General features: G+C 41.5%; 1 protein-coding gene across 2 annotated transcripts; it reads left to right on the top strand.

Moving 5' to 3' along the window:
• Nucleotides 1-42598: 42598 nt before the first annotated feature.
• On the top strand, nt 42599-71589 carry obi1 (ORC ubiquitin ligase 1). Of its 2 annotated transcripts, none has more exons than XM_048532660.1 (6): nt 42599-42787; nt 45965-46043; nt 49164-49255; nt 50513-50764; nt 59578-59666; nt 68617-71589. In XM_048532660.1, the coding sequence occupies exons 1-6, from the start codon at nt 42677-42679 to the stop codon at nt 70145-70147; spliced, it is 2154 nt and encodes a 717-aa protein (XP_048388617.1). In that variant the 5' UTR covers nt 42599-42676; the 3' UTR covers nt 70148-71589. The 2 variants fall into 2 exon arrangements, with proteins under 2 accessions (XP_048388617.1, XP_048388615.1); XM_048532658.2 differs by having other exon boundaries at nt 42600-42787; nt 45908-46043.
• Nucleotides 71590-72089: the final 500 nt, after the last annotated feature.

Below are 72089 nucleotides of genomic sequence, written 5' to 3'. Positions count from 1 at the left end.
TTCAATCTAATTTTTGGTCTCTGCCTTCTGGGACTAGACTCCCTGATCAGCAAAAATTGTTTCTCCTGATCTACTGTATCTTTTCCCCTTAATATGTTGAAAACATTAATCAAACCACTCCTTAACCTTGTACATTCCAGGGAAAACAGTCCAAGGTGATTTAATCTCTCATCAAGGCTTAAACCTTGCAGTTTAGGTATAATCTGATAAATCTACAGTGTGCTCCCTCCAAGGCCATTATAGTGTACCTAAGGCTCACAGTAGCTCTAGGTAAAGGGTCGTTATCAGGGTGAAGCATGACTCCTACTCCTGGTGTTCTAGTTGTAAAGATCAGCATGACGTTACCAGTTTTATGCTATTTCCTGCACCTATTTTTGGCAATTTAATGATCAATCTACCTGGATCTTTCACTCTCATTGGAATTCTACAGTTTTTAGCCTTTCACCACTTAGAAAATACCCTGTCCTATCCCTTATAGGTAGAAAATAGATGATCTCACATTTCAATATGCAGAAATTCCATGGTTTTCTTGCATTATTCCATCGATGTGTTTGTACAAAAATCAAGGCTGGCCCTCGAAGTGCATGCTGCACCGTCAGAGATACTATATTTTATTTGGGATATGAGGAAATGTGGAGTTGAGGCTGCAGTCAGATTAGCTATGATCTTACTGAATAGTGGAGCAGGCTCTAGGGGATGAATGATGTACTCTTGCTCTTAACTCACATGTTCATAAATTTGACATGTGCGGCTTTCAGTTCCAGAATCAAAGTTTCTAAGAGTACAATGAGTAGTTAGTCATAGGTCACAGAAGCTCTACAGTGTGGAAACAGGCCCTTCAACCCCAACAAGTGCACACTGACTCTCAGAGCATCCCATCCAGACCCATCCCCCTATAAACCACCTAGTATAGTATAGTGTAGAAATTTATTGTTACATGAATTATGAAAATAGAGTAAAATTTGTATAATTTGCAATAATCCAGTGCCATTTTAATTACCTAACTTACAATACGAAATAAATCATACAAAGTTAGGACAAATTTCATTTTTTATTCCAATCACAGCTTCTTTATTTCCTAAGTGGCTACGAGATGCTGCCACACTCCACAGCCACCAAAGCTGTCCCTGAGGCCGCAAAGCCAAGGAGGAAGCACATCCGAAGCAGCCCCCTGCCACCACTGACCAGACCCACAACGTCGCCTCTGTCGAGGCCACCTCATCACTGCCAAGACTCCACTCTCTGGCATAGCCAGGAGACTATATCAACACTTGAGGACCGGGGGTCCATTTTGATCTCCAAGGACCAACTGACTTTCTGAATCAGCTCCCAAGGACTGTGAGATCATTCAGTCTGCTGCCGCTGCAAACTCTGCTGAAACATCAAAGGAATAGAACGGACACCAATTTATTAATGCTGGAAAAGCTTCTCCAACCGTGAGGAATGGACCAGATCCACCACCTGACAGCTCCAGGCAACCTTTTTCCACCAGCACAGCCACTGGCGGAAGAAAAGATGAATTTGATTCAAATGTTAAATGAAGAACATAAAATAAACAAGAAGAAAGAAGGATGCAGCCGATCCAGATTCCTGAACACCCCCCACCCTGTCACCTCCTGCCACCTTGAAATCTGAGCCCAATAGCAGATCCTTGCAGGACATCGCTCATCATATCTTGCCAATTAGAAATCACCCTATCCCTCTTCTCTTTCTTACTCCACTTCGTAATTCCTTGCTCTGATCAATAATTTCCCTTCAATCACGTGAACTTCAACTTTAGTGTATAATCTCTAATGAGTGACTTTGTCAAATGCCTCCTCAAATCCATGTGAATGATATGTAAAAGCAAATTCCCTGCCCACAACTTTAATACCCTCTTCAAAGAAATAGACCCATCTGGCAGGAAATACTCTTTTCACAACATTGTCATCTTTCCCTGATTTGTCAAAAATGTTCCAGATGTTCAGCCTATTCTTACTTGTTAAGTTTTGCAATTTCTTGACAATTACGTGTTAGGCTAACTGGGCAATTCCTTATAGTTGCTCTCTATCACCTTTCATAAATAGAAAAGAGTTTTAATCTCAGCTCATGTTTTTTATTTTAAAAAGTCAGATCTGGCTGAAATCTGGCTTGGTAGATCATATTTTGTTTTGTATTGGCTTTAACAAGGTTGTTTCTCACTGAAACAGAAGCATGCAATGCAGCAGATTTGGGACCATGGTTGGTAAGTAGGAAACAAGATTTGAGTGGATCAGGAGTGAACGGTGGGGGTACTTAAGGTGAATCAGATTGGGTCTTTGATTTTTTTTTGCTAGGTGGGATCGGTGGTGATGTCTCATGTCAAAATAGGTCAAAGGGAAGTCAGGTCATGGAGGATGGGGACTTGCTGTACTTGTATGCTAATTTCTTTTGTGATTCATATATTAGAACGCCCAACTTACTCTGCACCATCTATGTTAATATGTTATCTGATACAGCATAAGTTATTAATGTGCCGAGTGAAATTTTTATCAAAACCTTTGGAAACCCAAATATCCCACAAATTTCAGTACCCCTTTATCAAAGATAACAAGGTGCGGAGTTGGATGAACACAGCAGGCCAAGCAGCATCAGAGGAGCAGAAAGGCTGACGTTTTGGGCCTAGACCCTTCTTCTGAAGAAGGGTCGAGGCCCGAAACTTCTGCCTTCCTGCTCCTCTGATGCTGCTTGGCCTGTTGTGTTCATCCAGCTTTGCACCTTGTTATGTCAGATTCTCTAGCATCTGCAGTTCCTACTATCTCTGAAACAATTTTTATCCCTTTATCCAAGTTGTTTGTTAAGTGTTCTAAGCATTCTAATAAAATTGTTTAACACAATTTCTTTTTCACAGAACCATAGTGATTCTGTTTGATCCTGTTATGGTTGTAATTTTCTAAGTATCCTTTTTAATAATACTAAGCTGTGACTAATGTGAGGTGAGGTGGCCTATCTTTTCCTGCATTTTTCCTGGTTTATTCCTGAATAAAGGTGTTGCATTTTCTATTTTCCAATTTCTTGGGATTCTTCTAACATCTACATCTGTAGCCAATTCTTTTATGACTCCTAAGAAGTAAACCGTCAGATGCCAGGTATTCATCAGCCTTTAGATTGAATATTTTCAGAACATTTTCCATGGTGATGACAATTTCTTTAATCTTCTCCTTTGCCTTTGTCTCCCAATTTTCAAGTATCAGTGGGAAATTTTCTAAATCTTCCACAGTAAAAGCAGGCATGAAACATCTGTTAAAGAAATTGAAATAAAGTTCGATTTAAAAAAAATTAACATGAACTTGTGCATTATTTTTGGGTTAGATGGTTAAGAATACTTCTCCCATTGTTTTCTGAAATATAAAATACAGGATAGAATTAAGTAGCATATGTTGTTTGCTTTGTACGATAATGTGAGAACATTTAGCTCCTAAAAGGAAACATTATTATTTCCATTTATATTGCGCTGAATCAGGACAACAAAACTTCTCAAATTCCTTCAAATAATGAGCTGAAGCACACTGACAGTTTTTATGTATTAAACTGAGACTGAATAACCCAATTATACAAATTCATGTTGGAATCTTCCTACTCTAATCTTGCACATCTGGTTGTTGAATCATAGATATTAGAAGATTCTCATTTTCTGCAAGTCAGACTGTGACTATTGATGCATGACACCTAGTTGGACATATTGTATGAAGAGAAAAGTTAAAGAAATATAAATCCCTGGATGGGATTTTAAGGGATTTGTAAATGTATGAAACATGGGAATCAGGGTAAATTAATTGGATATAACTGGAATTATACTTTGCTGACGGTGGGTCCAAACATCAAGATTAAGGCCTCCATTTCAGTTTGCAGATCGGGCCCAAAAAAGAATTCTAGCTCCACACACCAGACCTTAAAAATATAGCAGCCATTTTCAGTTAAGTAGAAGGAGAAAATGGGAACATGATTGAGAGTTGGGTCAGGTGAGCCAGGAAGAGCATAGAGGCTGCCATTTCTCAAGGAGAGCTGGGCAGACGGCCTGTCTGGGGACTCCAGCTTTGTCATCAACATTTAACAACAGGATTTAAGCAGAAATCATTCCTCCTGCTCTCAACCCCTCAATTTGCATGACACAACCACTCCGATTAATTCACTGTACCCCATACTCTATGGCCTCTCGTAACCTCTATCCTCCTTGTGCATTTCTACCCAGCCCAATGCTCCTCAGCCATCCTGCCACCCTATGTTCATTTACATATCTTGCAAGGCCACTCATTCCATGCCCTCCCATCTCAAATGGGTGAGAATCTAACATTCACCCCTCCACATTCAATGGCATTACCATTGCTGAATGACCCACTGTCGACATACTGCAGGTTACCATTCACTAGAAAATGAACTGGTTACTGAATACTGTAGATACAAGGGCAGGTCAGAGGCTAGGAATTTTGTGGTGACCAACTAATCCCCTGCCTCCCCAATGCCTGTCAACCATCTATAAAACACAAAGCAGGAATGCCATGAAATACATTTCACTTGTGTGGGTGAATGCAGGTCAAAATTCAAGAAGTTCAGCACAAACCAGGACAAAGCAACCCACTTGACTGGCATCCCATCCATTCTCTTTAACATTCAATCCCTTCACCACTGTCATAATGTTGCAGCAGATTTTACCATCTACCAGAGAGACTGCAATATCTCACTTTGGCTCCTCAGGCAGCAATTTCCAAATCGACGACCTCTGCCACCTCAAAGATAAGGGTAGCTGTTATATGGGAACACTACCACCTACAAATTCTCCTCCAAGGCACCCACCAAACTGAGTTGGAACTGTACTGTTGTTCATTCACCTTTACTGGGTCAAAATTCTGAAACTCCCTTCCTAACAGCAGTGTATCTGTGCCTATATCCCAAAGAGTGCTGCAGTTCAAGAAGACAGCTCACCATCATCTTCTGCAGGGCAGTTAGGAACTGGCAAAAAATAAACGCTGGGTGAAAACACATTACCTGGTTTTCATGAACAAATAAAAAAAGAGTTCATGCATATTTTAACCCTAAGTACACCTTCCTTTCACTATCACAAAGGTTCCCTGAAAGTCTCAAAGATTGCTTTACCCTCCATCAATATTTATTTTACCGGCTCCAGAGACATACTGGGACCAGATCCAAAGTTATACATCACTTCTCCAAAGGGATACATTGACTATCATAAAGCAATGCACTGCTCTTACCCAGTGTATTCTCCACACCATGATTTCCACACTGCAGGGGCTCCATAATCATTGGTGCCAACCCATCATTCAAATGCAAGCTACCTCCAGGAATCACGAACATGCCAACCACTGACCGTCTCTAAGCCATCCTCTGCAAAAGTGAGGAAAGGCAGGTTTATGAATGGGTTTCGGGATTTTCACCATCGCAGACAGGTAAAGTGGAAATCCAGGCCTAAATCATTGACATCTCAACCATATTAGGGGCATTTAAACGGTCCTTGGATAAGCATATCGATGATGATGGGATAGTGTAAGGGGATGGGCTTAGGTTATTTCACAGGTTGGCGCAACATCGAGGGCTGTACTGTTCTATGTTCTATGTTCTATGTTCTATGGTCTATGTTCTATGGCAGGTCATGTCTTGTACTGTTCCATGGCAGGTCTTGACTCACAGTATATTTTCTGACCATGAATATTCATTATTAAAAATTACATCATATCTCAATGATAAAGTCAGCGAGGCACAGGAAATTTGAGGCACTTGGTTCACATTTGTTTAAAGGTGGCACACAACAGTCAGTTTTGGGGAAGTCTGTCAGAGGTCAATGGTTTCCCCTCAAGGGAGGCAAACAGGAGAATGGCATGGAAGCTCAGCCTCAATAAGAGAGCGTCAGTACTGACAGGGGTGAGGAGTTGTGTGTCGGGGTTGCATAGAAGTGTAGAAGAGGAATCCAAGGGAAGATAGATTCTGGCATCAGCAGCATGTGGGGGTTTGTTATGGTGAATGGACAAGTATGTAGTGTTCTGGTTGTGTGAATGATGAGAGTATTCAAGCAAGTTTAGAAAATAAGAGACCTAAAGTGGGGTGTTAATACTGTCTGTACACAAGTTGTTGGCTTCCAATTACCTGCACTGAGAGTGATTTCAATCAATGACAGTTGGCACAAAATAAAGCAGTGCCATCTTCTGCACCATTGTGAACAATGTGACACGATTAAAATTCTGCTCGTTCAGTTGCTAGAGTAGAATGATGAAAAAATTGTTTGGAATCTTGTTATTTTAGAAACTTGGCTGATCCCAGCAAAGTAGCACTGTGGTGTTTTAATGAATCACAATGGTCTACAGCTAGGGAGGGGTAAAATCATCCACAATCCATTAATGATCACATTACTGTTTGTTGGATATTGCTCTGTGCATCTTGACTGCAGTAGTTTGAACCTTATAAGTACAACTACACTACAAATGAGTCCTTGTAAAAAATGTAGGATATTTCTTTCTTTCCCACTTTTGCTTACTTTCTCTTTGTCTCTCTTTTTTCTCTGTAACCTCTTTTTCCTATTTCTTTCTTGCTTGCTTTTTTCTTTCTGATTTTCTTTGTTTTTTTTATTTTCTTTCTCTTATTTTTCTCCATCTTTCTTTCTCATTTTGTAAGGTGAGAAAAATGGAAGAGGTTGAGGGAATATCTTTGTAATTTGTAGTAATTACACAGGCAATACTTTTTAAAAAAACTCGACATTTCAGTTTTGATCGTCAATCTTACTTTCATTCGTAAAAGACATCTTGTGTTTCATAACATTATAAGGGATTGGATAGAGAGCAGAATGCTGGCTGTTTTACTAGAACTGCCGTCGAGCATTCAGACCTGCAGCTATCATGCTGTGCTTTTCAGTTCCTTGTGATTTGTGTTGTTAATGCTCAGCAAATATGTCTGGAAGAGAGCTACTAAAGGACTCTGAACCAGTTTGCAGTAGGAGCTGACAGGGGTAATAGGGGTAGATAGTCTGCTTGCACTTCTGCGTGAACACAGGCACATCTCAGCACTGTGTAGCTCAAGGCAAAGGCAAAATGTGAGAAAAAAATAAGAGGCAATAAATGCAAACAGTTGTCACCGATAGCTTTGATCCACAAGCCTGTGGGAGAGCAAGTAAGCAATCCTGCCAGGCCTTGGTTTCAGTGGGACTTTGACATCTGTCCTTTGCTTACTGATTGGGCATCAGATTCCCAGAGGGGATGAAGATGATGACCACCAGACAATTGTACAGAAGCAACCAAACCTCTCTGTGGTTAGATGTGAGAAAGCAAAAAAAAAATTGCAGCTAAGAGACTCATCACTTCTGTATGAGTGTTTCATCTTTGCTCTCACCATATGGAACAGAGGTTCATTAGGAGCATCACATCTGTGATCTGCAGCCTGAAAATCCAAACTAGTCAACATGCATCAAGGTATAATGAAAGTGACAATTTCTGTGATATATAACAACACATCAACAGAATTGATAATTTTTAAAGAACAGAATGATATATGTGCAGATTATTATTAAATAGAGGACATGTGAATAATAAAGATATTATATCTGAAAATGTGAAATATTTATGTAACCTACTGCAATGCTGAGGTGAAAATTCAGGCTTAATTAGCCTCCTTTACATAAAGTATCAAATATTTCCGGACTTCGGGGTGCATGGACATGGAATGTTGAGCAACAGGCAGTTTTAAATACTAAACCCTCAATAGTGGTTGATTTGCAACATTGACAGGCATGAGTTCGAAAGCACTGTTCATGTATTTATTCAATAACAACAATCGGTATTAACCAGATCAACATGAGAAATGTCTGGAAGACTCATACACTGTAAATTAGGCTGAATATTTAGATAAAGGTTAATGTTACGAAGTAACAGGCCTGGCACCAATAGAAAGATTAAGTCAGCCTTTACGCCTGCCTCACAGTGCTCTCAATTTCTCATCATTAAAATTAGCAATCTGGAAAATGGTAGAACTCACTTGGCTACCTGAATCTTTGATAATTAGCTCCTAAGCCTGCCAGTGGCCCTAAATTCTGGAATGTATCCAAAAATTTATAGAGTAAAGGATTAAAATTTGGTAATTTAGTAATATAAACTTGAGTAGCAAATGTAAATGCATTGATCTGCCTCCCACTGGCAGATACTGTGATGATTTAAAATTTTCCAGTCATGCTTCCAATCACAGCCGACAATATCAGACTTTGAACACAAAAAGATCCGATCCTGGCAAAATTGAAACAGCTGGTGGTGATGGGGGAATGCAAAGGGTCATCACAACCAGAATTGGAACCTTTTTGGATCCAGAGAGACCAGATCACAGTAGGGAATGACATATTATTATGAGAAACAAGAGTAATTGCCCCGAGCAAAGATTGCTGCCAAATACTGGCTGAACTCCACCAGGGTCATCCAGGGGTTTCCAAAATGAAAACGTTGGTGAGAAGTTATGTCTGGTGGCCAGAATTAGATGCAGACTTGGCTGTGGAGCTGTGCCCAGAATGCCAAAAAAGGAAAAATTACCGACAGCAGCTCTCCCACATTCGTGAGAATGGCTGGGTAAACACTGGGCACAGTTACATGTTGACTATACAGGTCCTTTCATGGGTTCACTGTTCTTAGTCATTGTGGATACACAATCAAAGTAACTGGATGTGCATTGGATTCATTTGTCAAACCCAGGGAGGATGATAGAAAAAACTACGTGCATCATTTGCAACACACCGACTCCCAGACTCCCAGATAATGCACCATTGTTTATCAGCAGGGGATTTGAGAATTTCCTAAAGAATGGTATTTGACATATCAGGACAGTTCCATCATCTAAGGGTCTGGCAGAAAATGTCCAAATGTAGAAGGCAGGCCTGAAGAAACAGCCTACAGCTTCATGAGATATCAAACTATCCTAGCTCCTGTTTGATTATAGGACTACCTCTCTTGCAATGACAGTGAGAGCTCCAGCAGAGGAGTTCACAGCAAATTCAATCTGATCTTCCCAGACCTGGAGGGGAGGGTGGAACTGCATCAGGAACACCAATGCAGACTCAAGACTCCTTGAAATGAGAGTGGCATTTTAATTCAGGGGATGAAGTTTAATGGAGGAACCATGGGAATGGTCCTGCATAGTTGACATGAGGTCATGTCCATTGATGTATAAAGTTTAGGTAGGTGCAATGGTCCTGAACTAGCATGTGGTCCACATGGAAACTGCAAGCTTACAAACAGGAGCAAAGCATGCTCAGCTCCTCAACAGCCTTTCTGACTATTCCGGAACTTGTAGGCTATCCTCTCCTTCAACCACTGAATTTACCTCAGAATCTGAGATGGACATGGTGGATGTTGCCACCTCAATGTCTTTGCCACCTGAAGCAGAGAATGAATTCCTTCCGAGATGCTCCGGGTGCAAGAGGCGAGCTATTGTGCGTTACATGAGGCCCACATCAGAGGCCGAGTTGGAGGAATTTGACCAGGTGCTAAAACACCCCAGGAGGAGCTACAAAAAATAGTACTGGCCTATATCCTCGGACTCAGAAGTAGATGGATGCAGTGAATTATAACAAGGTTAGCCAGGTGGACTTCATAGAATACGAGATAATAAAGTGTGGAGCTGGATGAACACAGCAGGCCAAGCAGCATCTCAGGAGCACAAAAGCTGACATTTCGGGCCTAGACACTTCATCACCTCTCTGATGAAGGGTCTAGGCCCGAAATGTCAGCTTTTGTGCTCCTGAGATGCTGCTTGGCCTGCTGTGTTCATCCAGCTCCACACTTTGTTATCTTGGATTCTCCAGCATCTGCTGTTCCCATTATCAATCATTCATTGAATATGAGTTCACTGATTGGGGCTGTTAATCTGATCCAATCAGGGAACCCTGGCTGACAGATAAGGACAGATATCCTGTTTGTTCCAAGAACTGGCTCTAAGGAAGCTGGACCAGTGTCAAGGACTCTCCACATGTAAACAAAGGGTAGTTTGGTGACAGGTTATCAACCTCTGTGGAGTTATTTCAGTGACTTGCACCATCCTTGCAGCTAGGTAGTTATGAAAATGCAGTCAATCCAAAAAATATAATTCTGTGAGGCAGGTAGAGTTATTGGTCATCTCAGTTGACTGACTGAAGAGGCAGCCCTGATCGTTGTGAGTTCGATGGATAGGAGCGATGTTCAAAGGCTACCACGTCTCTATGGGGACCCTTTGAACACAGCAGCATTGCTGCCTGATCCAAGAGCCTCATCAACCAACATCCAAGCAATTTCAGGAGAAGGAGATGACACATAGATGGACAATTCCTACTCACTGAGGGAGGGAGTAGGCGGCCCCATGATTTCTCATGGAGGACAGAGGGGAGGTGCTGGACCATGAAAGGAACTTCAGTTACAGATATTTTGAGTTCAGAATGCTTATGGGAAAAGCAATGACCAAACTAGCATGGAGCACGAGAGTCAAGGGTAACTGAGAATTTCACAGCTAGTGGAGGCAGTACCAAGGAAGATGGATAGTATAGGATTTTGTTCACCCTTTCCCAGGTCCATTGTGTTTTCTCTGGATATCAATAACTCAAGGTGGCTCTAACCATGGGATGTGTCCGATGTTCCCTGTTGAAGCAAAGTATGCAACAGAAAGTATTACAAAAGTATGATTTGTACAATGCTTACAATCACAAGTAAACCAGTTTATATGGACATGGCTGAAGATCAGATCGAATCGTGTGATCAGCCTGCTCTGTTCCAATTTCCAGCCATTGATCCAAGAACCCTCTTGAGCTAGCCAACTGTACTATGAAGCAAACTTTCTTAAAATCTTTTTTCCATGCACCCGAGCAGTGCATTGAAACTTTTCCACTGTCTACTCTACAGCAAATGATTAGTTTGAGCAGTGATGAAAGGTACAAATATGTTATCTATGTGGTGTGTTTGATTAATTGCTCATTGTGACTTGCTTGTTTCTCCCTGAATAGAGACTTATCTCTTGCTTTTAACAAACTTGGCCATCAGGCCAGCTTGCTCAGGCTGCTAACCATTTTATGTCATCCAATCGTTGTATTATATTTGCACTATGTAATTCTATAACTAAACACTCAGTTAACTGATAGAAAGTCTACAGTGCCACATCTGATTCCATGTCTGTTTTAAAAAGAACTTCAGCTTTTTCCCGAGTTACAGTGATGGTTCAGTCCATTTTTGCTAAGTTATAACATTTAATACAGACAAACATACATTCTTTCAGTAAAACACAGAAAGTATTAAGACCAGTGACGTTTCCGATCATAAGGTCATCGCAAGACTTCATTTGTTTGTTTTACCTCATTTCTTCTCAATTAATTTAACTTCATTTCTCTAACCCAGTGAATTTTAGGTTAATATCCAGGTCTGTACCTAGGTACAGATTATTAAGTACAATTCTTTGGAAAAAAATGGCTGGGAGTCTGCACTGGGGCTGGGAGGCCACAAAGACTTTGCTGGAGGCTTGAGGACAGGAGATTAAAAAGAAAAAAAAACACAAAAAGAGAAAAATAAAGAAAAGAAATGGATGGAGTAAATGAGCTTCTTCTGACGAGTCCAATGCTGCCACCATCTTGGATGATAATGAGAAGGCCATTTTTGTTGAGTAGCAAAGATATGTAAAGAACTGATGCTTGCATAACCAAATAGATCTCCTGACTTACCGGCGTTTTCAGTTTAATGAAGAAGCAGGTGCCTTTTAATGTACTGTTGACTGCATCTCTGGGCTTTTCCCTCACTGTCACAGTGCTCACTTACTCTGAGCCTACATAAATGTTTACAACATCCCTGCCTCGTATTGCCTTGAATTTTTGCACTTGACACCTTACCAGGCTCATAATTACTGATGAATCTCTGATGAAGGGACTAGGCCCGAAACGTCAGCTTTTGTGCTCCTGAGATGCTGCTGGGCCTGCTGTGTTCATCCAGCCTCACATTTTATTGTCATAATTACTGTTGTCTTGCTTTGCTATTTAGTGTAGACATAACGCCAGGAAGCTTGTCATAATTGTCAGCCGGCTTCACTCATGTCAAAGAGGGTAACGTTTGGCAGCACAGAGGTCAGTGCTGTCATGGGTAGGGATGGGTGAGAGCAATTGGGAAAATGTTGCAGACAACAGTAGAGCATGGAGCTTGATGGGAGATAGGTGTAGCAACAGAGATAGAGTGAGTGTGAGGTGTCAGAGCGTAGATGGTAGCACTTATTCTGGTAAAGTGGAAAAGGGCATTCATCTTCCTCTTATAGTGGTGGGTATTTGCTGAGCCTGATTTTATCTGGAAGGCAACTCTGCACCAAGTCCGGTCTGGTCGTGTGGCCTCCACTGCTTATCCTGGTGGCGGAGGAAGCCTTGCATTGGCACCACCACATCCATCAGGAGCTCCTGGACCCTGCCTGCAAAGTAGAATACCAATTTCTCCCTATCTGCTATGTCCAGGGCAAATGTCAACAATAACACAGGGCAACTCCAGACTGACAGTGCCTATCCAGGTGCATAAGATGGCACAGACAGAATGGATGCCACTTAATTCTGGGTTATCTGCTGAGCAGTGAGCCATTCTGGGACCAGCAGGTGGTAAATAGGAGCACAAATCAGACATGAAATGCCATGGGGCAGTGGAGGTAATTAATGAGATGAGTTTTATAAGGTATGGTGAGATAATGTTAAGCGTTGCAGTGCCAAACTCTCCAATAAAAAACTTGATGAGTACCTGGACTTAGCCAAAAATATGCAAGATTCAGCCTCAGGTGTTGAAATTTCAATTAGATAGCATGAAATTTGTTCAATACAATACAAATAAGCTGTCTTCAAAATTATTGGATTTTAGCTTTGTTATGCTATTTAATAAAACATATCAATAATATCCCATTTCTTTCTTTCAGTTATTTTAAATTATTCCAGGATGTACTTTACAAAGCTACCCCTCGTCAATTAATGCAGCAAAGTAATGGGTAAAAATCATACTCTTTCTATAAAAGGCTATGTCTTTTAACCTTCTGGAATCTCTGTAAAATGGCAGATCAAGATCAGAGTTGCTGAATTCTCTCTTCGGAATCTTATAAGCTGTGCCAGCTAATCAATACTTTACGCAAGTTCCACTCACTCCTTCTCCGCCCATTCTCTATCACCAACATAAATGCCACCTTATCCTAGCTACTATCAATTCTGAAGAAGGGTCACTGAACTCAAAATGTTAACTCAGCTTTCCCTCGACAGATAATACCGACTTGCTAAGTTTCTCCATCAATTAAAGAAGGAGGCAACTGAACACTTGGAAAAACATAGCTCAATTCACCTGTATCAGCAGGGTTTCATGAATGACAAGTCATGCTTGACACACTTGATGGAGTTCTTTGAGGATGTAACCAGCAAGGTAGATAATGGGGACCTAATGGATGTGGTATATCTCGACTTCCAGAAGGTATCTGATAAGGTGCAACATAAAAGGCTGATCCGGAAGGTTTGCTCCCCAGGGTTAAGGACAGACAATTGGCTTGGATAGAGGATTGGCTGACTGACAGAAAGCAGAGGATCTGAATAAATAGATCCCTCTCTGGATGGTGAACAGTAACTAGTAGGGTGCTGCAGGGTTCTGTTTTCAGAGCTCAACCATTTACAATCTATATAAATGATCTACAAACAGGGACCAAGTGTGGCATAGCAAAAGCCACAGACGATACTAAAATGGGTGGGAAAGCAGTTGTGATGAGGAGATACAGAGTTTATCGATGGATATTGTTAAGCTAGGAGAATAGGCTAGAATCTGGCAGATGGAGTTCAATGTGGATAAGTGCAAGGTTATCCATTTTGGCCAGAAAAATAAAAGAGCAAATTATTATTCAACTGGAAATCAGATTCAAAGTGTGTCAGTGCAGAGAGATCTGGGTATCCTTGTGCATGGATCACAGAAAGTGGGTATGCAGGCGCAGCATATAATAAGAAAGACAAATGGAATCCTGGCATTTATTGCAAAGGGATTGGATTCTGAAAGTAAAGAAGTGTCATTACAACTATATAAGCTGTTTATGAGGTCACACCTAGAGGTATTGGGTCCAGTTTTGGTCTCTTTACACTTGAGGAAGGATGTGGTGGCATGGGGAACTGTTCAGAAGAGGTTTACCAGATTGATCCCAGAAATGAAAGGGCTGTTGTATGAGGACCAGTTGAATAGCTTGGGCTTGTACTCTCTGAGTTCAGAAGAATGAGCAGAAATCCAACTGACGTGTCTAAAATGCTAAACGAGATTGATAAGGTGGACGTTGAACATATTAGGTATGTTTCTGATTTAAAGTGAGTTCAAGGGCTATGGGGAGCAGGCTGGAAAGTGGAGTTGAGATCAGGATAAGATCTGACGTGATCTGTTAAATGGTGGAGCCGGCTGAAAGGTCAGAAATGCTGACTCCGGCTCCTAATTCCTATGTTTATGTTTTTCTTTCACATCTTCAGCGTTTGCAGTTCTTTATTTTATTTCAGTGTCGAACTGGCTACCATAGTCTGCCAGGTATGCCCATCTTGAAGAATTTCTGCTCTTCTCTCCGACAGAATTTCCATTCTAATCTTACTTCTTGCTCACCATCATTACTTTCACGCTTGCTCCTATTATTTATAAGGTAGCGAGTTTTGAGAAGATTTGTAGCTCAGGTTAAGGTTCTGGATGTGAGTTTGCTCGCTGAGCTGGAAGGTTAGTTTTCAGATGTTTCGTCACCATTCTAGATAACATCATCAGTGAGCCTCCGACGAAGCGCTGGTGTTATGTCCCGCTTTCTATTTATCTGTTTAGGTTTCCTTATTTATAAGGTATTTGCCAGAATTCATTTCCACAGCCCCATCTCACCTTCAGTGACTACCTCTGGTTCAGACTGACCCCATGTGGATTCCAACTCAAGTTTTATCTTTCATGTTTCAAATCTACCAAAGATCACAGGTATCTCCATGATATGCACCACTTTTCGTTTTGCTGCTCTTGTCTCACTCTGAGATTCACACTCAGTACCATGCACTGTCACATGTGTACTCTAGACCTCTCTCTCTCCATCAGCATTGTCTGAGGGTATCAAAGAGCTGTCCTGCCAGTCCAACTCCACCTTATTCGATGTTATAACAAGAAATCTTTTTATTGCTTTTAGGCATTATGGAAAGCAAACTGCAATGACTCAGAGGTATCCATGCCCCTCTGGAAACTTCTGCCTATCTCCTACTGCCTCTCTATCCCTTCTCCTAACTCCCTCTTTTACTGGTTATTTACTATCCTTCTGACCTTTGGTGTCTGCTGCTGAGAGTTCTGTTCTCAGCAATGGACTAGTTTTAAACTTCTGCGGCTCGCATCAATTTCAGGCATGATACGATGTTGAATCTTTGTTGAGCTTGAAAACTTCAAGTGACACCCTAACTGTTTGTGTTCAAAATGTGTATAAAGGTGATTAACATTTGCTATTATAAAACGCATAATTTTATGTTTTTAGTGTGTTACTAACAGTTTAGAACAATATAAATTATATTTCCTGGGAAAACAACAACTTAACATATTTCAATTTGTTTTGGACCCAATCAATTAATTGAATTTAAGGCAAGAAAGATTTTCATGAGTCTGCAAGGTTGCAGAAATAATGGATAGTCAGGAATTGTGTGTTTTTTTAGATTAAATTAGATTCCCTACAATGTGGAAACAGGCCCCTCGGCCCAAAAAGTCCACACCGCCCCTTGAAGCATCCCAGCCAGCCACATCCCCCTGTAACCCACACACCCCTGAACACTACGGGCAATTTAGCATGGCCGATCCACCTAGCCTGCACATCTTTGGACTGTGGGAGGAAACTAGGACACCTGGAGGAAGCCCACGCAGACACGGGGAGAACGTGCAAACTCCGCACAGTTACCCAAAGTGTGACACCAAACCAATTCATGAATCATGCACAGTTATACTGTTTTCAATACATTTTCCATGTAAAGGAAGGTTCTTAAGCTAGTCACTGTCTGACAATATTAACTATATTTAAGTTACACCAATATGATACAGATGTCAAAACTACATTGATATTTGTTGAAATGATCAGCAAAATCATGTGTAAAATCTAACAAGTGTTACAGTGAGATCAAACTGAGGTTGTAGAGAAAGGCGAGACAGTCCTTGAATTGGTGAACAACAAAATGATTAAAGTATAAATGGGTGAGACTGAGAATTACTAGAACACTTGTTGTCAATGCTTTGGGCTCTTCAACCAGCTTATGTATTAAGATCACATTTCCCGACATCCTTGGTGGTGAGGTGGATAAAGGGTCACAGAATTCACTTCGCGGTTTAACTTGATTTTATTAACAGAATATTTCTTACTAAAAATACCATGCGAACATTTTGTAATATTTGCTCACTGTCTCGCTCTATTTGTCTGAGAAAGGGTATTACCCACAACAATTCACATGTTTGAGCTGGGCCATTGGAATCTCCTTCTTCTCCAAAGCAGGACCCGCATGAAGGTGGATCTTACAGGTCAAGGTGGATCTTCTCATGGGTCTTCCTGGGTTGCCATGCACTCTTTCACCACAAGGCTTGCTCTATGTCTTCTGGGGGAGGTGGCTTCCAGGTGGGCTTTTTATATGCCCTTCACCACGGACCTTCCAGAATGCTCTGTGGCTTTTGGCCAATGGGATCATTAGCTGGGTTCAAATCATCCAATGGAGTCATGCCAACATCCTTCACTGTTGCCACTCCGGGGAGGTTTAAAGTGTTGTCCTCAGGCACTGCCTGGAAGTCAAAGTGCCAGAAATTCTGCTCGAAACTTCTCCAATACACAACCTTCCCAGAGCCTTTATTACCTCTTTGACCTTAGTTTCCACTGTTCTGTGTAGCCAATAGCTGCTGGTTGCTCTTTAATTTAGTTTGGCCAATTTTCTGTCAGGCCGATTTCTCTGGCTGTGGGTCAGTTTAGAATGTCCGATTTTGTGCCCGTGGTCACTTAACCAAACCCTGTAGTCTTGGTCCTGCTCCATCTTTCCCTCATGTGAGGATGCATCATTGATGACAGAAGATATTTATCAGTATAATAAGATTTAGCAGTCATTTTATGGATCTTGTCCCCATTCACCTAAGTTGTTTAATATAAGTAGGAGAAGATTTTCTTCTTTGAATTCTTCACATAAAATCATGTTAACTGCTTGGCCAAATTCCCAATAGAGCACAAAGTAAGAAAGTTTCTCTACGGTTTATTTTCTCTTTTTGTTTAATTCTTGATGGGATTTGGGCATCTCTGGCCAAGCCAATATTTATTGCCTGACTCTAATTACCTTTGACAAGGTGATGAAGAGCGTTACACTGCAATATCTTAAAAAGGCGCTTTCATAACAATTGAAGCACTAAGAGTTAAATAAAAAACCTATTTTCTGATGTATGCAGATGAACTAACCACTTACAAACCCTACCTTAATAATCTTGAAGAAACTATCAATCTTACAGATGCAATCTTCTGAATTAACATTCCCTATGCATTACCTTGTCCACTGGGATTGCATACTGAGTGTCCAGGTATATGACTTGTCCATGAGTTTCTGACTTTATAAGTGAGAAGCCAGATAAAAAGGAGGGAAGAGAGTATATCTGGATACCAATAATACTTTGACATGTTGCAGTGAAAAAAAATCTTTTCTTGAAAGAAAAAAAACTTTCAGCCACAGAAGTAAATAATTATTCCCTAAAGCCTTTGTCCCCAAAATACGAAGAAAAGAAGTCAATCAGTAAATTTCCAATGGTGTCAAGGTTCCAAAATTCTTGAATTTAGCAGATTGGGTTTCACCAATGGCATACAGCCACTGCATTATATAATGCACATTGTCTGGGTACAGTTTGTGTTTTCCATCAATACAAGAAACATCAAATTCTATTTACCTGGTGGCCCTGATCCAGCATACTGGCACCTGGTGTATGACATGTTTCAAACCTTATGAGCACATCAGGTTCAAGGTAAAAAAATGGTATAAATTTTCTCCCCTTTTAGGGCACAAAATAGGGTAGCAACTTTGGGAGTTGGCCTGGGGTCTCCCTTTCTTAAGTTAGACTTAGTAGTAATGTTAAATAGAATTGATTTAATCTAAAAATCCAAGAACAGCCCTTTTGCAAAATGTGTGATAAATAGCAGAGAATACAGGGCATGCTAACTCCAAATGGTAGTAACATCCTTTTCTGTCAAAATGTGGCCCATGCATAAACCTTCTTCATACAATCCTGAGAAGTTACTAGATTTGTTGACCCTCAACCATAACCGTATCACTTTACTTGCTAGCTATATAACTGTGAGAACAGCCTGAAGTATCATTGACTTTGTGCTACTCGTTTCTTAGACTGACACTGTCAGATGGTGATTATGATAAGGAATTGTTTTCATAAATAATTATGAGGCTTCCATGTTAACAGCAGCTTGAATTAATAAGATTTGTTATCTTGAGCAAAATCCCATGGGGATATGAGTGATGTGAGCTATGGCAACATATGTGGCAGAATCAGGTGAGATGTTTAGCGACAGTCATCTCAGCACATCTTCTATGCTGTTCTCAATTGGTGTGGTGAGATTCTCACCAGGTGACTTTGACACTCACTATTGGAGAACACCTTGTTCACAGTCTAACTTGCCCCATTAATTTTCCATTTGTGATCATCCCAACGAGGCATACAAACTAGCCAGTGGGGAAACTTGCCATGGAAACCTGAGAGGGTTCTTGATGGGTTCAACTCACTGCCTGTTTTATAAGATCTTAATGTTGGACACCGGGCACCAACATCTCAGGGTATGTTCCATGGACAACACCACACACATCCCACATCCCCAGACATTTTCATCCACCATATGCCAGCCCCAATGAACATTCATGGCACATGACTGATTAATTTGCAGGATGATTCTCAACTTCAATGCAGCACCTCAGGCTGCACTGGCGACTATCATTGTAATGTTGCAGGATGAACTTTGCGCTCAGGAATATGCTGCATCTCCATCCTTGTCTGCCTTCCGGAGAGGCCACTCTCTCCAGGACTCCCTTGTCCGCTCCACATTCCCCTCCAATCCCAGCACACCCAGCACTTTCCCCTGCAACCGCAGGAAGTGCTACACTTGCCCCTACACCTCCTCCTTCACCCCTATCCCAGGCCCCAAGATGACTTTCTATATCAAGCAGATGTTCACGTGCACATCTGCCAATGTGGTATACTGCATCCACTGTACCCGTTGTGTCCTCCTCTACTTTGGGGAAACCAAGCTGAGGCTTGGTGACCGCTTTGCAGAACACCTACGCTCAGTTCGCAATAAACAACTGCACCTCCCAGACGCGAACCATTTTAACTCCCCATCCCATTCCTTAGACGACATGTCCATCCTAGGCCTCCTGCAGTGCCTTAATGATGCCACCCGAAGGTTGCAGGAACAGCAACTCATATTCTGCTTGGGAACCCTGCAGCCCAATGGTATCAATGTGGATTTCACAAAGTTCAAAATCTCACCTCCCCCCACTGCATCCCAAAACCAGCTCAGCTCGTCTCCACCTCCCTAATCTGTTCTTCCTCTCACCTATTCCCTCCTCCCACCTCAAGCCGCACCTCCATTTCTTACCTACTAACCTCATCCCGCCCCCTTGAACCGTCCATCCTCCCGGGACTAAGTTATCCCCTCCCTACCTCCCCTCCTATAATCTCCTCTCGACTTATCTTCTCCTCTATCCATCTTCGGTCCACCTCCCCCTCTCTCCCTATTTATTTCAGAACACTCTCCCCATTCCCCTTTTCTGATGAAGGGTCTAGGCCTGAAAAATCAGCTTTTGTGCTCCTCAGATGCTGGTTGGCCTGCTGTGTTCATCCAGCTCCACACCGAGTGACTTGATTAAATGTTCAGTTGCATGGAAAATTATAAATCAAAAGAAAAGGAGAAGGTAGAATTGCAGGTGAGTGAAAGGGTTGACTGGTACAAGAAAATAAAAGGAAGGGGCAGATATATTAATGTCATTTTCTATTGAGGAAGAATAAAAGTGTACAATATTTCAATAATAGAACAAACTTAAAGGCTTTGTATCTTAATGAACAAATCTTTCAGAATAAGGTAGAAAGCTGGCGACGAAAATCAAGGTAAATAAATATGATCTCGTAGCCATTATGGAAACATGGTTGCAAGGAGATCAAAACTGGAAACTTGACAGTCAGAGATATTTGACCTTTTAGAGAGACAGGAGAGATTGAAATGCAGGGGGTGAAGAAGAAATGAAATGTGGACAGTTGTGAGAGATATGCAGCATGGAGCAGGTGGAAGTGCAAATGGACTCATTTTGGGGTGTGCAGGAGGCTGCGAACATCATGATTAGCACATTTAGCAAGCAAGTCACACCACAAGTAAGGGCGACATGATGTAGGCTTGGAATTTGTAGAGTCCACTTGGGCAGAGGTTAAAAAGAAGCAAAAGAAAGATGGCTTTGGTAGGAGTAGTTTACAGACCCCTAAACATTAGCCACTCTGAGGGAAGCATATCAATCAATAATTATTAGGAGCATGTAAAAAGAATAGAGCAATAATTATTTTGATTGGGTTAATCAAATTGGAAAGGGTGGCTACAACAATGAATTCATAGAGTGAATTTGGGTTAGTTTCCTACAATAACATGTCATGGAGATAACCAGGGAGCAACTATCTTCGATATGGTAATAAGTAATAAGGCAGTTTTAATAAATAACCTCCAAGTAAAAAGACCCCGAAGGAAGTAACAATCATAACATGATAGAATTAAACATTCCATTCAAGAGTAAGAAACTTGGGTTGGAAACAATAGGGTTCAACTTAAAAAAAGGGAATTACAATGAATGAAGAAGAGTTAGCTTAAGGGAACTGGGCGATAGATTAGCAGGAATGACAGTAAGCAGGGACAGACATTTACTGACTTATTTCATATATATCCCAGTAAGGAGGAAAGATTGTAAGTGAGGGATAAACTAATATGGCTATACAAGCAGTTAAGAGAAATATTAAGCTAAAAGAAGAAAAGCATACATAAGGCCACAGTCATTGATAGCCCTGAAGTCAGGGATGAATTCAGAATTTAGCAAAGGAGTAAAAAGATAATAAAGAGAGAGAAAATAAACTATGAGGGCAAACGTGCATGATAGTGTATTGGTGTAGATAGAGATTTGGCGAATGGACAGGAAACAGTGAATGGGGAGAAGGGGTTCTTTTTTAAGTTGGTGACCCATAACCAATGATATTCCACAGGGATTAGCACCAGGACTGCAACTGTTTGCAACATCTATTAATGACCTGAAGGAAGGAAATGAATGTACTGCAGCCAACTTTTCAGTTGACACAAAAATAGGTGGAAAGCAGGTTATGAGAGGCGTACAAACAGTTTACAGAGAAATATTGATAGGTTAAATAAGTGGGCAAAAAGTTGGCAAATGGAGTATAATGTGGGAAAATGCAAAGTTGTTCATTTTGGAAGGGAGAACAAAAGAGCAGAATATTAACTAAATGGAGAAAGACTGAAGAAAGCTACAACACAAACAGGCTTGGAAGTGCTTGTGCCTGGAATGCAGAAAGCTAGTATGCGTTTGCTGCAGATAATTAGGAATGCTAATGAAATGTTGGCCTGATTTCAAAGAATTGGAGTATAAGAGTTAGGGAAGTCTTACTGCAATTAGTCAAAGATGAGGATGGGAGAAAATCACGGCTGTAAAAGTTGCTCCTTTTCTTCAAGTTTTTTTCTGTGCTGGAGCTGATTTCCTTGAATTCTGGGAGTAGTAATTAATGTTTTATAATTTACATTGTTTTGAAACATTGGGGAAAAAATGATCAACACAACGGTATGTTTAAAATGGGAGGGAATGAGAAAAGGATCAGTGAACCTGCATGGCTGACTGACCTGGCAGTGAACTTTCACAGCTGACTGCCTCTACAGTTTAGTTTTGTACCTCTGGTCACTGAGAGTTCAGTTTAGGAAAAATAAACGAACAGTGAAATTCACAGCTGACCTTTGAAGGACCTCTGGAGAACTGCTCACAACAGGGGTACATCTAAATCTTTTAAAGACAAAGACTATTCCTTTTTTGTGAATCTAAAATAGGTGTGTTTATATATTTATTGAGATCTGTCTTGTGATTAAACTTTCTTAAAATATAAAACATAGGTACCAAGTTATTGATGAAGGCAGAGTAGTGGATGCGGTCTATGTGGACTTCAGTAAGATGTTCGATAAGATTCAACTTCGTAGACTAGTTAGCAAGATTAGATCATGTGAAATACAAGGGGAACTAGCCATTTGCATACAGAACTGACTCAAAGGTAGGAGACAGAGACTGGTGGCAGATGGTTGTTTTTCACACTGGAAGCCTGTGACCAGTGGTGTGGCTCAAGTATTGGTGTTGGGTCCACTAATTTTTGTCATTTATACAAATGAATTGGATGGGAATATAGGAGGTATGGTTAATAAGTTTGCAGATGACACCAAAATTAGTGGTGTCGTGGACAGCTAAGAAGGTTATCTCAGAGTGCGACAGAACCTTGATCAGCTGGGCCAATAGACCAAAGAATAGCAGATGGAGTTTAATTTAGATAAATGGGAGGTGCTGCATTTTTGTAGGGCAAGTCTTATACATTTAATAGTAAGGTCCTGGGGAGTGTTGCTGAACAATGAGACGTTGAAGTGCAGGTTCATAGTTCCTCAAAAGTGGAGTCGCAGGTAGGCAGGATAATAAAGAAGGCATTTGATTGGTGCACTTGCCAGTGCATTGAGAATAGGAGTTAGGAGATCATGTTGCAGCTGTGTATGATATTGGTTAAGCCACTTTTGAAATACTGCATTCAGTTCTGGTCTCCCAGCTATAGGAAAGATGTTGTGAAATTTGATACAGTGCAGAAAAAGTAAACAAGGATAACTGATGTCCATTTCAAGCCAACCAACTCCCACAGCTACCTAGAATACACCTCCTCCCACCCACACTCCTGCAAAAATTCCATTCCCTATTCCCAATTCCTCCGCCTCCGCCGCATCTGCTCCCACGATAAGACATTCCACTCCCGCACATCCCAGATGTCCAAGTTCTTCAAGGACCGCAACTTTCCCCCGACAGTGATCGAGAACGCCCTTGACCGCATCTCCCATATTTCCCGCAACACATCCCTCACACCCCGCCCCCGCCACAACCACCCTAAGAGGATCCCCCTCGTTCTCACACACCACCCTACCAACCTCCGGATACAATGCATCATCCTCCGACACTTTCGCCATTTACAATCCGACCCCACCACCCAAGACATTTTTCCATCCCCACCCCTGTCTGCTTTCTGGAGAGACCACTCTCTCCGTGACTCCCTTGTTCGCTCCACACTGCCCTCCAACCCCACCACACCCGGCACCTTCCCCTGCAACCGCAGGAAATGCTACACTTGCCCCCACACCTCCTCCCTCACCCCTATCCCAGGCCCCAAGATGACATTCCACATGAAGCAGAGGTTCACCTGCACATCTGCAAATGTGGTACACTGCATCCACTGTACCCGGTGTGGCTTCCTCTACATTGGGGAAACCAAGCGGAGGCTTGGAGATCGCTTTGCAGAACACCTCCGCTCAGTTCGCAACAAACAACTGCACCTCCCAGTCGCAAACCATTTCCACTCCCCCTCCCATTCTCTAGATGACATGTCCATCATGGGCCTCCTGCACTGCCACAATGATGCCACCCAAAGGTTGCAGGAACAGCAACTCATATTCTGCCTGGGAACCCTGCAGCCTAATGGTATCAATGTGGACTTCACCAGTTTCAAAATCTCCCCTTCCCCTACTGCATCCCTAAACCAGCCCAGTTCGTCCCCTCCCCCCACTGCACCACACAACCAGCCCAGCTCTTCACCCCCACCCACTGCATCCCAATACCAGTCCAACCTGTCTCTGCCTCCCTAACCGGTTCTTCCTCTCACCCATCCCTTCCTCCCACCCCAAGCCGCACCCCCATCTACCTACTAACCTCATCCCACCTCCTTGATCTGTCCGTCTTCCCTGGACTGAACTATCCCCTCCCTACCTCCCCACCTATACTCTCTCCACCTATCTTCTTTACTCTCCATCTTCGGTCCGCCTCCCCCTCTCTCCCTATTTATTCCAGTTCCCTCTCCCCATCCCCCTCTCTGATGAAGGGTCCAGGCCCGAAACGTCTGCTTTTGTGCTCCTGAGATGCTGCTTGGCCTGCTGTGTTCATCCAGCCTCACATTTTATTATCAAGGATTATGCCATGGTTGGAGAGTTTGAGCTACAGAGAGCAGCTAATAGGCTGGGGCTATTTTCCCTGAAGCGTTGGAGTCTAAGGGGTGACCTTATAGAGGTTTGTAAAATCATGAGGGTCATGGATAGGGTGAACAGCCAAAGTCTTTTCCCTCGGGTTGGGGAGTCCAAAACTAGAGGACATGGGTTTAAGGTGAGAGGGGAAAGATTTGAAAGGGATCTGTGGAAGGTTTTTCATGTAGAGAGTGGTGTGTGTATGGAACGAGCTGTCAAAGGAAGTGGTAGAGGTGAGTAAAATTACAAATTTTAAAAGGCATTTGGATGGGTATACAAATGGGAAGGGCTTAGAGTGATATGGGCCAAATGCTGGCAACTGAGGCTAAGTTAATTTGGGATATCTGTTTGAAGTGGACAAGTTGGACTGTAGGGTCTGTTTCCATGTTGTATATCTCAATGACTCTATGACTTTATAACTGTACAAGGTGCTGGTTACACCACATGTGGAGTACTGTGAACAGATTAGTCCCCTTATTTTAGAAACAATAGCATTTCATTGGAGGCCGTTCAGCGAAGGTTAACTAGGTATGCTGGGTTTGCTTTATAATCAAAGGCTAAACAGTTTGGGACTTTACGCACTGGAGTTTGTAAGAATGAGAGGTGATCTCATTGAAACATACAAGATTCTTAAGGGACATGACAGGGTAAATGTGAGAACAAAAACAGAAGTTGCCAGAAAAGCTCAGAAGTCTGGCAGCATCTGTGAAGAAAACATCAGGGTTAATGTTTTGGGTCTGGTGACCCTTCCTCAGAACAACAGAGAAATGCTGAGAACATGTTTCCACTCATGGAGAGTCAAGGACTAAAGGGCATAGTCTCACAATATAGGGGTACCAACTTGAGAGTGAGATGAGAAAGAATTTCTTCTCTCAGAGGGATGTGAGTCTTTAGAATTTCTTGCCATAGAGAGCTGTGGGGTTAGAGCTCTTGTGCATATTTAAGTCTGAGATAAATAGATTTGAGATTAGTAGAAGAATCAAGGGTTATGGTGAAAGGGGATGAAAGTGGATGCAACAAATGTCGGATCACCCATGATTCTCTTGAATTATGGAACAGACCTGAGGAGCCAAATGGCCTCCTCCTGTTCCTGTTTCTAATGGTCTTATGGTCAACTGAGGATTGACTTGTACACAATCCACTCTGATGATGGCATATGGATTTATGGAAGATCTCAGTAGTGTGAAATCTAACATCTGGTCCTTCTCAAAGTCTCTGTAACAGTATCTACCCTATTGATGTAACGTAACTAGTTGTAAAAATATAATAACCTATATTTTGTTAACTACAAGAAACTCTTCTAGTTAGGCCAGGAAGTGGTATTCCTTTATCACACTAGATCAAGCAGCTCTTGCAATTTCCCACATTTAAAGAGAATGATGGCAGCCACCTTCATCATAAACAGCAGCTCATACCATGTAGTGACACTAACTAGACTGCCTTATTCTTAAATTTTTAATCCAGAGTTACATTTTATTCAGGCTGACTTGTAAAATGTGTAATCAAACACCTGTTAGAATTTGTGCCATTGATGTGCTTTGCTGCCAGATTAATTTGTTTTTGTTTTGAGCTTGAAGTCTCATAACACACTGCTGCACTCTAAATTAAAAATGTAACAGACCAATGCCAATCATACAATTAATGCCAAAAGCCCAGAGAATTCATAAAATATGTAAAACCTGAGATGGGACTAGTATTAAATTTTCAAATCAGTTTTCATGATAGAGCTTACTGATTGAAGTTACTAAGCCTTAGGAAATGGCTCATCTGAATTTATTTTGACTATGTTTGCCTCTTCATTAAGAACATGTAAAAGAAAATCTGGACTTAGATCTTGCTTCATGCTGACTCAATCCAGTGTAGGTACAAGATAATCACAGAAGGACAGGTTCCTGAATCATTTATTATTTTGGTTAGCTACAGTTTTAACAAAGAAGAAACAATGGTAACCACACCTCCTCTCAGATCCGACACCTGATCAGCTACAGCAGCTCAGCCTTCTACAAATTATATCTCTGAGTGTTTGACAACAAAGAGCTCAGCAAGTCAAAAAATAGTCCTCGGGTATAAAGCATCACCATACTCCTATATTGCAGTCTCATTCAGACTGTGTATCAGTGATGAGAGCATTAAGATACTCCATTAGTTATATTTCCAACACATTTTCTGGGTTTAATGGAAGGAACTGTCGAACAAATGCCAGTGCCCTTCTTGAAACTAGCTCAACAAGTATTCAGGCAACACTGTTGCACATCAATTTCAATAGACTGGCTATTGTGTTAAAAAGCATCTCCTCTGCCAGGTCCTGATTTCAAAACTGTCAAAGGACCAGTGTTCCAGGGCAGGATAAAGAAAACACTGAAACCCTTTTAGGATGGCAGCATTGATATTAATGGCTTGGAGTAGTGTGCTATGATTGTTTGAAATGGCTGTAATTATCCATCAAGCTACGTTGTGCTTTGAGTTGAAATCGCTTAATGAGAGCAGTGGAGAGGAAAAGTGATGGATGCAAATCTTGCACTCCAGATTCCACTGCCTTCTGCAACATTCTGCTCAATGTGCCCGAAGATGTGTATGTGGAAAGTCAGCCTATTCGGTCACTTGGAGACCCCACAGCAGAAACCTGTGTACCAGTGTAGACATGGGCCTCAAAACAAGGGACAGCCGGTGATGACATCTTTTTCACAAATCACGAAAGAAGTGGGAAAAGTGGGAAGATTTCTGACTCTTCATCCAATCATAACACGGTTTATGCAGTTCAGATAAATGTTATCTTTTTGTTTTATGTTCAAAACAAAAATTACATCCTTCAGTCACCTGCCATCTACAGCCTTCAGAATCAATTGTGATAAAGAAGGTGAAAGTTAATAAGAGTAAATTGATAAAAAAAAGCGTGAAACCTTCTAAAGTATGTAAAATGAGAGATACAAAGATAAATATAGTTCATTTCAAGATTGAAACGGGGAAATGACAATTTGTCGGCTGCCCTTCTATTTGAGAATTGTTTTGTATGTTTCTACTATGAGTTGTTAAGTGATTGAACAGACTGATTCTCAATCCATGGGCCTTCGGGCACCTTGGACCTAATATCCTCCAAGTATTGGGATTTAGGGAGCATGATTTGCTTCCTTTTCTTTTCCCCTCTACTGCTGCTCTGGCGTATCATTGCTCTTTTTTTTCATGTCAACCTGTTCATAAGGTGTTGTTACACACCTCTAGAGCTGGTATAGTTTGAATGTGGGCCTCCTGGGTGAGAGGTAATGACACTACCACTGGACCAAGAGCCCTGTGCTGCCTTATCATTATAGATATTTTTAATGAGTCTGTTCAGATGAGCTGTTACACATCTTGAGCACGTGGGGCTTCAACCCATGCCTACTGGTTCAAAGGTAGGCGCACTACCACTGTACCACAAGCGCCCTCTGCATTATTATTGAGTTTGAATTCAAACATGTTGCAGCTGGATGAAGAAGTTTTCATCATTCTCAATGATTGGTAAGAAGCTTCTTCCAATCATTAATTTCAAAGCTGATGTGCCTCAAGAAGAATTTTAGAGTGTATTTGATTGTCTTAACTTGGGAGCAGAGGAATAGTAAATGCTTGAAACAAATAATTTCTGTTTTGCATCATAACAGAAGATACAAACAGCACAGCATACAGCAAAGGATTTGGGCCCTGGCAACATCCTAACAAAGTACTGAAGACTTATGCTTCTGATATAGCCAGGCCCCTAGTCATGCTGTTCAAGTACAATTGCAACACTGTCTTCCAACCCAGAAATATGAAAAATTGGCCAGCTGTATATACAATAAGTAAGACAAGTTCAATCCAGCCAAATAGCACCAACCAATCTACTTTTGATCATAGGCAATGTGATGAATTTCTTGACAATGCTACAAGGTGGCATTTGCTGTGCTATAAACTGTTCACTGATGGCCAGTTTGCATTCTGTTAGGGCCACCTGACTTCGTTACAGGCCTAATAGAAACATGGATAAAAGATTTGAACTCGAGAGGTGAGATGAGAGTAATTGCGGTTGACATCAAGGCAACATCATATTCTTCACCACCAAAGCACAAGTGCCAACATTGTGTACCATCCACAAAATGTACAGCAATAACACACCAAGGCTACCTCAGCAGCACCTCAACCCATCTTGAAGGCGAAGGGCAGCAGATGCATGGGAAGACCACCAAATGCAAGTTCCCGTCCATGCCACTCACATCCTGATTTGGAACTACATCACCATTGTTTGACTGTCATTGAGCCAAAATCCTGAAACTCCCTTCCTCATACCATTGTGTGTGCACCTAGTCCACCATTGACTACAAGGGGCTAAACACGATTGTGCACTACTGTTGTGTAAGGTTCTGAAAGAGTTAATGGTGATGTTGTATTAACTCCGCATAGTCTGATGGTGTGACACTCATAGTCTTTGGGTGAGACAGGAAATTCAACATCATCCTTCATAGCGAGTAGTTGTATTCTGTACAATTCCCGAGAGTCCTATTAATTAAGCTTAATATTACAAGTTGTACTTATTGCTTTCATGCAATGAACCATCTAGTTAACTAACACTCGTGTCTTTTCAGTTTAGCGCAATGTCCTTTCTCAACCACTAACAGACTGTAGTCATAGAGAAAAAGGAGGATTGTTGGCAGTGAATAACCTCTAAAGAACCTTTACCCTGTGTAACATACTAGCAAAAGTAACCGATATCACAAGGTGCAAACAGGGGCAATTTGGGCAAATACCACATTCCAAATAAAATTAGGAGTGGGAATATAAATGCTAGCCCAGCCAGTGATGCTCATATCTCATGTGTCACAATGATATAATGTATGGACTGTTGATTTGAATTACATGATTTAATAACCGTGTGTGTGTGTGTGTGTGTGTGTGTGTGTGTGTGTGTGTGTGTGTGTGTGTGTGTGTGTGTGCGTGTGTGTGTGTGTGTGTGTGTGGCGCCTATGGGAAAGACAGCATATAAGTTAAATAGTTTGCAGTAAATTTAAAGAGCAGACTTCACCAGATGAACCTTATACACATAAAGGCAGAGAACAGCAGGAATCTTTCAAAAAGGCCTTGGGAATCATAAATATTAACTGGTTAGGAGACAGAAAGGTTGGGATGTGTATAGCAGGACCAGAATAAATAGGAGTTGAAGCAAACATTACCAGGTTAGGATAAGGTTGAGTGATTCCTGTCAGGGAGAATTAAGATATGTACCTCGAACTGGAAAAATCTATTTATTGTATCATTATGTAGTGACAAGGTTGGAATTTGCGGTTGTTACTAAAAATGTATAACTTGATGAATTTCTTGTATTCAGTCATGCTTTTATTCCAACTAATCTGGAGTAGACTCTCTTCCTGTGTATGCTTAAATAAGCAATCAAAAACCTGGACTCAAGGCTCCTGCAATTGATCCTTAGAAGTAAAAAGAACAGTGTGCATAAGTTACTGCAGAGGGGCATTTGATTGATGATCATTCTTTCTTTCATTCAAAAAATAATTGTAATTGGGTCTTTATCACTTACCATGAAAACAGTTAACATTTTAATTGAAAAAAATGCATAGCTGTGTTCTTAGAGAAACCTAAACCTTTGTTACGACCAACTGGGGAAGTTGAAAAGAGGGGAAGGAATTTACCCTCCTCATTTTGTCACAATGTAGGAATGAATTTTTTTTAAAAAGTGCATGAATACCCAGCAAATTCCAGACCTACGCAAGGATTTTTAAAGAAGTGACTAGACAGATAATGGATGCATGGATAGTGATCCTCCAAAATTCCCTAAATTCTAGAATGACTCCAATTGTTTGTAAAGTAGCAAAAGTAACATCACCATTCCAGACATAACTGATCAGTTTGCCTGATGTCTGAAAATTGTGATAATTCATCATCAAAAAGTAGTAACAGTGCACATAGAGAATCATTATATGGCTATATATGGTCATTATGGCTTTATGAAAGAGAAAACAAGTTTGAGAAATCTGTTGAAATTATTGAGGAGATATCTAGCCACGTAAATAAGAGACACTATTGGGCACTGTATAGTTGTGTCTTACAGCAGCATTCAATGATGTGCCACATGGAGTGATTTTGCACAGGAAAGGGATCACAGGGTTAATTGTGGTATATTTGCATGGACAAAGAACAGGAATAAATTTCCTCATGTGCTGCAAAGGTCACTGTTATGGCCTCAGATATGTACTTCAATCATTGATTACTTAAATGAATGGGCTTTGTGTAATATCTAAGTTTCATTTCAACAACAAGTTGTGAGGCATCCATACAATCTGCAAGGGATGGAGACTGGTTAACTGAGTGTGAAAGAAAGTGGAAGGTGGAATATAATATCGTCTGGTTTCCTTTTTGATGGTAACTAGCTAGCTTGCTGACTGGCTTCCAGCACTTTCCTTTCTTTTTACCTGGAGTACAGGAGAGTCTATTAGCTGTCTTCATGCTGTGACTTTCACATTAGTCGACACTGGTGCATCGATCCATTAACACACAAAGGCCAGGGTTGCAGAATTTTTTTTTAACTTGTGTTTTTCCATTTTTCTAGAAAGGTAAAACAAAAGCAAGCTTTTTGACTGCTGTTCACAGTTTGGAATATAACCCACAGGAGATGTTTTCCACTGACAGGAGGTCATTAGATTGTCTTTCTCCTTTTCTCCTTTAAACTTATCTCTTTGAAGCTACTTTGACACCCTCAAGGTGTGACATTCCTAGGGTTCGCACAAACAACCTTTCAGTAGTCAGTGAATTCCATGCTAAGAACTTATATTATCAACTAGGCTTAACTTGCAGTCTTCGTTTTAAAGAAAACACATCTTGTCCAAAAATTGATTGTGTCCCAAAGTAATTAAGGTTTCTGAATCCTCATCATGACAAGGAAAAAGACATAAAAATAAAACAAAGGATTGCAGATGCTGGAGATCTGAAACAATAATAGAAACTGCTAGATAAACTCAGCAGATCTGGCAGCCTCTGTTGGGAGAAAACAGAGTTAATGTTTTGCATCCAGTGACTCTTTGTCTCTACCGATACACTCACCTCTCCCATTAACTCTTAAAGACCATTATCTGAAACAACATTGCCTTCAAATTTTAATATCCATTGTTATCATTTATAAATTCACATATATGACTACTTTTCCATTTACATCTAATTTATCAACCATACCTTCTCAACCATACCAAGTCTCTTGGTTCACAAATTCAAGCAGTTTTGAAGGTTACACAGTTGTACAAAAATATATTCTTTTCAGACTTGAAAGATTGGTTGGTCTTTGGCTTGAAGACTGTTGGCCTTGATTCTTATCTTGACTGTGATCAATCTGTAAATTGCTAACATTATGATGCTCCTCACTGTGTTCATTCCAAACAAGCATTAGTGGATGAAATCAGGCTTCTGTGATTCTTCCATACAACTCAAAATATACTATATAAAACAACAGAAAAGATACCATTTAGTAAATACTTAAAAGTGATGAATGACCCCAGACAATATGCATATAAATTGGAACATGCTGTCTACACGTTTACAGTTCTATAGAAACCATTCCCAATTGCTGTAGAATGCTTCTCATCAGCATTGTTTTCCTTTGCCTGCATTCTTACTGGTAGCTCACTGAACCTCGTGGCTTTCTCCACCCTGCTGGCCGCTCAGCTGTACCCTTTTGTGTCTGTGATCTCTTCTCTCTCTCTCTATTTTCTGTGCAAAATCTTGAAAATGGAGAAATGGTCCACAGATGACTGAACTGTTGAAAAAGTGAGAAGTGTATGTTACTAATTGATTCATTTTTATTCATAAGTAACCCAATTGCTTCTAAGTAAAGAAATACATGTGATTTGAACTGGCACTCCTTCCAGTTTCTAGCCTTGATCATCAACTCAGAGTTACATTCTCTGAGGCTATCCAGTCCACAGACATCCGACTGCAGTGGTGGCTATTGCAACAGCAGAGGCAGCTGAGGTGGGATTTCTTTGGAATCCATGGAATGCGCTGTGTGGAAGGAGGTGGAGGCAGTTTCAATTGAGACATTCAAGACAGATTAGGAGATGTGTTTGGCTAAAAATAATGTGTAAGGAAACAGGGCAAAAGCAGAAGATTGGCACTAGGTTATGGTGCACATTTGAGGAGCTAATGCAGACATTGAGGCTAAATAGCCTCCTACTACACCTTAAGACTTCTGTGATCAGCTACAAGGACAATATATGATCACTGATCCACTGATTTTTGGACAACCATAACATTCTGATTGAGGATGCTTATCAATACCTGTGGCCTTTTGCTTGTGAAGTTGACTTTTATGACAGTGAATACCTTACTGCTCATGCTTTCTAAGACTGTTTTCTTTCTTTAACAGACATCTTATTGTCCTGTAGAACTCAGCTGTAGGGTAGGGAGTTGACACTTCAGTTTTGCTGTATTTGCTGTGCCTCTTTGTAGATAGGGGCAGCGTGGTGGTCAGTTGTTGGCACTGCTGCCTCCCAGCATTAGGGACCTGAGTTCAATTCCACCCTCAGGTGACTGCCTGCATGGAGTTTGCACGTTCTCCCCACGTCTGCGCGGGTTTCCTCCAGGTGTTCCAGTTTCCTCCCACAGTCCAAAGTTGTGCAGGCTAGGTGGATTGGTCATGCTAAATTGCCTGCAGTGTTCAGGGATGAGTAGGTTAGGTGGGTCTGGGTGGGACACTGTGAGGGTCAATGTGGTCAGGGCCTATTTCCACATTGTAGGGATTCTATGATTTTGACCTATCAACAATTCTGATGGTAATGATCCACACACACAAGTAAGGTGGGCCAGAATTTTACTAAAGCTGTATAAAGGTCAATGCATACCTTCTAAAAGGATTTGATCAGCTGAATCATATGTTCATCTTCCCCAGTCAACTGCCAGTGTCTCAGAAAACTAGTCACATGTTCAAATCCTCCATGCTCTGACTTTCCCAAAAGGAAAAAAAAATCCCTTCCACATCGACCTCGTCGCATCCCCTGACTGTTTTATTTGTTTCATTAAGACCGTACTTCATTTTTCTGGATCAACCTTCTCAACCTCTCCTCAGAAGAAATCTATCCATATCCAGAACAAACCTAGAGAATCTTCTCTGGACTGCCTCCAATGCAGTATATCTTTCAGGGGACCAAATTGTTCACTGTATTCTATGCATGATCTAACTAGTAGCTTGCATATTTGTGGCAAGACCTGTATTTTTATACTCTTTGAAATAAATGCTCATATTCCATTTACGTATCCTTTTAACTGCTGAACTTGGGCGTTAGCTTTTTGTGATTTATGCACAAGGACTCCCAAATTCATCTGTGCTTTCTGTGGTCTCTCTTCATTTAAATAATATTCACTTCCTCTATTATTCCTGCCAAAGTGCATAACCTCACATTTTGCCAACATTACATTCAGTCTGCCAGGCTTTTCCCCATTTACGTAAGCTTTCCATGTCTCTTTGCAGATTCTTTGTGTCATTCTCACCACTCATCAACTCACTTATTTTTGCCTCACCTGCAAGCACAGAAAGATACATTCACGTCCCTTACCAACGTCTTTAACTGTGGCCTTAGCACTGATTTCTGTGGCACTCGACTAATTAAAGGTTGCCACCTTCAAATGCTCCCCATTCCCCACCCACCATCACAACTCTCTGTCATAAGAGATAACAAGGTGTAGAGCTGGATAAACACAGTGGGCCAAGCAGCATCTTAGGAGCAGGAAAGCTGATGTTTTGGGCCTAGACCCTTCATCTGAAAAGGGAGAGGGGAAGAGGGTTCTGAAATAAATGGGGAGAGAGGGGGAGGCAGATCGAAGATGGATAGAGGAGAAGATGGGTGGAGAGGAGACAGACAAGTTAAAGATGTGGGGATGGAGCCAGTAAAAGTGAGTGTAGGTGGGGAGGTAGGGAGGGGATAGGTCAGTCCAGGGAGGAGGGACAGGTCAAGAGGGTGGGATGATATTTAAAGTAGGAAATGGGGGTGCAGCTTGAGGCGGGAGGAGGGAATAGGTGAGAGGAAGGACAGATTAGGGAGGCGGGGATGAGCTGGCCTGTTTTTCCGATACAGTGGGGGAAAGGGAGATTTTGAAGCTTGTGAAATCCACATTGATACCACTGGGCTGCAGGGTTCCCAAGCGGAATATGAGTTGCTGTTCCTGCAATCTTTGGGTGGCATCATTGTGCCAAGGTGCAGGAGGCCCAGGGTGGACATGTCATCTGAGGAATGGGAGGGAGAGTTGAAATAATTCGCGACTGGGAGGTGCAGCTGTTTATTGCGAACTGAGCGGAGGTGTTCTGCAAAGCGGTCCCCAAGCCTCCACTTGGTTTCCCGGATGTAGAGGAGGCCACAACAGGTACAGCGGATGCAATATGCCACATTAGCAGATGTGTAAGTGAACCACTGCTTGATATGGAAAGTCTTCCTGGGGCCTGGGATAGGGGTCAGGGAGTAAGTGTGGGGGCAGGTGTAGCACTTCCTGCGGTTGCAGGGAAAGGTGCAGGTTGTGGTGGAGCTGGAGGGGAGTGTGGAGCAGACAAGGGAGTCATGGAGAGAGTGGTCCCTCCGGAAATCGGACAAGGGTGGAGAGGGAAAAATATCTTTGGTGGTGGGGTCGGATTGCAGATGGCAGAAGTGTCAGAGGATGATGCGTTGGAGCTGGAGGTTGGTGGGGTGGTATGTGAGGGTGAGGGGATTCTCTTTTGGTTGTCATTGCAGGGATGGGTTGTGAGGGATGAGTTGCAGGAAATGTGTTAGACACAGTAAAGGGCGTTCTCAACCACTGCGGGGAGAAATTGCGGTCCTTGAAAAACAAGGACATATGAGATGTGTGGGAGTGGAATGCCTCATCCTGGGAGCAGATGCAGTGGAGGTGAAGGAATTGGGAATAGGGGCTGGCATTTTTGCAGGGAGGTGGGTGGGAGGGTAGCTGTCCGAGTCGTTGGGCTTGAAATGGACATCGGTTTCTGGGTGTTGCCCGAGATGGAGACTGAGAGGTCCAGGAAGGTGAGGGAGGTGTTAGAGATAGTCCAGGTGAACCTAAGGTTTGGGGTAAGATGTTGGCGAAGTGGATGAACTGTTCGAGTCCCCTTTGTCTGTAGCAAGTGAATGGGGTGGCACCCGCATGGGCCCAAGCTATGCTTGACTCTTTATAGGTTACATGGAACAATCCCTCTTCCGCATCTACACTGGCCCTAAAACCCACCTCTTCCTCCGTTACGTTGATGACTGTATTGGCGCCGCCTCCTGCTCCCACTCATTCCTTTGTAATAAACTTCCTTAAAGTTTAGATAATTTTGGATAAACTTAAGTTCAGGGTCAATTTTGGATTGGCTAGATAATGTATGCCCTATTTCTAATTGGTTTTTTTAACAGTCATGGTTATCTTCGTGATATCACTTCCTACAATCACCTGGTTCATGCCTTCATGGGTCAATCATCTTGTAAGATCAACCTTTAATTTACAACTTGCTCCTCTTAGTTTAGCAATTCCTCAGATCTTGGCCAAGGAAAAGTGGCACCGGTGAAACAATGTGTACTTCTGCTTCGTGCATTTAACTATCATCCCTAAAGGTCCAAATTATACATCCAAAAAAATTCAACATAAATATAAGACTCACTTTTGGACCCAATCCTAAAATTTGCAAATACACATATGTATGTGCATAGGTCTGATATAAACTTTGTAGCAAACCAAACCCTTTTAAAACATAAACTCTGTCTTGAAGTAAAAGCTATGTTCACTGCAAAAGCTTAAATTCACAATAGCAAAAGGAATAAAACAATACAACCATAAATCGTACTTTTGACCTGGGTTAAAAAGCTTTTTAAGGACAAGCAGTTGATAGGGCAAAGTTGCAGTCAGTGCGACGGGTTGAGGTGTGAGATAACAAAATGTGGAGCTGAATGAACACAGCAGGCCAAGCAGCATCTTGGGAGCACAAAACCTGACGTTTCAGGCCTAGACCCTTTATGATGAAGGGTCTAGGCCCGAAACATCAGCCTTTGTGCTCCTAAGATGCTGCTTGGCCTGCTGTGTTCATCCAGCTCCACACTTTTGTTTTCTCGGATTCTCCAGCATCTGCAGTTCCCATTATCTCTGACTGGTTGAAGTGTGTCTATTTTAATGCAAGAAGTATCAGGAACAAGGGTGCCGAACTTAGCGCATGGATCAGCACTTGGAAGTACGATGTTGTGGCCATTACAGAGACATGGATAACACAGGGGCAGGAATGGTTGTTGGATATTCTGGGGTACAGATGTTTCAAAAGAAATAGAGAAGGAGGTAAGAGATGGGGGAGTGGCATTGCTAATCGGAGATGGTATGTTATCTGCAGAAAGGGAGGTCGTTGAGGAAGGTTTATCTCCTGAGTCAGTATGGTTAGAAGTCAGAAACTGGAAAGGAGCAGTCACTCTATTGGGAGTTTTCTATAGATCCCCCAGTAGCAAAAAATACACTGAGGGACAGATTAGGTGGTAGATTTTGGAAAGATGCAGAAGTAATAGGGCTGTTGTCATGGGTGACTTCAACTTCCCTAATATAAAACGGAACCTCCGAAGTGCAAGTATGGATGGAGCAGATTTTGTCAGGTGTGTCCAGGAAGGATTTCTGACTCAATATGTAGATAGACTGACTAGAGGCTATATTGGATTTGGTGCTTGGCAATGAACCAGGCCAGGCATCAGATCTCTCGGTGGGAGAGCATTTTGGCGATAGTGATCACAACTCCCTGACCTTTACTATAGCCATGGAGAGGGATAGGAGCCGACAGTATGGGAAATTATTTAATTGGGGGAGGGGAATTACAATGCTATTAGGCTAGAACTGCGGAGCATAAACTGGGAACAGATGTTCTCAGGGAAATGCACAACAGAAATGTAGAGGTTGGTTAGGGAGCACTTGCTATGATTACTGGATCGGTTTGTCCACTGAGGCAAGGAAGGGATGGTAAGGTGAAAGAATCTTGGATGACAAGACATGTAGAACATCAAGCCAAGAAGAAGAAGGAAGCTTACTTAAGGTTAAAGAAGCAAGGATCAAACTGGGCTCTAGTGATCTACAAGGTAGCCAGGAAGGAACTGAAGAATGGACTTAGGAGAGCTAGAAAGGAGTACAAAAAAGCCTTGGCGGGTAGGATCAAGGAAAACCCCAAGGCATTCTATGCTTATGTGAGGAACAAGAGGATGGCCAGAGTGAGGGTAGGGCCAATCAGGGATAGTGGCGGCAACTTGCATATGGAGTCAGAGGAGGTAGGGGAGGTCCTTAATGAATACCTTGCTTCAGTATTCACCAGTGAGAGGGACTTTGACGTTTGTGAGGACAGTGTGAAATGGGCAGATATGCTTGAACAGGCTGATGTTAGGAAGGACGATGTGCTAGAAATTTTGAAAAGCATGAGGATAGTTAAGTCCCCTCATCCAGACAGGATATACCCAAGGTTACTACGGGAAGCAAGGGAAGAGATTGCTGCCCCTTTGGTGAAGATCTTTGCATCCTCACTGTCTACTCGATTAGTACAAGATGATTGGAGGTTGGCAAATGTCATTCCCTTGTTCAAGAAAGGGAATACCAATAATCCTGGGAATTAGGACCAGTCAGTCTTACTTCTGTGGTGGGCAAATTATTGGAGAGGATTCTGAGATAGTATTTATGATTATTTGGGAAAGTACAATTTGATTAGAAATAGTCAGCATGGCTTTGTGAGGGGCAGTTCATGCCTCACAAGCCTTACTAAATTTTTTGAGGTTGTGACAAAACATATTGATGAAGGCAGAGCAGTGGATGTGATGTATATGGATTTTAGCAGGGCATTTGATAAGTTTCTCCATGGTAGGCTCATTCAGAAAGTAAGGAGGCATGGGATTTAGGGAAATTTGGTTGTCTGGACACAAAACCAGGTGTCCAATAGAAGACAGAGGGTGGTAGTAGATGGAAAGTATCCAGCCTGATGCTTGGTGACCAGTGGTGTTGCGCAGGGATTTGTTGTGGGACCTCTGCTCTTTGTGATCTTCTTAAATAACTTGGATGAGGAAGTGGAGGGTGCATTAGTAAGTTTGCCGATGACAAGAAGGTTGGTGGAGTTGTGGATGGCGTGGAGGGCTGTTGTAGGTTGCAATGGGACATTGGAAGGATGCAGAGCTGGGCAAAGAAATGGTAGATGGAATTCAACCCAGAAGTGTAAAGTGATTCGTTTGGAAGGTCAAATTTGAATGCAGAATACAGGGTTAATGACAGGATTCTTGACAGTGTGGAGGAACAGAAAGATCTTGGGGTCCACTTCCACAGGTCCGTCAGATTTGCTTCCCAAGTTGATACGGTTGTAAAGAAGGCGCATGGTGTGTTGTCTTTCATTGGCAGGGGAATTGAGTTTAAGAGCCGTGAGGTTATGCTGCAGCTCTATAAAACCCTGGTTAGACCACATTTGGAATATTGTGTTCAATAGGAAGGATGTGGGAGCTTTAGAGAGGGTGCAGAGGAGATTTACCAGGATGCTGCTTGGACTGAAGGGCAGGTCTTACGAGAAAATGTTGAGGGAGCTAGGGGTTTTTTCACTGGAGCGAAGAAGGATGAGAGGTGACTTGATAGAGGTGTACAAGATGATAAGGCATAGATAGAGTGGATAGCCAGAGACTTTTTCCCAGGGCGGAAACGACTATTATGAGGGGCCATAATTTTAAGATGATTGGAGGAATGTACAGTGGAGATGTCAGAGGTAGGTTCTTTACACAGAGAGTGGTGGGTGTGTGGAATGCGCTGCCAGCAGTGCTAGTACAGTCAGATACTTTACAGACTTTTAAGCGACTCTTGGATAGGCACATGGAATATAGTAAAATGTAGGGTATGCAGGGTAGATTTATCTTAGTAGGATAATAGGTCAGCACAACATTGTGGGCCGAAGGGCCTGCACTGTTCTGTGTTCTATGAAACTATTTGACAACTATCCATAATTATACAGAATATATTTTAATTCATCACTTGTTCTATTAAATGAATATTGCTAATTATTTAAAAATAACCAGTCTCACAACCCTAATTGTAAACCTTTTTTTTCCAGGTAGCTTTGGAACATATAAATCTGCTGATGCATACATCAGTGATTGAACATCAATTGTTAGGAAACTTCTGGAAAAGGTTCTGAGGCACAGAATTTATCACCAGGGCAAATTGGACGTCAAGTTGTCTTAGTGGTGGAAAGCAGAGGGTGCTGGTTGAAGATATTTTTTGGGAGATGCAGGAAGGATGCTCCCTGTGACAGTTCATAACCAAGGGTCACAGATGAGAGGTTGAGAGGAGATCATACAGATGTTTATAAATCAGGAGGGGTATAGATGAAGTGAATGGCAGGTGTCTTTTCCCTAGGGTGGGAGATTTCAAGACAAGGGCACATACTTTTAAGGTGAGAAGAGAAAGATTTAAACATGACATGAGGGGTAATTTTTTTTACACAGAGAGTGGTTCATGTGTGGAATGAAAGTTTAGAGGAAGTGGCTGATGTAGTACAGTTACAACGTTTAAAATAAATTTAGATAAGTACATGAACAAGAAATGTTTAGATGGGATATGGGCCAAGCACAGGCTGGTGGCTAGATTAGTTTGGGATTATGGCCGGCAAGGAAGTGTTGGACCAAATGGTTTGCTTTCATGCTGTCTGACTCTATAGCTCTATGACTGGAGGCCTGTATCCAGTGGTGTATTACAAGGTTCAATGCTGGGCCCTTTGTTTTTAATGGATGTTAATGATTTGGGCAGAAGTAAAGGAGATTTTATCAGTAAGTTTGTAGATGAACTAAAATTGGTAGCGTGGTAAATAGTGAATGGGAAAGAGTTGGGCTACAGGAAAATACAGACAAGCTGAACAGATAGGTGAAACAAAAGCAGAAAGAGTTTAAGCCTAAAAGGCATGAAGTGATGTGTTTTGGGAGGACTGACAAGGCAAGAATGTACATAATGAATGGTTGGATCCTGTGTGGTGTGAAGGATCAGCGGGACCTTGGAGTACCTGTATACAGATCTTAGAAGGCAACTGGACAAATGATTAAGAAGGGTGATTTAGAAGACATACGGAGTATTCACCTTTATTAATCAAGGCGTGAAATACAAGACCTGGGATGGAATGATGGAGCTGTATGGGAAGTTAGCTAAGAAACAACTGGAATACTGCATGTAGTTCTGGTGACCACTTTTTGGAAAAAATGTGATTGCTCTGGAGATGATGCAGAACAAATTCACCAGGATGGTTGACTGGGCTGGTGTGTTCCAGCTGTAAAGAGAGACTACACAGGCTGGGGTTATTTTACGAGGAGCACAGAAGGCTGAGGGGAATTGATTGAGGACTACAAAATCAGGAGCAGCATACATAGTTATGTTAGAAATAGCTCTCCTTAGTGGAGGGGGCACAGATTTAAGGCAGGGGGCAGGAAGTTCAGAGAGGATTCATGGAATTCTTTTTCCACACAGTGTAGTGGATATCAGGAACTCATTGCATGAAAGCATCGTATGAATCATTACAACATTTAAGAAGTATTTAGATGAATACTGGAAACACCACAGTTTAATGGGCTATGGAACAAATACTGAGAAACAGGATTAGAAAAGTAGATCCTTAAAGGCTGGCGTGGACTCAGTGGGCTGATCTGCCTCTTTCCATGCTGTAATACTCTGTGACTTGACTTAGCCAAAGTACGTGTCACTGAATCAACACTACTAAAACATCTGACCCAATATTTGTAATACTTAGCCTATGCAAAGAACAACTTAGTTTCTCACAATAACATTAATTCATATCTGCTATTTGCATCTCTTGCCCAATGTGAAGAGTACTCCCAGCATCCCCACAACAGTCAATCTAATCTAAATTTGTATCTTTCTTTAGAACCGTAAAAACATTTAGTCCCTAAATCATTCTTGTCACAAATCATCATTGTAGTGTTTGCTTTACTGTGATGGTAGACTCACTGGAGCCCAGTGCATCCAAACTATAATTCCTTGTTCTTACTTACAGCTATAACACAGCATTTGACACTTCAAAAATGCCAACTTGAAGATTTTCCTTTCTACAACATATCCAATTTATCATTATAAAGGAGACTTTCATCTCTTAGCTGATGTACAGTACAATTTGATAATTTAATCCTTATCAACTACACAAATGTGCAAATGAGGTGAAGTCCAACAATATTTTCACTGCACATTCCCAACCCCTTCCTAATATAATTCTTCTCTCACTGAACTACAACTGCAGTTGTTTGTTAAACTCGCAGAAAGCGGTCAGAGAAAATTCTACACTGACTTTCAAAATGCCAAAACAGTCATGACAGGCAGGCTTCTTCTATCTTATGATTATTTATAATCCATCAAATAAAGCACCAGCTTTATTTGTAACATCCCTGCTTTCCACCCATATCACACTTTGTTCTTTCTTACTCTTTGATTTCCATCTTTTCCCTATAGCTCTGCCCTTATTTAAAAGATTTTTTTTCATTTCTGGATAAGAACAGGCCTGTTGAACCATTTCATTAGATCAGGGTTGAATGGACAAGCTTGAACTGTTAAAGATAACAAAGTGTGGGGCTGATGAACCCAGCAGGCCAAGCGCCAAGCAGCATCTTAGGGTCCTAAGATGCTGCTTGGCCTGCTGTGTTCATCCAGCCTCACACTTTGTTATCTTGGATTCTCCAGCATCTGCAGTTCCCATCATCCTTGAACAAATAAAGTCATGCCTCATGTTTTGACTAACCTATCAGAGGAAATCAGTTTCTTTAATCATCTTAAACAGCTCAATTAGTTCAGCCTTAATTTTCTAAATTCAAAGTAACAAAGGCATAGTGTACAGAATCTGTCCTAATTTAAACATTTTAGCCCTATTATCAGTTCAGTTTACGTGCTCTGCAGCCTGAAGGCCAATTTCAGAGCTGAATACAGTACTCCAGCCCTGTACCTTATTTTTCCACTTTGTTAACTTCTTGAGCTAAAATAAACCAATATCGCGATAATAAAATTAATTTCTGATGAAGGGGACCTGTGATATTGGTCTACATTAGTGAAATTGGCCTTATGATTCTCGAATAGCAATTGCAATTTATTTTCTCTACATACAGCTTGCAGCCTATCTTTGCTGTTGTCATTCTCTGGAGGGATTTCTGCAGCACAGCCAGTGTTTAAAGTTGAGTTCATACATTTTTGTTTCGGACGCACTCCAACCTAGTTAGCCTGCCTCGGGTTACAGAAAAGGGGGAAGTTGCAGGAAAGACAGTATTTTACTGTAGCAAACTGGGTTGACAGGGCGGAGCCAAGATTGGCGCGAGCGCAAGTGAGAGTTGGAAGGTTGTCCTGGGGGCGGGGGCCCCCCGTTTTGCTGGGTCGCATGCTCCGGGCCGGGATTCCAGAGACAATGCAGAAACCAGCGCTACAGAACATTCAGAATGTTACACTGAGCCTCACCCTGCCCATCTCATGTCAGATCTGCTTGGGGAAGGTACTGTACGGCCGCGGGGGTGTGGGGGGAGGTGGTGTAAAGAGTGCAAGGAGGCGGAGAGGCTCTTCCTGTATTGCAACCGCTCCAGTCGGGAAAAGATGCATGTTTTCTCTCTTTTTCCATTGCAGTGTTTTTTTAATAAACAAAACATATATTTCTTTTCGAAGTGAATCCACCATCCCCGTCCCCTGCTGATTGCAGCTTAGAAAATTAATGGTGTCGAAAATTGGGACGAGAAACCGGAAACTTTTGTTTTACTCTTTGTTTTAAGAACCCAGTTCATTTCTTTAAATCGTTGCAAACTTTGTGAACCTTTGTGCGCTGCTGTAAAATTCAGAAAGGAAAGGAACGGAAATCGGTGGACACTCTCTTTTTCAGGTTTAAATTATCACTTCCGCATTATTTTGTCGTTTGGTCAAAACGTGTTGTTGAATGGCAACCGGATCCTTGAACAACTCTGTCAGAAAATTCATGTCAATGAACACTTCCAGAAACTGTTACGTTGTGCTTTTTTCCCCCAGTAATTTTTAAAGCATTTTGTATATTTTTAATTCGACTCGACATTTGCCATACATAACTCGAAGTCACTTTCAAACCATTCCACAATGAAGAAAGTAGTTTTATTTCCAGTATGTACTATTTCCCTGTCAACTCTAATCGTGGCGTAGCCATGTGTGACAGCAAACAGAAAGGATCTTGATTGTAGCCCAATGGGGATGATCCGGTTCCGTAGGCCACCCTCCTGCAAAAATTCCATCCCCTATTCCCAATTCCTCCGCCTCCGCATCTGCTCCCATGATGAGGCATTCCACTCCCGCACATCCCAGATGTCCAAGTTCTTCAAGGACCGCAGCTTTCCCCCACAGTGGTCGAGAACGCCCTTGACCGCGTCTCCCGCATTTCCCGCAACACATTCCTCACACCCCGCCCCCGCCACAACCGCCCTAAGAGGATCCCCCTCGTTCTCACACACCACACCACCAACCTCTGGATACAACGCATCATCCTCCGACACTTCCGCCATCTACAATCCGACCCCACCACCCGAGACATTTTTCCATCCCCACCCCTGTCTGCTTTCCGGAGAGACCACTCTCTCCGTGACTCTCTTGTTTGCTCCACACTGCCCTCCAACCCCACCACACCCGGCACCTTCCCCTGCAACCGCAGGAAATGCTACACTGGCCCCCACACCTCCTCCCTCACCCCTATCCCAGGCCCCAAGATGACTTTCCATATTAAGCAGAGGTTCAACTGCACATCTGCCAGTGTGGTATACTGTATCCATTGTACACAGTGTGGCTTCCTCTACATTGGGGAAACCAAGCAGAGGCTTGGGGACCGCTTTGCAGAACACCTCCGCTCGGTTCGCAGTAAACAACTGCACCTCCCAGTCGCGAACCATTTCCACTCCCCCTCCCATTCTTTAGATGACATGTCCATCATGGGCCTCCTGCAGTGCCACAATGATGCCACCCGAAAGTTGCAGGAACAGCAACTCATATTCCGCTTGGGAACCCTGCAGCCCAATGGTATCAATGTGGACTTCACCAGCTTCAAAATCTCCCCTACCCCCACTGCGTCCCAAAACCAGCCCAGTTCGTCCCCTCCCCCCACTGCACCACACAACCAGCCCAGCTCTTCACCTCCACCCACTGCATCCCAAAACCAGTCCAACCTGTGTCTGCCTCCCTAACCTGTTCTTCCTCTCACCCATCCCTTCCTCCCACCCCAAGCCGCACCTCCATCTCCTACCTACTAACCTCATCCCACCTCCTTGACCTGTCCATCTTCCCTGGACTGACCTATCCCCTCCCTACCTCTCCACCTATCTTCTTTTCTCTCCATCTTCGGTCCACCTCCCCCTCTCTCCCTATTTATTCCAGATCTTTCTCCCCATCCCCCTCTCTGATGAAGGGTCAAAGCCCGAAACATCAGCTTTTGTGCTCCTGAGATGCTGCTGGGCCTGCTGTGTTCATCCAGCCTCACATTATTTTGAATGTACTTGCAAGATATTGCTCTTTTGTGCTTATTGAAGACTATTTGCGTGAGTACAAAAAAAGTTCAAAAATAAATACTTGCATCTATCAACCTTTATCAGTCTCATGACCTCTTTGCCATTTTACCTCCAATGTGACAATGTTGAAATGTGATCATTGTAATGTAGGAAACACAGGGGTCAATTTGCACAAAGTTAGCTTTCACAACCATCAATGATATAGTGACCAGATAGTTTGATTTAAGTATCATCATAGGAGTGAATAGTGGCCAGAGTCAGAAAATCAGTTTATATTCACTGAGAGAGCACCTGGGACCTCTGCTTAAATTGCATCCCAAGGTCATCCCCTCCACAGCGCAGAGTTTTAATACATTGAAGTGCTGACCTAGGTTATTTGCTCGAGTTTGGACTGGGACTGGAATACAAGAACTTTGCTCGAGCAAGACACAAATCAGCTCTGTGATCAACTTTAATTTCTATCATTATGACGAAAAGTTTGAGAAGTTTACTTACTGGTTACACGTGAGCAGAGGTAATGTCAATCTCTTGATTACAGTATTATGACTTTCTGGATGTTGCTTTGTAAGTAGTTGCAGTTTGTTTTTGGAGTTATAACTCTCACCAGTTCATCATTTTATCTTATAGAAATCTATAAAATTCTAACAGGAATAGACAAGCTAAATGCAGGAAAGATGTTCCCAATGACTGTTGAGTCCAGAATGAGGAGGTCACAGTCTAAGGATACAAGGTAGGCCATTTAGGACTTAGAGAGAAATTTCTTCACCTAGAGGTTAGGGAGCCTGTGGAATTTTCTGCAACAGAAAGCAGCAGAGGCCAAAACATTGAATGTTTTCAAGAAGGAATTAGATGTAGTTCTTAGGGCTAAAGTGATCAAAGGGGAGGGGAGAAAATAGGAACAGGGTACTGAGTTAGATGAATAGCTGTGATCATATTGAATGGCAGAGAAGTTTCAAAGGGCCAATAGCTTACTTCTATTTTCTACGTTCCTATCATGACACTGTTAGCAGACTTAAATATCAGATGTGATATGGTTTGTTTAACACAACTCAGTTGTGTGAATGTGTTAACTTCAATTAATACTCGTTTTGCAAACGCTTTAGGTTCGTCAACCAGTCATCTGTTCGAACAACCATGTTTTCTGTTTCATGTGTATGCAGTCTTGGCTGAAAAACAGTACCCAGTGCCCAACCTGTAGAATTCCAATCACATCTGAAAACCCTTTCAAGGAAGTACTCGGTAAGGCTATTTTAAAATGACATAAATGGCTAGGTTATTTTTAGTTTTATTAAATAGCTTGGTGCTTTTTCTCTGTGCTTGTATAAGAGAGCAAATTTAGTTTGTTTTTACGAGTAACAATGTTCTTTATTTGTGAAGATAGAAACAGTCCAGTGTTTTTTTTTGCTGACCATGATGCCAATCTAAACTAATCCCATCTGCCTATAGGATCGATATCCCTCTATTCCCTGCCTGTTCATGTGTCTGTCTAAATGCTTTTTCAACATTGCCATCATCTCTGCTTCTACCACCTCCCCTGGCAGCATGTTCCAGGAACCCCACTACCCTGGAGGTAAAAAAAAAACTTTCCTAGCACATCTCCTTTAAAGTTTTCCCCTCTCACCGCAAGTCTTTGTGTCTTAGTCCTCAAAGTCAGCATTTTCAGCCTGAGAAAATGACTCCAACCATCCACTTTATCCATGCCTTTAAATTTTATAAACAGTATTTCTATCAGGTAGTCCCTCAGCCCCCGACGCTGTAGTAAAACCAATCCAAGTTTGATCACCGTAACATTTAATATACTTTTCAATATTTCCAGGCAGTACTAGTAATGCATGTACACTACAATTCAGAGCAGAAGGGCCTGTTCTTGTGCTGTACGGTTGTACGATATAATGATACTTGAATCCCACTTTGAGGATATATTTTACTTTAGTGTGTGCTTTTCGGATTCATAGCAGGTAAATGGTCATTAAAATTAAATGACTAAACTGGGGGGCTGTATCAAAAAAGTCGAGATTGTTGCATATATAGCGCATATGTAAAAATCCCATGAGTAGGGCTGATGAAATTTGTAGGTGGGATAGTTATGTTGTGGAAAGAATATGGGTAATTTATTGACTCTGTGTATAAGAGGTAAACAGCTTTTGGTCAGTCTTTTTTCCTTCACTTGTATGTAGTTGAATTTAGTCCCTTCCCACTCAGCCAAACACCTGTTTCTGCAGAATTGCACTTGACTCCTGAAGCCTATCATTTAAAGCTGGGAGAAAGTATACAATTAGATTAGATTAGATTCCCTACAGTGTGGAAACGGGCCCTTCAGCCCAACAAGTCCACACCGCCCCTTGAAGCATCCCACCCAGACTCATCCCCCTATAACCCACACACCCCTGAACACTACGGGCAATTTAGCATGGCCGATCCACTTAACCTGCACATCTTTGGACTGTGGGAGGAAACCAGAGCACCCGGAGGAAAGTTATTTGAGATAAATCCTAACCTTGTATTTTGATAAACTAATCTTGTCCAATATGAATTGCTGACGAGCCATGGGATATATTATTGGGATTTTTTTTTAACATGGGCACTAAAATAGGTAGAAAGCACCTCATCACAAAGATAAACTTGCTTTACAAGTGTATATACTGAACAGACATTTCCTTTTCAGTAGAAAGTAACATTTATCATCTTGCTCTTTCACTGAAGGTGTTGAACCTTGGCATGGCATGAACCTTGGTGCAGCTTCTGCATTTTCATCCATCAGTTGCGAGCAGTACACTGACTTCTTCGTGACTGAGTCACTCTTCTCAGCATTGAGATATAGCAGATCTTCCCTCTCTGGTCGGGGGAAACTGTTTATCCTTTACAATGACATGCCTATTGGAGTTGCTTGTATTGGTTAAACGTTTTTTTTGTGCTGGCCTGGAGCAGTTACTCTGATTGGTCAGACACTCCATAATTAAAGTTCTGCACAATGTTGCTGATATCTCCATATTCAAACTATTTTGGATAACCACTAAGTACTAACCAAGGATGTAAAGTGAACAAAATGGTCAAAAGATGACTTGTTCTTCAGCTTTACATTTTACCAACAAACACATTAAATAAGTAAAATGTATATGGACACATCATGAGGATATGAATTTGTGATTACCTGCCCAAAGATTACCTGCATTTTTATATAATTAAAATTTCAAATTGGTTTCTCCGTTTATCAGAGATAGCTAGAGTCTAACAACTTGCATAATTTGCTTTACTGCTCATAATGTTTTGTTATGACCAGATAAATACACTGTACACTGACTTTCTCAGCACAATAATTACTTCTGAAAGTCTGCAACGCAAAGTTTCATGTTTCATTTTGACTGTTGCTGACACACTTCTGAATTTCTTTTGCTCTGCCATCAGATTTCTGTAAGGCGGGTTTAAGCTTAGAGATGCTATCTTATAGAGTTGCAAACAAGATAAGTAGCAATAAATACAAACAGATCTTATTAAACATAAGCTTAATCAATGGAGAGAGGATGGTGTATTGGTAATACTACTGGACTAGATATCTAGAAGTACAGGCTAATACCATGAGGTTTTGCATTCAGATCTCAGCATCTGTTCTCATTGGAGAGAAGGAGGCTAAGAGGGGATTTAATAGAGACATACAAGATGATCAGAGGATTAGATAGGGTGGACAGTGAGAGCCTTTTTCCGAAGATGGTGACGTCAGCTTGTACAAGGGGCATAGCTACAAATTGAGGGGTGATAGATTTAAGACAGCTGTTAGAGGCAGGTTCTTTACTCAGAGAGTGGTAAGGGCGTGGAATGCCCTGCCTGCCATTGTAGTTAACTCAGCCACATTAGGGGCATTTAAACAGTCCTTGGATAAGCATATGGATGATGATGGGATAGTGTAGGGGGAGGGGCTTAGATTAGTTCACAGTCAGTGCAACATCGAGGGCCGAAGGGCCTGTTCTGCGCTGTATTGTTCTATGTTCTATGTTCTATGTAGACGTTGATGAAATCTAAATCCAGTTAATAAATCTGAAATAGAAAACTGGTCTCAATGATGGTGACCATGACTACTATCATCAAATGTTGTGAAAATCCATCTGTTTCACACATGTCTTTTGGGAAGGGAAATCTGACATCTTTACTTGGCCTAGCCTAAATACGACTCCAGACCTACCATATTGTCATTGACTTTTAGCTGCTCTCTGAACTAAAACAACAAAACATTTGCCTCGGAGACATTTGGGGATTAACAAACAAATGCCAGCAATGTCCATCTCTCATGAAAGAATAAAGAAACAGGAAAAGGTATTGTAAATTCCAAATGAAATTTACGGTATTTTATTAATCAATATTCAGGTGGAACAGATGGAACAGAAAATTGTGACAGTCCATCAGTTAAGCGACACCTTCGAAAAACCAGGCTGGATCTACTACATAGAGAATATGAGGTCAGGCATTTGCTGTTGAGCAAATATTTTTCTGTATTGGTCTGAATCAGAGAACATTTTGTTTTCTTAAAAAGCAACAAACATCAAGCTATGTGAATGCACTTTCTTTTTGAAAAATCTTAACTTTTGGCAAAATATTGCCAGCAATTGAGTTCTCCCCTACTTGTATTTGTGCTTACACCTGTGACATGAATCAGTAACTTACAAGCTATTGGTAAAGCCACATTGGGAGTACTGCATACAATACTGGTTGCTCTGCTATAGGAAAGATGTTACTAAACTGGAAATGGCGCAAAAAAGATTTACCAAGACTGGAAGGTTCGAGTTATAAAGAAAGACTGAATAGACTGAGACATTTTTTCCCTGGAGAGTAGGAAGCTGAGGAATGACCGTACACAGGTTTATAAAGCCACAAGAGGCAAAAGTGAAGTGAATAGCCAAGATCTTTTCCGTAGGGTAAGGAATTCCAAAATTAGAGGGCATAGAATTAAGGTGAAAGGGGTAATTTTAAAAGGGACCTGAAGGGTAACTTTTTCATGTAGGGGGTGGTGCATGTATGGAACAAGCTGCCAGAGGAAGTGGTAGAGGCGAGTACAGTTTCAGCATTTAAAAGACATTTGGACAGACAGGTGAACAGGAAAGGTTCACAGGATATTGATGAAACAAAGGCAAATGGGATGACAGGTATTTCTCCTATAAGGCGATAGTTGTATTCTTCTGTGACCTCATGCTATAGAAAATCGCCACAGAAAATCATATTATAGGGAAATTACTATACTGTGCAGCAGAAAGTTCACGTTATCCAAACAGCGTCCACTATTCCTCAATCACGTTACAGCCAACTTGCATTAATGAAACGTGTTATAGCAAAAATACCTGTAGTTCAGTTCAAGAGACTTGGTCAGCGTGGATGATTTGGGCCAAAGGATCTGTTCACCTCAATGACTTAATGATTCTATGGTGCCGTTGATGAGGGACAGGATGCACTCTGGGTTCGTACTATGTTCCAGTATTTTGAGAGGAAGTGATGATAGAATAGAATAGGAATTTTGGGGAGTAATGGGCTGACATGTGGTAGAACATTGAATAAAGGGCATTGTCTAGCAGCCTTGAAAAGCAATATAGTTTGGCATGTCTTTGGCCCCCTTGGAAGCAGTAAGTACCTTGGATTTTTCATGGCCATTTATAGCTTCTTGAGTGTCTGGAAGTGGAAAGCCAGTTATGAAGGATCATCTTGAATATCTTTTTGATGTTTAGGAGGAAATTGAATCCCTGCAGAAAGAAATTGAAGATCTTCGTGGCAAAAACCTGAGCCTGGAATCACAGCTACAAGCTGTCTTTGATATGAGGACACTGTCACCTTCTAACAAAGCCGATAACCAGAAGGAATGCTCAACTGAACAGGACAGCGTACCTGACTTAATCAGTCCGCAGGAATGGAGGGCCAAGTTAAAAGCCGCGACAGAAATCTTTGAGAAAACGAAACTAGACTTGGATAAACTTAAAGAAGTAAGTATTTTTCTATATTTTCCTTGTGAAACAGTAAAAGAAGGAGAGGCATAGGAGTTTGTCTTGAACAGTGGAACAAACCACCTGGTATGGGATTAGATGCTTGCCGTCCATATGCGGGGCCTTGTATTTGATTTTATTGACCCTGATGAAACTGAATAACCAGCAACTTTCAGTCAATATGATCCTGCTGGGGACAACCTTCTGCCCCCACAGCATTCATTAGATGTTCATTTGAAGGAAGGGGGGAATAAAAGTGCATACATTTCGTCTTTTTCATAAGTTCACCAAGTACTTTACAACCAATTAAGTCAGTTTTGATTATCATTACCATTGAAAGAGGCAGCAATTTACAAATACCATGTCTGCAATTAAGCATAATAGGGAAAAAAAATTTCCAGTTGACCCAATCAATCTATGTCAGCAGTGTACCATTGAAGTCTCCTCAAATTGTTCTCCATTTCATACAACTCACTTTCTTAACACAAGCCTCTATTCACTTCTCTCTTATTTGTTTATCTAGCTCCCCGTTACATACAGCAATACTATTTGTTTCTATGAATTCCCTTTGGGAGAGTCGTCACATTTTCACTAATCTCTGAGTAAAGAGGTTTCTTCTAAATTCCTCATTTGATTTCTTTGTGACTGACGGATGGTTTCAGGTTTTGCTCTTACCTCATTAGTCATAAAGGCTATGAAAACACTTAATAATATTAAAAACCTCTTCGGTCATTTCTCAACCTTCTCTGATCATTCTTTCCTAATGATTATAATCGTGCAATTCTGTTGCCATGCTGTAAATCATACTTCACCTTCTGAAAGCATCTATAATCCTTTTAGAATATGGCAATGAGAGTAGCACACTGATGTGTAACCAAAATACCATACAAATCAGCATAACTAAACGATTTCAATGTACATTGGCAGCTGTGTGTATCATCTACAAGGTGTACAGCATTAACTCAAAAGTTCTTTCTACATCACCTTCCAAACCCAGGACCACTAGAAGGACCAGAGCAGCAGCTACAAGTTCCCTTCCAACCCTGTCACCATCCGGACTTGAAACTATATTGCAGTTCCATCGTTGTTACTGGGTCAGAAACTTTGAACTCCATTTCGAACAGAGCTGAGAGTGTCCCTGTACCCCAAAGACTGCAATGGTTCAGTTTCTCCAATTCCTTACAAAATGTCATATTTCACACTTCTCTGCAAACAAATTCATTTACTGATTATTAGCCAGACTACAAGTTGCTGATACCTTTGTTGCCGTTCTCCTCACGATTGCCTGTCCTTCCCCACCTGCACAATTGGAGATTGTGTTCTTGATTCTACAGTCTGTTGTTAATATAAATTGTGAACAACAGCAGTCCCAGCACCAATCCTTGTGGGAACCTACTTCCCCCTTTCTTCTATGAACAGCTCTCCTTTATCCCTAATATCCATCTTTCAAACAGCTATGTATTCGCTCTGCAACTTGTGCTTTAGCTATGGGTGCTCTGACCTTATTCATTCGTTTATGATGTTTCACCTTGTGGTAGGTCTTTCGGATATTTAGATGCATTGCATCTGCTACCTTACCCACATCTACTCTTCTTGCCACTTCAAATAATCTAATGAGATTGGCTAATTAAGACTTTTCCTTTAGAAATTCACATTGAGTACACATGGACAGAATACCAGAATCGGTGCCTTGTGAAAGGGAACTTGCCTTTGCCACGCCAACCCTTTTAACTAAATGTTACACTTGCTTGATCTGTATGTTTCTAATGTCAAATTGCAGATTGGCTCCAACAATAACCTCAGAAATTTTCACCCCCGAGAGCTGGCTTTTTAATTTTGTTCCTAACTCCTGGTCGTCCCTCAGCAGATTTCCTGTTTTGATGGATTCCAAAGTGGACCATGACATCCAAATAACCTGCTTTTTATGGCGCCATTTGAGGGATGAATATTGGTCAGTGCAACAGGAAGAACACCCCTGCTTTTCTTTGGAATAGTGCCTCGCAACTTATGTCTAAACTGAAGCCTTGTTTTCCCTGTCAGTTGATGTGTCTTCTGAAGGGTGGTACCTCTACCAATGTAGCCATCCCTCAGTACTGCATTGAAGTGTCAGCCTAGATTTTATACTACAGTCTTATTAGGACCTGAATCCAGAACCTGCTAACTGGGCTTAAGTAGGCATTAGTGAAATGTGTTTGACATCTAAATGTACACTGTCGTTTGCAACCTTAAGTATTGAAAAGACATTAAAATGGACATTGATACATCACGTCTGTCATAAAGAAATGTGTTTTGTATGACATTGCAATCATGAAATGCTGGGAAATTAAACGGTCTTTTGAGAATCCACTGTTGGCATCAAGCATTGCTGGATACCTCCCAGGAACTTGGTTGTAGAGTGAGGTTTCCCCCTATCCTGCCGATGCATCTCGGCCTATGCCATAGATAAGCAACTCGGCTGCAGAGTTTCTCATGCCAGCCATCCAGTGAATTTTTGTGTAAAATTCCCAACTATTACTAAATTAGGGAATTGTTACATTGACACTCAAAAAAGACTGGCCACAATATTCTTACCAACCTAAAGTAGGATGCAAACGTATTTTTCGGTGGGGTCTGGAAGTCTTTGATTAAGCCATTTATTTGCCTATCCTTAATTGTCCTAAAACGGACTGATTAGCTAGGACCATTTTACGAGACAGTAGAAGGCCTCATTGTCATGGAACCTATGGTCACATGGAGGCCAGACCAGTTAAGCCTGGCAGATTTCCTTCCCTAAAGGAATCTGTGAACTAGATGGATTGTTATGACAATTGATGCTAGTTATCATGGTCACCTCTACTGCTCGCTTCCAGTTCCAAATGTTTTATTAATTGAGTTTTAAATTTAAATCTGCTATAGTGGGATTACAACTCATGGTCTCTAGAGCATTGGCACGGAGCCCCTGAAGTGCTAGATCAGTGACATTACTGCTACACCACTGTTTTTCTCTCCCCACCCCGACAAGAAAAATTCAACATTCCAACCTGTACTTGAATCCACCATTCTCTTGAGATGAAAGGCAAGAGTCCATCCATCACTGCACCCAGACTCTGTACTGTTTAACTCTAATGCTCAGCAAGGTATGTTACATGCAGAATTTTCACTGAAATCTAAGCCTAGATATATAGGAGTTTCAGCCTCTCTTCTGTGCGATAATCTTGAGTTAATGTGTTTTTCTTTTGTTCAGTAATTCTGAATACAACTGTGGTAAGTATATGTAGATAAAGCAATTTTTAGTTTGCTGTTTTACCTGTGAAATCGTTTCAAATAGTGAACTCCAAAAACAATTATAAATCATTGAAAACCTTTTACTATGACGATTAATAACGGCCATTTAATCATAATGGGCTGGACTTTAAATCAGTAGTGACACTGCACCACTTGCTACTGGCCTCCAAGAAAGTTGATGACCCAGATCTAGCCATCTCTGCAGAATTTCCCTTTCCTGATGCTAGTTCAAATCTGGGAACAAGCTATTGTGATTTTCAGGCATCCAACAGCAGTCAAGCAAGCTAAGCAGTCCGTCGGTGACTTAATCTCTCCAGCAGTAAAGCAGGAACTTTTAAATCTCTTCACTTTTAATTCTAGCTTCAACAGATGGTGAAATAATGTTTAGGACACAACTTCTGTGTTAATCCCGAATTTATTTCATATTGTCATGGAAATTTGACATTTTACTAAGTATAAATTTATGCTTCGAATTGAAAACCAAATTACACCTCATACATAAAGGGTCCTTTCCCAAAGGCTTTTACAGATTTTTTTATTTTACTGATTTCTCATTGAGTGAAGTTCATTGTGATGTGTTGGAAGTAGCCAGTCTAACTCCTGTAGAGACAGAATCACAAACAGCAATTTTTGAATTTTCGTGTTTAACTGCGTGCATCGATGTTCAGAAAGTTGCTGAAAATTTTAGAGGAGTGTTAGCCCCAAGTGCAGAATCTGGCTATTATCATAGACTCACACGGTGTAGAAGGAGACCATTTCGCCCATTGTTCCCTGCCTGGCCCCTGAAAGAGCTATCCCATTGGACTAATTCACAGGCTTGGTTAGTTCCTTGCTGTACTTGCTTAGACACATTTTCATCTGTTTCTTCTCCTTGCTACACCTCAGCACCTAGCATAGATGCCTATCAAAAATACTGAAAAATAGAAATTAATTTGCTTGTTGAGTGTTTCAATTAAATCAAATTTGCATTCACCAGGTGGCACTGTGTCTCATAACTTCATAAGTCCCATGAGCAGAGAGGTTACTTAAATTTTATTTCAAGAACAATTACCATGGCTTATTATTTCCCTTGATTGTCTTTTGATTTTCAGAGATTTTCCACATCCACTCTGTATTGATTCATCTCATGAATTTAAAATTTCCCCTCTGCCATTTCTTGCTCCAATGTGAATAGTCTTGACCTCATTTAGCCTCTCTTCTTATAGCATCATGGTTTTATTATATTGAAAATCTTTGATGCTGATGTGGAGCTTCCAGGAAAGCCAAGATTAATAATAGTGCTTTTCAACATGCATTATTCGATAAGCTTCTGTTTGGAAATAAGCATTGGAGCTTCATCAGAAAATGACCTAAGTATGCTGTCCTTTCTTTGGGTCTGACAAAAACTAAATACTGAATTGACATTTCATGATAAAAGCCAGAGTACATTGTTGGACAAAAAATATTAACCTCTTTCACAATGGTGACTTTTTGAGTTTCTGCATTTGAAGTTAAGTTTGACTTTTTGCAGGATTTGGTTAGTTGCTTTGCTTGATTCGTTGTTGATTTGTGACATCCAGCTATTTTTCCTCCAGACTTGTGCACATGATTTCTTATTTTTTTTTCTTGGTTACATTTACCATTTGGGGTATTGTCTGAAAGAGCTCCATGACGAATACTGATGGGACACTCCATTAAAATACAAATGATTTTAAGTTACCTGGGTGCTGAACCAGTCACAATAGCTCTGTTGATGTTTACTCTAATTCACTTTTCCACATAACTCGTGCCATCCTGATGAAGACCTTGGGACGGCAAAATATTTAAGAGATCAGTAACTGCATTAACTATTAAACTTAGGCCCTTTTTTTTTGTTTCTGGGACAGTTGCACGCACAGAGACCGGATAATACCCAATTCTGCAAACCTGCTCTTGAAAAATACATGCCCTCCACCCTTACCATTTTCATACTAGGCCCGAATCACTAGTTGAACTGGAAAGCAGGCTAGGAGACCTAGAAAGAGTTGAGGAACCTGCCAGTTGGCTGGGTGGGGAGGTAGAAAGCCTTCCTTGAGGCTCCTGTATTATTTAAATGTTAAAATAAAAGAATATTGAAAATACTTTTCAGCCCCTGCCCCTCATTGCCCACAAACCCCCTCAATACACTGCCCATTCCCAAGTCATGTCAACCCATGCCCGTCATATCCCTTTTGCCTCTCTCTATCCATTCCCATTGCCCCCTCGTACTTCATGCTAGCTTTGTCCTTGCTACCACTACACTATCCTTTTTTGTCCTTGACTTAGCATGATGATTTAGTTAGCATTCTGTCTTCACAAAGAAGTACACACGTAATGCCCAAAATTGTTGGGGAGCAAGGTCTAGAGAGAGGGAAGAACTGAAGGAAATTGGTATTAGTCAGGCAATGGTGTGGGTGAAATTGATGGGCTAAAGATGATCCACTTTGGAAGAAGTAACAAGACAGGGAGTATGCAATGATTGCAGGATACTAAGAAGTTCAGAGGAACAAGGGGATCTTGGGGTGCCTGTCAACAGATGGAGGTGGCAGGACATGTTAATAGGTTAGCTAGGAAGACATATTGGATGCTTGCCTTTAACAGTTGAAGCTTTGATTATAAGAGCAGGGAGATTATATTAGAGCTGTACAGAACTTTGATTAGGGCACAGCTGGAGTTCTATGCTCAGCTTTGATCACCATACTGTGTGAAGAGTGTGTTTGCACTGGAGGGGGTGCAGAGGATATTCACCAGGATGTTGTCTGTGATGGACAAGAGAGACTGGGCAAGCTCAAGCTGTTTTCTTTGGAGCAGACAAGGTTAATGGGAGACCTGATAGAGCTATATTAGATTATGTGGTGGATGGTAAGCAGCTTTCCCCTTAGTTGAAGGGTTAACAATAAGGAGACACTCTTTTAAAGTGAAAGACAAGTGTTTTCACCCAGGGCGTGGTGAGTATCTGGAATGCACAGTCTGGAAGGGTGCTTGTGGCAGGTAAACTTCAACCTTCAAAAAGTACTTGGATACTTGGATGAACAACTGAAGTGTCATAACATTTAAGCCTATGAGCCTAGTGCAGGAAAGTGGGAATAATGTAAGTGGTAGCGTAGTTTTGGCAATAAGGCCTCTTCTGTATTTTGTGCTTCTCTGATTCTAAATGCCCATAAATTCCCAGGAATCTACACTCTGGGTTACTTCAGGAACTTGCCCTTGAAATAGTGGAGACACCGCTGGTCATCTTTCAAAAATCCGTAGGAAGGCTTCCAGAGTCTATAAATTGGAGGGTAGCTAATATAACTCTGCTACTTACAAAATGAGAGAGGGAGAAACCTTGAATTACAGACCAATTAGTTTGTCACAATTGTCGGGAAGAAACTCGTGTCTATTTATAAAAGATTTAAGAGCAGACCACTTGGAATTGATGACAGGATCAGACAGAATCAGCATGGATCTACAAAATAAAAATCATATTTGATAAATCCACTGAAACTTTTCAAGGATGTAATTAGCAGTGTTGATAAGGCGGAGGCAATAGATGTTTGTGTACTTGAACTTCAATAAATGCTTTTGATAAGGTGCATGTCAATTAGAGCACAAGGGATTAGGTTGGTGTACTGACATGAACAGAGAACTGGTTGGCAGACAGGAAATAAAGAGTAGGAATAAACAGGTCTTTTTATCAGTGGCAAGCATTGACTGGTGGGGTACTGCAGGAATCAGTGCTTGGACCCCTAACAATTCATGATATATATTAATGAGGAAACTCAATGTAATATCTCCACATTTGCAAATGACTTACTGCTGGATGGCAGGGTGAACTGTGAGGAGGATGCAAAGTTGCTTCGGTGTGATGTGGATGAGTGCATACCTGCATGGCTGATGAAGCATAATGTGGATAAATGTGAGATTACCCACTTTGGTAGCAAAATCGGAAAGGCTGATTATTATCTGAATAGTGATAGATTGGAAAAGGGGAAGATTCAATGAGACCTGGGCATCCTTGTACACTAGTCACAGAAAAGGAAGCATGCAGATGCTGCAGGCAGTGAAGCTAAAAAAATGATACCTTGGTCTTCACAGTGAGAGGACTGGAGTACAGGAGCAGAGAAGTCTTGCTGCAATTATACAAAACATTGGAGAGACCACACCTGTGTGCAGTTTTGGTTCCTTATTTGAGGAGGCATGTTCTTGCTATTGGAGGGAGTGCAACAAATGTTTACCAGATAAATTTCTGGTACAGGAGGATTGAGTTATGGAGAGAGAGTGGATTTTATTTAGCAGAGTTTAGAAAAATGAGGGAGATCTCATAGGGAACCAGTAAAATTCTACGAGGACTAGTCAGAACAAGGAGTCACAGTCTAAGGCTAGAGGATTTTTACGTAGATATGCTGGATATCCAGGGGAAATGCACTGAGAACAAATCTGCTATGAGCTGATCTGTCCTGCAGACACCTGGTTCCGTGCAATATGGTTACCAAACTGGAGTTTGAGCAGAGACTGCTGATCATTTAAATGGTGAGCTGCCTTCTGGAATTTGCACGTCTGTTTCCTGGGCCATTCCACTCTCCTCCCTCCCTTGCCCCAATGCAGAAGATGGGAAGAGCTGTATTCAGGAGCAGGATTTCAGATTTATGCTGTCTTCTACCATTTTCACCGTGATAAAGAAAATCTGGACCCTAGTTTCTAACTATGGGAGGACATGGCGAAAATCCATCCAAAATGCTGATGATTCAAAGGAGATCTTGTCGTCATAATATTTCTTTGTGGGCCCAGATAAGGAATGCTGAGATTTAAACATGTATCCTTAAAATAAAGTCAAGAATATGATTTCTTTCGAAAAGTCCTTTGTGTATCATCTGCTCTTTTCATGAAGAAAGGCGTTGGCCTGTTGTGTACTTTGTACTTGCACTTCACGGATTGCCTTTTGGCAAAAACTTCAAGTCTAATGTGACATGAAACATTTATTAATAGCTGCTGAGTGTTAATAGCAGTTGTGTTGATACTGACATATTGTCATTACATACTATTCATGAATCAGTTCATTGTGTGAGAAACATGATTTTGCCATTAGGCTTCTCCCTTAACGTCTAGCTACTGGTGCTCGGCCACCAGTTTGAGCATTAAAAATGTATTCTGCATCTTGGTGTAAGATAATTTTGTTGTAAAATCTAATTAGTTCAAATTAAAATGCTGAGCTTTTTTCAGAGTCTATTTTAAAAATGTCTTTCAAAATTATTTGAGGTGCAGCAATGCACAGGGTTACACAGAGAAAAAGGTAGAATGGCATTAAATGAAGTGCTCTTTCAGAGAGCAGGTGCGGATATAGTGGGCTGAATGGCCTCCTCCCTGGGAATGTAATGATGCAGTGAAGTGCATCCTGTCCTTTGTTTATTGGCACGTTGAATGTAGAAAATATGTAAAATCTAACAGTGCATGACACTTGCATCAAAAATGGTATTTTTGATATTGAACATTTAGCACAAAACTCTCTTTGATAGATCCCTAGAGACTCCATAACCTTTTCAAAGTATTTGAATTTTTTTTCCCTTCCTCAGGCAAATCGAAAGCTTCGTGTTCAAAATGGTGATCTTGTGAGAGAGAATTTGCATCTGAAGGCTGAGATTGATAGCCGATCTCCACAAAAGTATGTCTAGTTTCTGTGTTAGAAGTGGAGGCCATTATTATGGTCTTTATGTGCTCTGTCTGATCTCATTGACTATGTTTACAAGATAACTCTGAACTCTTATCCTAGAAATTACCACAGAAATGTTATTTCTGCCAAGTTAAGGCTTCATTAAGAAGCTGGAATTAAGGGAATTTAAATAGTTAACTTAGCTTTTGTGAATTTTTGAATTTTCAATGCTTGTGGGTTTTAATAAATAAGCAGTAGTGCTTATTAACCCCAGGGAAATCTAAACCTATCCGAATTTCCACAATATTAGATCTTTGCATAAAACCTGCATGTTGTCATTGCAACCAGGACACCCGCGAGGTGAGAGTGAGAATTTTGTAGCCACTGATCACAAGTGCTGTTTGGTACATCTGCAGAGTCTTTGTGTGTGAAAAAAATAGATTTATTTTTAAGAAAGCTGCCTTTCATTCTGTAAATTGCTTATAAAGTGATCAGCTGCTATTCCAAATTTGTAACCAGGTAGGAATTATGTGTTTGCTTCACAGTGTTCAATGGCTGGTAAGGGGCAGTGGAATTGGTGGGAATTACAAATGGCATTATCACATCAGTCACTTCCTTTTCTCTGTCTCACTACTGTGGGGGCTGGAGACACGATCTTGCCCAGCTTCACCCCTGCAAGAAACGTTCGTGCAGCCTATAAACGAGGCAAGCAATTGGTGTGAAAATTTTTCATCAACTTTCTACGAAACAGTATATATTTACCTGATATCTGTTCTCACCAGTGAAATCCCCACAAGTTATAGAGCCAGCATGTACCACCAAAATTTGGTGTCCAATAACTTTCTCAATGTAGAATTGTTTTCTTTGATTCATTTGTGAAACCTGATCTGAAAATAGCTTTTATGTAAGTTAAGCTGAAAAGGGGTAAACAGTTCCAATATCGATGGAGACTGCTTGAGAGGGAAATAAACTTAGCCAGTTTAATTAAATGGGTAATCTTGACATAACAGTCCCAATGCCCCAAAATATTTATGCAACATATTTATTGGAGGACTCTCTTCCACCTTAACACACAACCTTGCATCTGAGATCACAGTTAAAAGTAACAATTAAATAGTTTGGAATCACAGTTCCTCACATTTCAAGTTCTAATCTAAACATAGTGTTGTTAGCCCACTGACAATTGTTACTTCATGTATTCAGTTGAAACTACAGCTGACTATTTTTTTGTGGCCTTAGTTGTGGATCTGAAATCACGTACAGGCTCGGCCATGTAAGGGTGACAGATTTTCTTCCTTAAAGGACATCAGTAGAGCAGATTTTCCTGTGTGACATTTAGCAATGGTTGCATGGTCATCATTAGAACAGTTTTCTTTTAATTTCAAATTTTCTTTGAATTGAAATTTCACCATCTGCCATGGTGGGATTCAAACTTATGCTGGCTCAGTGACACTACCACTTTGTCACTTCTTCCCAAGTTGGGAGTGCCGAAAGATCAGCAGACCATGTGAAGCGGATGTCTTACTGATTTTCTTTTCATGTGTGCAGAAGTTCCTCATACCTAGGAGCTGTACTATATTCTTCCAAGCTGATGTATTACCTAAGGTCATTGTTTTACCTTCTACATTCCTGCCTTATTGGATTATAGCTAAATTTTGCAAACACCATGAAGTGATTTTTCAGTAAAATGGCTTGGAAGAATTGCATGTCTTCTTCCACTGCATTTATATAAAAACCTCGTTTATTGTGCAGATTGCTCTGTCCATTTAATGTTTATTTGCTCTTCATACCAATTCTCCGTCAAAGATTTGGAGCTAAAACATGGCTTGAATGTTTTCAATTTTAATTTCATTTATCTGATTCAAGATTGTACCATTTTTTAGTTTTCTGGTAGATTTGAGCTGTCTGCAGTGTTTTCACTGGCAAATGATTATTATCCCAGATTTTCATCTTCAGGATAATCTTATGAACAAACAAGTTATGCTTTTAGCCTAAATGGTGACACTGTAGATCTCTGTAAGGAATTAAATGAACCAGCTAGAAATGACAATTATTGGCATGGCTTGGAATGTTCCTATTGATCAGTAAATGTGTGATCCAAACAAGCCATGGCTTTAAATATACTTTTTGGACTGCTCCCTGCGATACAATATCTGTATCAAAGCAGACCCTATATCCTCATAGTTTAATTAGCATGTCTGTGTCAGCATTTATCAACTGTTTCAGACATTGTGGAAATTAACCCAGGATATCTTGCGTTAGTTAATAGTGATGTTTAAAGTATGACAGTATTTCGTCTGGGGAAATCAAGGATGAGAATATATTGTCTTAAAATCAATCTTAGGATATTTAGGAGGGAAATGGAGCAGGCTTTCACCCAAGGGTTAGTAGAAATCAGGAATTTTCCCTCCTGAAATCTCTAAGATGAAAGGTTGATAGTTCATTGCTTTGTAAGGTTATCCTTGTTTCTTGGACACCCCCTGAGAATGAGGATGAACTGCTTCCATTTCAGTTTGCTGGGTTCTGAGATGGCTGATATCTCGATTGCACAGTTTACTCCACAACATTATGGTGCAGGTGATACCTTGAGGGTCAGGTAAATAAGCTATTGGAACATTTGACCCAGCAGATAACCTCTCCTTTGAAAGGGAGCAGTTATATAGTCTTAGAGATGTACACCATGGAAACAGGCCCTTTGGTCCAACTTGTCAGTGCTGACCAGCTATCCTAAATTAATCTAGTCCCATCTGCCAGCATTTAACCTGTATCCCTCTTAAACCTTTCCATACATGCACCACCCTCTGTGTGAAAAAGTTGTCTCTTAGATCTCTTTTAAATCTTTCCCCTTTTTCACCTTAAACCTATGCCACATAGTTTTGGACTTCCCTACCCTGGGGAAAGACTTTGACTATTTACCCTATCCACAATACCCCCCATGATTTTGTAAGGTCAGCTCTTAGTCTCTGATACTCCAGAGAAAATAGCCCCAGCATATTCAGCCTCTCCAAACTCTTTATGCTGTCCGTGGAAAGTAACTACAGCCACAGTGTTGTTTGGGATGGAGTTCCAGGATTCTGACCAAGTGATGCTGAAGGAGAGGCGCTATGTTTCCTTGTTAGGATAGTGATTGGCTTGGAGGATAACTTGCAGATGGTGGTGTTCCTGTGCACGTGCCTCCCATGTCCTTCTAGATCACAGTGGTTGTGGGTTTGGAAGGTGCTATCAAAGTTACCTTGGTGAGTGGCATCTTGTAGGTGGTAGACACTGCCTCAGTGTAGGAGGGAATGAAGTGGTGAGTGAGGTCCCATCAAGTGGACGATTTTGTTATGGATGGTGCTTCTATTATGGACTCTGGAGGGCCAGCAGTTCTTGACCCCCACTGTGTGATAGCCTCAGAGGCAATTATGAATTTAAATTTGATTAGGATTAAATCTGGTAAGGCTTGCCAAAGGACAGGAAGCCCCTGTGAAGGACTGGTTCGGGTTGTGGGTGTGATCTTTTCTACACATGACCCCATCCGTATGACATAGAATCATAGAATTCCGACAGTGTGGAGGCAGGCCATTCAACCCATTGAGTACACACCAACCCTCCAAGAAGCATCCCACCCCACCCTATTCCTGTAACCCTGCATTTCCCCATGGCTAACCCACCTAGCCTGCATATCCCTGAACGCTATGGGCAGTTTAGCACGGCCAATCCACTGAGCCTGCACATCTTTGGACTGTGGGAGAAACCAGAGCACCCAGAGGAAACCCACGCAGACACGGGCAGAATGTGTAAACTCCACACAGACAATTTCCCAAGGGTGGAATCGAACCCGAGTTCTTGGCGCCGTGAGGTAGCAGTGCTAACTACTGAGCCACTGTGCCACCATGACCTTGCTGGGGGATATGGAGCCTCTGCTACTGAAGGTGCCTCCACCCTCGACCTGCATTTTTGGGTCATGGGCATGTGCTGGATAGGCCAGTATATATTGCTCATCCCTGACTGGCATTGAATTGCCTTCTTGAGCCACTGCAGATCGTGGGCCGTTGAGGTGGTATCCTCCACAAGTGGTACCAAACTACCATGACACTGTGCCTGTGACAAAATAGCTATGAGATTGTACCACCATCACTAATTGTGGCCTTAGCTATGGGAATTAGTTACGTGTCCTTTTGGTATGAACAGTTGGTCCAGTATCGGCACAACATCCTGGTAATAGGAGTTAGTCCAGGAGCTGTCCTGAAGAAGGGCCCAGGCCCGAAACGTCAGCCTTCCTGATGCTGCGTGGCCTGCTGTGTTCATCCAGCTCTACACCTCGTTATCTCGCTGTCCTGAAATGACTGCTTTCCTATTTTCCCAGTAGTTCCCTCCGAGCCCAAACTACCTCTGACTCTGTACCCCCCACTGTAGGAAAATCCAAATCAATGTTTCCTGTGTGTCATTTCCGACAGAGTGGAGTTCTGGGGTACATAATGCAATTCGGACAATCTTGAGCATTTGTTTCCTGTGTCACGAGGGCCTAAGGCAAATTAATGAGAAAGAAACAGATAGCCCAAATGATAAATGTATCGTGCACTGCTAACATCTTGCACTTGGTTCCATTTCTACGACTGCCCCTGCTTTGCATCTCTCCCTGGGTTTCCATTTAGAACAAACACTGTAAGGCTGCCAAATGAAGCAATCCTCACGTATAAACAAGCAATTACTCTTCAGAATAAGCCACAGCACTTGACAGTACCTTTAAATGATTACTGTGTGAGCTACTATAATGGCTGCTACATCAGACTGCACCCCAACAGCAGTAATAGTGTACCTTGCTCTGCTGTTTTAGTTTGATAACAATGAAGATGAGACGTAGTTATCCATGTTGTAGGACTGATTTCATTCTTTACATCCTCCACAGCCCCACTAATTCAAACCTGCAGGATATAATTTTCAAGGTTAATGCAAAGTTGTTCCTTAGTTTTAGTTTGGCTTTGGTCAAAATTCATTGACTCATTGATACATGTGGAACTGCAGAAATAAGAAGCCATACTAGCTTGCTGAAGCATCACCAAGGCATTTGTATCTGAATACTGAGGTTTTCCCAGAACACATCAAGCCAGGCTATACGCCTATGGTATGCAAAGGCAGCACCACCTTTTATGAAATGCTTGTTTTTTTTTAATGGTGTGTTCTGATGGGTTGACGACTGAAAGTAGGAGTTTAATTTTAATATTCATTTTTGTTTCTAAAAATTATTTTGCGACCATGCCTTCATTATCAGCCAAGCTGATTGGAAAGTTGCACTAATGCATTGAATGAGAAACTTGTTCTGTGTGTGATGTTTACGTGCGTTCACTTAGGAAAGTAGGCTGTTATTAGTTTACTTTGAAATGATACGTCAGTCATTCATAATGCTTTTAGTAAGGGATTTTGATCCCAGCTTTAGGCATTGAGTATTAAGCCTGATTGGTGAACCTCATTTTAAAGCAGCAATTTACTGCTGATGGAACATGCAATTAATGCCCATTAACCTCAGCAAAGAGAACACTGCAAATAAACATGATTATTTAAGTGGAAAATTGAGATATGGCCTGTATGGCAGGTGATACAAGAAGCGTTTGAAATTGCATGAGCAAAAAGAACTTTGAAAAGTTAGATCTAGAAACTAAAATGTGAGTATTTTGGCCCTTTGATTATGCTCCAATGAGCAAGATGGGGACCAACAGAAAGAAGAGTCATTGTCGGTGTAGTTGGAAGATGGATGTTACAGAGCAGTTGCAGATGAGCTACAGTGTATGGGTGAGGATGCGTGTGTGGCATCCATCAGTCTCGAGAGACCATGGATCTGCGCCTGAAGAGTTTTGATTCAGCTGCTGATGATAGTGCAGTGTCTGTAGTGGCTGTACAGGCCCACATGGGAGTGACAGTCTCGGTTGCAGTGACTGCATTTGAAGACACTCTCCTCCAGTGTTGCTGTGTTGCTTTCTTTCCGTCGAGCGCGCTTTTCATTAGCGGCAAGCCTCAGTTTTTCCTCTCCTTGCTCCAGCCCCCTGCTTAGTTCCCGGGTCCAGCGTGAGTGATCTTTTGCAATGTCTTCCCATCTCTCGACGTCCAGGTCCATTGACTTCATGTCCCTTTTGCAGACGTCCTTGAAACAAAGATGAGGTCGTCCTTGTGCTCTCTTGCCGATGGCCAATTCCCCGTACAGCACGTCTTTCGGGATCCTCCCATCCGGCATACGACGTACATGACCCAACCAGCGGAGGCAGTGTTGTTGGAGTAAGGTGAAGAGGCTGGGTACCTGGGCGCGGGTGAGGACTTCGCTGTTGGTGACTCGGTCGGTCCACTTGATGTCCAGAATGCGTCTCAGGCTGCAAAGGTGGAAAGTGTTGAGATGCCACTCTTGTCTGGAGTAGAGGCTCCAGGTCTCGCTGCCGTAAAGCAGTATGCTGAGGACGCACGCCCTGTAGGCTGCAATCTTGGCGTTCGTAGTCAGCTTTTTGTCCTCCCAGACACACTTGGTCAGCCTGGCGAATGTGGAGGCTGCTCGTCCAATCCGCCTATTGATCTCGGAGTCCAGGGAGAGGCTGTCTGTGATGGTGGAGCCGTGTGTGTGAATTCTTCGACTACCTCCCACTTGTAATTGTTGACGGTGATGACAGGGGGGGTGTTCAACACTTTGACCCAGCACTTTGGTCTTCTTCAGGCTGAATTCCTGGCAGGCTGTTGAGAGGTTGTCCACAAGGCGCTGTAGTTGCTCTTCAGAATGTGCTGCCAATGCTGCGTCATCGGCAAACAACATGTCTGTAACGAGTACTTCACGAACCTTGGATTTTTCCCTCAGCCGGGACATACTGAACAGCCTTCCATCCGATCTGGTGTGGAGGTAGACACCGTCAGTTGATGTTCCAAACCCAGGTTTCAGCATGACTGCGACGAAGATGCTGAACAGGGTGGGGGCAAGCACACAGCCCTGCTTCATACCGCTGCGGATGTTGAAAGCCTCTGAAGAAGAGCCATCAAATGGAACAACGCCTTTCCAATCGTTTCATGCGGATATGAGTATTCTAAGGAGTCTTGGAGGACAGCCAATCCTGGAGAGGATTTTGAACAAGCCTTCTCTGCTCACAGGTTAGAATGCCTTCGTGAGGTCAATGAAGGCAACACGAAGTGATTGTCTTTGTTCTCGTCATTTCTCTTGGAGCTGTCGGAGGGAGAAGATCATGTCGATTGTGGAGCGTTCTGACCTGAAACCGCACTGACTACCATTGACTCAATTGATAGTCAAGAATTTTCCTAATATTGTCTTCAGTATTCAAAGACTGAGCCCCTGCCACTCTCGGGGAGAGAGTTCAACAGACTCTTAGCTTCCTTTGAGGGAAAAATAGTTTTCAAAATAAAACTCAGTCCACTAGCTCCAATCTTTCCCACAAGGAGAAATGTCCAATCAATGCCACTCTTCCTACCCTGTCGTGTCTACCCAAGGTAACCTCTAATTCATCTAAGCTCTAATGGATACAAACCCAACTTTGTCATCAGATAACCTGTCATCCCACGACGCAGGAATGTAAGCTTCCTATGAACTGTTTCTAATGCAATGATGTTCTTTATTAAATAAAGGGAGCAAAACTGTACATGATACCTTAGATTTTCAACAATGTCCTGTACGTTGTAGCAAAACATGCCAATTTTTATGAAAGGAAAATACTGTGATTGCTGAAAATCTGAAATATAACCAGAAAGTGCTGGAGAAAGTCAGCAAGTGTCTCAGCAGTTGCGGAAAGTGGAATGGACTCTTTGAAAGAAATGTCATACCGGGCTTGAGATATTGACTCTCTTTCTTTATGCACAGCTTTGCCAGATTTGTTCAGTTCTCCAGCTTTTTATGGTTCTCCTTGTAACAAACAACAATGTTCAGTTATCCAAATGAATCTGTGACTGTCCCTGACTATACTATGGCATTTTGACAGATAGCTTCTGGAAATCTAAATGCACTGCCTTCCTTTCTCTACATTGCCTATTACTTCCCTAAAGAACTCTAAAGAATTAGTCGAAAAAAATTTACTTTTACAAAATCATGATGACTCCCCATTGATTTTAATGTCCAATATAACATTAAAAATGGTAGTTTCCCTATGACAAATGTTTAGTTGACTGGCTTGTAGTTTCCTGGCTCTGTCTCCCTCCTTTCTTGACAAGAGAAGTCCCATTTACTATTTTCAAATCTTGTGCGACATTTGCAAAATCTCTGGTAATTTGGAAAATTTAAACAAATCTAAGCTGCCTCTTACATTCAGAGTTTGGGATGAAGGCTGTCAACATTCTGGGACATTTTAGTTTACTGAATTTATCCAGTACATTCTTCCTTGTGATTGTAAATGAATTTCTCCTTTTCACTTCTTGATGCAATTATTTTGGGAATATTAATTGTATCCTGCAGTAAGGATGGAAGCCTTAGAGTTATTGCTCAATTTACCTGCACCTTTCTTTTTTATGGACGTTTTCTTCTCTATGTCTATTTAGCTTCTCTCATACTTTGTTTTCTCATTCATTGGTCTTTATCATTCTTCACTGTTTTTATTAAGCCCTGTACGCTCTTCTAACCTGTTGTTAATCATTGAAATTGTTAGCTTTATCTCTCAATAAGTTCCTTGATTAGTTACTGTGGTATGTCCTTCCCCTGGAGTATCTCTCTCTTTTTTTGGAAAGTAATGAACACTTGGCAAAAGGGTCTCCTTAGCTTACTGCTGCAGGTCTGAGGTCCATATAGTTGACCAAGGCTCTTATTTTTACAGATCTCGTATCAAACGAAAATAACTAAGTTTTCATGTATATCATGAAATGTTAACAATAGTGATTTGCTGACAATAATACCTGATTTTATACTTCTGCTTTTACACTGAACGTTTTGGTGAGGGAAATCAGCTCAGAACTAGATGCTCACCAAAACATTCTCACTATTAATGTATATAATTTTTTTAAATTTCAGATTTGGACGGTTCACGGTGGCTGCTCTTCAGTCAAAGGTGGAACAGTATGAACGCGAGATGAGTCGTCTAAAAAGGGCTTTGGAGCGGAGTGACAAGTACATCGAAGATATGGAGCTCCAGATTGAACAACTGAAGGGAAAGCGGGAGAAGAATGAGACCAAGGTTGGAAAATTTAGTCCAGAATTGCCCTCTACTTCACTGCTTGGTGGACAAAATAGAAGCAGTAGAGAACTGTGGAAGTGTTCTGATGATACCAAGGAGAACAGGATCATAGCCATGAGAAGAAGCCTCACAAGTATCGAGCAGCCATTAGTTAACCAGTTAGATGGTGTCATGTCAACTGCTTTTAATATGGCTTATCAGCAAAATTTACGTGGAACAATGACTGATTTTGCTCCAATGAACATGGTCCTGGCTGATAACGGACTTCTAACCACTGCTCCTGTTGAGGATGATGCTTTGTCTTTATCCCAGAGAAGTAATAAAAAGGAAGACGGGCATTCTGCAGCTGCAGATGAGAGTGAGGTACAGTTTGAACTTCCTAGTCCTTGTACTCCATCGACATCACTTGGTGCTCTCCACCTTCAGAGTACAGATGACGAAATTAGTCCCCTGATGGAAAGGAGACATGAAAGAAAGAAGTCAACTCACTTGAGGAAACTTTGTTTTGATGATGCTGGTTTGAGAAATGTGTGCTCTGAAGAGCAAAAAGTATCGCAGCCAAAGGTTGACTGCAACATTGTACAGAGTACAGAGTTCTCCTCCAATAGCCTGATGTTTTGGGATATGTGTCAATCTCATTCAACTGAAAGTATCCATAAAGGCATTCAAAATAAGAGCTTACAGACATCTCAAGGTGAAGAAGTACTCTTGGACAAAGCAGAGAACAAAGTGACAAATTTAATCAGCAGCCCAAGTATTAATGAAACTTGTTTTCCTCAATGCGGCAATGTACGCTCAAGAACATCCAGTGAGACCTCAATGGATGCAGCTTACCGGGAAAAGATATCTGAGCTGGACTTCATGTTGGATGAGTCGGAGAACATCCAAAATCCTCAGTCCTCTCTGCAATCTGAAGACCACTCTGACCTTGCCCTCTCTTTAACAGCGGAACTGGCACAGTGCACTGAACTTTTGAATGAAGCTGAGAAAAGGTTAGAGCAAAAGATGCAACAGAAAAAGCTGCAGGCACCTCCCTCAGACACCAGGGATATGATTGCAAATACTGAAGGGCAAAGTCTGGTTCCATTGCCCGTACAGCCTCCTGTTGTTTTAGACATTGCAGAAGAACCAGTGTCTTCAGAAGAGAAAACATCTTTTCAGAGTAGTTTTAGTTCCCCTTTTCTTTCAGTATCGTCTGACCTATCCAACTTGCAACAAAATAAACTGTCTTTATGGAACAGCTGTTTAACATCTGAAAGTGAAAAATCGCAGGAAGCAACCAATAGGTGCCAGACTAGTAAAAGAAAACCACAGTATTGTGGCGAAGAGTTGTCCAGTCCATCTAAATCATTAAGAAAAGACTTCTAAATTGAAACTCTTGCTACAGTTAGTTATTTTTCTCTCTACATTTTGAAACCATCTAATCATTGTCATAATTTCTATCCTTTTGTTCTAAGTCCAATCTTAAGTATCATTTAGCACAGCTAAAACGTACAGTGTAATAAAAGCCAGTGGGGACTGTATTTTGGCTGCTGCATTCAACCGCCCATATTTACTAATTGTTAAATGGGTAGAGAAGTCCATGTTTCTGGGGAATGGCGGAAGGAAAGTGCCTGGCCTTGTTTGTCAACCACACACTGCTGTGACTTGACTTTGTTCCTGATGTCATGTTTGTCTAACAACAAAGATACCTTGTTTTCACTTTTTGGGTGCCAGTATGCAAGCAGATCAGTGCCTTTTCCTTTTGGTTTAGAAGTGGAATACAAATTAGTTAAATATATGAAGGAATTGGAAGTTTGTTGCAGTGAATGCAATTGAGGGAGAACAAATGCAGTAGCAACAGCTTGGGTGATGTCTCAAAAATAGCTGAGGAGACACAGATGGACAGCTAAGTGGTTAAGATGGCATGTTTGTCCTTTAGCTCACTATAGCTGCAATGTAAAATGATGAGCAAATGCTGAAGATTGGTTGGGGGGGATGGGTGGAGAAGAATAAGCATATAAATTTTTTTTGTGCTTGTTTATTTTGTATTCTGCTCATTTTTGGAGTTGGAAAGCTACCCACAGTATCACTTCAAGTTGGTGACTATAAGTAAAGTTCTAAACAAAATCTCCATTTTGGGGGTCAATCAACTCTTTCAGATGTAGCACCCAGCGCAGTTTGTTCTGATTTGAGATGTGTAGCATTTGACAGTGCTTAATTTGCACATCACACTCAGCAGTATGCTTGAGAGTGTAATTCTTAAAAAGCAGTAAACATTTGGGCCATGAGGTGAAGTGAAGAGCAACCCACTGTTGTAATTATTGCCGTAGGCATCCTTCATGTTTGTAGTTTTCAACTTGATAATTAATCAACAAATGTTGACATGTTATGAACTTTTCAGTGGGTAGCTTTAATTGGTAAAGGATGCTTCACAGAGCAAAGGACTTACTTTTGAGCAGTGTGAGATTGAGGTTAGTTCATCCTTCAGTCAGCCACAGGGAAGTGCTATATTGATGACAGTTAAGGGTATCTGTGTCTCATCTGCCGATGATATGATCATGACTGTGCACCCAAGCAAAGGAAGGGGAGAGGATGGTTTTCTGCAATGTAATGAGACTTCTTTTCAACAAAGGGGACTCTTTACAGCAGAGAATTTAGCAAGGGATCACCTGTTTATTCTTTTCTATTTCCTTCAGTGATATACAAATGAATGTGTTGTGACATAGTCTGTGTTTTATTTTTTGATTCATCATTTAAATCATCATGATAAAATACCTGAGAGAAAAAATATTTGTTTAATTGTTTGTCTTGTGCATAAGAAATAAATGTTCGCTGACTTGATCATTGTTATTTCCTGTGCAAGGCTGCAACAGTTGATGAGAAATGAGGGAAGATTTCTGTACTTAACACTGATCTGGGTTTGTACAATAAGGATATTTTCAATAATGCTATCACTGTCATGTTTCAGGGCAGATTTTCTCTCAATACTTTCACTTGTTTTGTATCAGAAGCAGTTCCCAAGCAAGCCAAAGATTCTTTGCTTAGTCCTCCCTGGAACCTTATCTTGATTAACGTAGTGTCCTATTGTGCTAATTGTTAACCTGTAGCTATAAGACAATTCGCTAGACATCTGGTAGTCATGTAAGATGAGTAAAGACCCTGCCTCTGAGCCAGAAGCTCTCATTCAAGACCATGCCTAGACATGATGGCCAAAAAGGCATGTTCCTAGTGCTGCTAAGCAGGCTGTTTATTGACCTGTAAATCTTCAATCACATGCTAAAAGGCAGTAAAAGCAGGAGGGATCCCTGGCCAACCAAAGTAATGGAAG

Source organism: Stegostoma tigrinum, chromosome 6 (assembly GCF_030684315.1).
Source record: "Stegostoma tigrinum isolate sSteTig4 chromosome 6, sSteTig4.hap1, whole genome shotgun sequence".
NCBI lineage: Eukaryota > Metazoa > Chordata > Chondrichthyes > Orectolobiformes > Stegostomatidae > Stegostoma > Stegostoma tigrinum.
The sequence above is the reverse complement of the archived record's forward strand: the minus strand, read 5'-3'. Positions and strand labels throughout refer to the sequence as shown.

Excerpts from the sequence above, each read along its gene's own strand:
- obi1 (XM_048532658.2), top strand. The coding sequence starts at position 42,677 with ATGCTCCGGGCCGGGATTCCAGAGACAATGCAGAAACCAGCGCTACAG. Across the intron at positions 49,256-50,512 it reads TACTACATAGAGAATATGAG|GAGGAAATTGAATCCCTGCA; the intron begins GTCAGGCATTTG and ends TTTGATGTTTAG. Across the intron at positions 50,765-59,577 it reads ACTTGGATAAACTTAAAGAA|GCAAATCGAAAGCTTCGTGT; the intron begins GTAAGTATTTTT and ends TCCCTTCCTCAG.